We start from the raw sequence: 72,089 nt of genomic DNA on the forward strand, positions 1-72,089 counted from the left end.
CAACTGAAAGAAAAAATATTAATCATATGTATTCAGAATAGTTGGTAGACAAAAACTCTACCCTAACCCCAGCTCTGTCAGTTTATGAGGTGTGCACAAGGTGCTTCCATTTCTAGAGAAGTCTTCTCATCTACACATTGCAGAAATGGTACTTGATAATTACTCGGGTTAGTCAGATCTAAAAGCCCATCTTTACAGATGCTGCCCCTTCTATAAAGAAATGGGTCCTATTAAAGTCTTTATACAGCAATCCCAGGTTGTGCCTTCATATCTTCTATCTAGTTTCGGTCTCTCAAAAGCCAAACTATGAGAATCAGCATTTCTAAAACGTCTGTATTGGCACTTCCTTCCATAAAAGAGAATGAATGTATACAGCGAGACCACATGGCACATGGTGGCCTGGGTTTCAGTTCCAGCTCAACCACTCTTTAGCTGTGTGGCTTTGGACACATTGTCTAACCTATCTCTGTTTCCTGATCCCTGAATTGGGGATTAAAATAAAATAACACTTCAGAGAGTTGTTGAATGAATTAAAAAATTGGTAAATGCAAATGCTTGTAATTACTTCTAACTTGTAATAAGTACCATATACACTTTAATTGGAACTTTTCCTCCTCTGTGTGGTATATTCTCGTTTTCCTGCCAGATGGTCACTCACTACTTAGCCAAGGGGATGAGTTATGGTTGGACAAAGGCAGTCCTGGCTGTCTTACTCTTTCCCATCCATTCTCATGGTGTGGCGGGATTTGGGCCCGTGGGATGTGAGAAGAGCTCTTCTTAGGGACTTTGGGGAAAGATTTTGCTCCCTGATAACAGAGGGAGGCACTGGAGGAGAAGGCGTTATGGCTCCAGCCCTTCTTCATCTCACTCAGAGCTGCTCAGTGAGAATAAGGTATTAGAAGCCACAACAGCTGTGACTTTGAGAGGAGACATTCCTGACAGTACTGGGACAAAGGAGCAGGAAGGAGAAACAACTTGGGTCAAGTTTGTTGAGCTTCGGAACCAACTCTGCGACCAACTCTATCCGGTCCTTATTTCCCATGAAATAATTAAATGTCTTTGTGCTTAAGTCACAGCTGGTCAGCTATTTTGTTATATGCTCCCCAAAGCATTCTTAAGACAGTCTAAACATGCAGTAACCTTGTCCCTTAATCAAATCAGACCATAGCAAGGAGGAAAGACACAATGAATACTAAATGGTCCTAGCATAGTTGCTGCAAACAAACATGAGATTTAGTTCTGGGCTTCCTGGCTGCCAGGGCGAAACACACACACACACACAAAATTTTGCATGGCATGCAAGATCAGAAAGAAGAAAACAACCAACCTGAGTAGCAAAAACTGTTTTGGCAATACATTTGAAAAGCCATTTCTCACATTCAGAATCATAGAAGTGAAACTGACAGCCTGAACGCACACCTTCTTGACAATTTTACATCAAACTGCATTTGTTTTTATAAATGAATGTTTTGTTTTGTTTTGTTTTGTTTTTGTAAGGAATCTGTCACTTAAAGCACAAACAAAGCAAGGACAGCATGCTAAAGTGAAACCCTTGCTGTTTTCTGTGTGGCTTCCTGCTGTTTTTTCTTGTTTCTAATTTTCTACCCCTACTTCATTAAAACTTTATCTCCACCTGACTTTGTTCCTTTGATGAAATTGCTTCACATCCTTTCAGGACCAGAGAGAAAATGTATTTAGTGGTATGAAAACATCCTAAGTTGAATTACATGGATTCATGCCAGCATGTGTAATTGTCAAGGTGTATCATGATCTTCTAAGATCTGGACAAAAATAAAGTGAGACCTGCCCTCAACCAGGTCCCCTCCCTGCTGACAGCAGGAGCTGGGACAGGGGTTTGGCAGCATCCGTGGGGCTGTCCTGGGTGGAGGGAGCCTCAGAAAGCTCCAGGATAAAGACAGTGGGAGGGGGTGAGTTGCCAGCATGGATAGAGCACATGTCCTAGGAATCCATTCTGTCCTGAGAGGAGAGTATTGGCAGGAAATGCATATTGGTTATTGACGACCAGTTGCTTGAGTAGTGATTGCCTGGTACAATTACACTTATGCTTTCTTTTCAAATAATCTCCAGCTTCTAGCTCAGACTGATTAGTGTCTGTTACGGATGCAGCAACAATCTCTGTTCCTGCCTGGTTAAGATTAGAAATGACCAAGGAGGCACAGGAGAGATTTCAATGTTTCTGAACTTTAGCTTTTCTAGTACCTGCTGGGGGAAAAATGTAACTTTTATCCCAGAACATGTGAACATTTGCAGAGAGCTTAGGAGACAGGGACAAGATGTTACTTGCAAAATAGGCCCCAGGACTTGGAGCCAGAAAACAAACTCTGAGGAAAAGGGACCTTTGGGCACTGTGTCCTAGGTGTTACAGAACCTGGGCAGGCAGGGGCAGGTCCATTGCTGACAGGAGGACTCTTAGGATTTTGGTGAGTTTGGAAGGGAATAAGAGGCCTCCACTGGATTTTTGAATTAAAAAATGCTTCAAAATAATCAGCCAGATGAAAGAGCTGATGAAGTGGATGTTTGCAGGCCTGAAGCAGACAGATGGTCAGCCCCCACAAGGCTGCATGTGTTAGGATGTGCACTGGCCAGGACAAGCTTGGGGGCTGCTGTGGGACAGACCTGCTGCCCGGGCAACCCCAGGGGTCAGTCCACCAGGTAGATCACAGGGAAGGTGGAAGAAGGCACACTCATTCTGGGAAAACCTTGTTCGTCCAAAAGAAATCAACACCTGGCTCAATCATGTTCTGCACGATTAAAATTCTTGCTGTTGTTTATTCAACTGCAGTTAGGACTTAAAGTTTCATGAGAAAATGGGAATGAGGATAAACTCTGGGAGAGGGGGTAGAGGTGGTATCTGACAACATCCGACGGAGAGGGAATGTGGAGGGGTCCCAGGGAAGGCGTGTGACTGTCCCCCAAAGGTTACCTGTGGAAACTGCTGCTGTGTCTCTGTGCTGCCAGTGAGACAGAAATGTTTTGCTGGCAGAAAGCTGACCCTCACACCCTAGCAGGGTGTCCTTGACTAGAAGCTCCCCTGTCTGAATCCCTTTCTTTCCATCGCTGAGGTCAGGATAACCACCGTCGCCCAGCTGAGCTGTGGGGAGGATTAGCAATAGTTCCTGTGTAATCACAGCACAGTGTCTATGCATACAAAGTTCCCAGGAAAGGAGCACGGATGCGCGATGGCTGTGGCTGAAGTCTCTGTGGTTGGCACATGGCCAGGCAGATAAGTGCTGTGTCCCAGGTGGCATGGCTCTGCCAGGGTAGGACGGGGCTGAGATATCTGTACTGTGGCCTGCCCTGGGTTCCTCTCCATGCTTCATGCATCAGGTCAGCCTGGACAGGGCCAGCACAGGTTTAAAGCTGAGGCCCTTGTGGTTCAGTAGAAAATAAGTATTTGGTCTTTTTCCCTGGTTCCTGACACAAAGGTCCTAAAATCCTTGGAATTTACTGTCTTGGAGATTCTGGTGAGAGGACTTTTAGAGAAATAAAAGGGGGTCAGATAGCTTCAGGATGAGAAATTGAATTCAGTCACCAATGGCAATAGAAGCTTCATAAAACCCCTAAACAACAGGCTTCAGGGACCTTCCAGATTGGGGAGCACACTGAGGTACCAGGCAGGTGGCACCCCTGCAGAGAACTGGAAACTCCGTGCCCTCTGCCAACCTTGTCCTGTGAGGCTCTTCCGCCTGGCTGTTTCTGGGTGGTATCCTTTACAATCAACTGATAAACATAAGTAAAGCTCTTTTTCTTAGTTCTGCAAGTCATTCTAGAAAGTTATCAAACCTCAAGAGGGGGCTGTGGGCAACCCTGAATTTGTAGTTGGCCAGCAGAGGGTGGGTGACCTGGACATCCCATTTGTGGCTGGTGTCTGGCGTGAGGGCAGTCTCGTGGAACTTGGAGCCTAACTTTGGGTATTTAGTGTCAGGATGGAATTGAACTGTAGGATACCCAGTTAGTCAGTGAGTTGGTTGGCACTGGAAGGAGAAGCCGCACAAGTGCCCTTGATAGAATGAGCCCTTCGTTATCCAGGGCAGAAGACCTGGGAGTGAGATGAAGTCAGGGAAGGCAAGGATTAACAATCTTCACTTGGGTGAAACCAGAATGTCCCTTGGGCACTAGTATCAGATCATTTAAAGTTTCTAATAACTCCCTACCCATAAAATCTGAAGTTAATATGAAGCATTTTAGTCTCAAAAAAGTAAATCCACATTGTTTGTTTTAATAAAGAAAACAAAAATCACAGACAACATTTTTTGGGCACTTTCTAAGTTTCAGGTACAATTCAAAGAGTTTCACATGGATAAACTCAGGTTGTACCCCCAAAAATCACCATGGGGGAGCTACTATTATTGTTTCCATCTTAGAGTTGATGGAACAGAAGTTCAAGGAGATGAAGTGACATGGCTCCATCACAAGGCCAGGAAGGGGTGGTTAGAACTGGAACCAGGAAGAAGGACTTCCGTGACTCACCAACAGTATCCTCACTGAGAAGGGCTGAATGTTGAAACAACGAAAGAATATGCAAAATGTGGAAAAACATATATATAGAGAGCAAAAGCAATTCTTCAGCTTTCGGTGTGTTTTAGCTTATTTCTCTTAGATAGGATCTGGGATATCTAATATTTCAATATCATAAATACCCAATGAGAAAAGTATTAATGCAACTAAAGTGACTAATATGAGCAGCACAGTGATTCCAAAGGTCTATTGTTTATTCAATGTAATTTTCAGGAACGTGAAAAGAAGCCAGAGGCAGGAATCCAGTGATCTGGTTTTAAGCATTGACATAAACTGAACCTAAGTAAACTGAACATGCAGCTCATTAGTTATCTGAGCATCCTGCCCGTCACCATATCACTATAGAGACATTTGAGAAATCTGGTTTCAGGATGCTGGTTTGCTGGGTTGATATGATTTGAGTGATTTTATGCCTTTTATCTTGCCTTTCATTGCCTTTATTCACTTGTACATCCAGTCAACACCTGTTTGTCCAGGGAGTCTCAGTCCAAGTCTGGCCACCTTCGTGTATTACTTCTTGACACCTCTGAGCACGTTGGCTGTGTTCCAGTAACCCTATTAAGTGCTTCCATGAGGGGAGTGACATTGCCTTGCAATCATTAGTTACAAGCCATGACTTCCGGGTCTTCCTTGAGGGTTCTATCTTTGCATCTCTGATACCTGGCACACTGTGCAAATTTTAGCAATTGCTTAGTAAATATTTGTGGAAAGAATGAGTGACTTTAATTCTCAAAATGTGGAGAGTGTACAATAAGAAGCGTGACAATTAAGAATATAATGACTTGGACACATTTCTTGGCTTATGTTGCATATTTCAAAACCCAGTACTTAGAAGACCTTTCTTCCATGTACTGGGTTTTGTATTTATGTTTTTTAAATTTTTAGTATTTTGAGTCTAATGCTGCAAATATGGCAAACTCTGGAACACACATGAGATCATCAACTTGAGAGAATGATCATTTATTAGCTACAGGAATGTATTTTGAGTGAATTGGATCTCGATGAAGAAAAGAAGATAGAACATTTCTCCTCCTCATCTCTTACCCAGCTCAACAAAGAAATGAGACCATTCTAAAGGTGCATGTCAAATGATAAAAGGAACCACAAAAATCCTTAGTAACTGGGTAAGAGAATATGAAGAAAAGGCAAAATAAGAAAATCAGAAAGTTGCACATCGGAGAACACAGAGTTGGTGGTGAACACTGTTTCACCAGCTTATTTGCAGAAATGAACTTGACTGCAGGGAGCAGGTGGAAATTCATAGAACATGCAGGCATTACCAGGTCTGAAAGGTAGAGTGGGAAAAGACTGGGGATGAGTGACTAACTCCAAATGTGCCTAACACATCAACATTGAAGTAGGTGCTCTTGATTGGTTTGGATGAACATAGGATTTTCTGTGGCTGGGATAAAGGGAGAAGAAAACCAAGAGTGATAGGATAAAGTCTGATGAATCATTAACTGAGAATTTTGTGGGAAAGTGAGCTTGGGGAGAATGACGAAATCCATCTCATTCAAATGGAAGTGAAGGGGACTGAAGGCAAGGTTGAAATACCATCAAAGGAAAGGAAAGCATGAGCTTTTGGAAGCAGTAAATGGAAGACCCTATATTTATTCCTATAAAGATCTGAGAGGAGAGGATGGGAGAGACACAATCCCCCTGCCTAGGTGACTGAGCTAATCTTTCCAAATAACTGTTGGAAACTCTCTCCTTCTGTATGTGAAGAAGATGCTGTATCCTTTTACATAAAGGATTCAAGAAATGGACATAAACTTATTGGTGAGAATAAAAGTACTGCCGGAGTTGAAGAAATATATACATAAACATGGCAGCCAAAGCCAAGAGAATAGTAAGAGTCCATATTTACTATGAAATCAGTTGAGTTGGAGAGAAATTATTACCTTGATTTACCAGCTTCCTACTCTTAAGGATTATATTACATGTTCTGAAAGGTCTTAGAAATGTAAGTTGGATGCAAAGGGATTTGAAGAAATGGAGTAGGTCTCCTCCCACTTTTCCATTACAGTTATAAATAATTTAATCCAAACAAGAATTGGTACATGCTTGCTTGTGCAAATTAATGAAAACTTCTCCAGCTCAGACATTTTGGTGTACTAGCTAAAGGGTTTTCCAATTTTAGGTTAGGGAAAACTGTATGTCATACAAATTATACGTTCAAAGTATTGGTTGCATCGGAGAAAGCTCATTTCACAGATAAATATTATTAATTGTTCCATGTGTTCTTGCTTAGGGCTTAAAACTGAATAAAGTTATTAAGAGTTAAACAGTCTTTGAAAAAGAAATAACAGCAAAGAGCTGTTTGTAATTATTCTATTCTGTTAAGGAGGACTTTCTTTAGCAACTAAATACAAACCATCCCAATTTTAGGTAATCTTCAGCTTTTTACTGCAATCCACAGAAACTACAACCAATTTTTAAAACCCAATCACTGAGTAGATACAGAGAACATAGGCTAGTAATACAGGACACATGGTTTGGCCACTTTGATGTCTGAATTCTTTGTAATTTTGCATTTGAAATACTACCAGGTATTTCTGAAGCAGAAACAGAATGTACTGAACTTGCCATGGCTCTTCTTAGTTGCAATTAGAGCTGAACCAGATAAGCACATCTGTTGGAGGATGAAAAAATGAAGCATTTACATATTAGAGTTTCTGGGTCAAAGCCCCAGGTAGTGAACTGCAGAGAAATATGGAGAGGGATGGCGCGAGTCACCAGCAGACATCTTTGGGAAGATGATCGCATGTTGGGGAGTAGAGTACAGGAAACCAGAGCTGAAGCTGCCTCGTACACCATCCAGGTGGCTTTCACCTTTGATAGATGGAGAGATGGGCCCACAAAGGTTGAATAATTCTCCCCAAATACACAGGAAGTTGATGGCAGGGCCAGTCACAGACCCGGAATCTTCCCTCGTCGCTCCTCTTCTTTCCCTTCACAATTAATGGGAATATTTTCAGTGTTTACTCTGTAACATAGACTTGCACACCTGAAAGTTGTGCTGTTCTCTCAAGCATCTCATAGGAGGTGAAGGGGTGGACTTGAGAACACTGGACGTTCTTCACATCTCCCTTGAAGGGGGGTGAAGTAGAAGGGGCCCCTCTGAAACTGGGGGAGGTAAACTTTTCCTCCTGGCTTCTGAAGCTGCAAGCCCTGGGGCCTTCCATGCCCTCAGAGCAAGCCTGCCTTTCTTGGGAGGAGCAGATCACACTGTCACAACGTGGATGCCCTCTGCTCAGGGCTCTGGGCCGGGGTGAGCCCTGCAGTGAGCCAGGGTGGCATCTGTCCAAGAGTAACCTCTACTCTCAGGTAGCAGCTTGAGACCCTGGTCTCAAGCCCAGCTCTGCCTGGACAGGCCAGTTGCCTCCCACATCCCAGAGCTCTACTCGGCCCCTGGCATCTGGCATCGCTTGTCCCTTAGGCATTTACCAGACACCTGCCACATGTCAGGTGTTCTGCAGGACTCACATTCTGGGCCTCCGATGAATACAGCACCAGCTCTTGGGAGGCTCCCCATCCAAGGAGACTGTGACCCATGACAGCACGCTGTGTAACACATGCCTTGACTGCTGACACCATGGTGGCTCTTGACGTTTTCTGGTCCCCATTTCTTGGCTGATATAGCATGTCAGAAAGAAACAAAACAAAACAAAACAAATCCCTTTTGTTCCCTAGGTTGAGACAGCATCTATCACGAGGAGGGGAGCCAGAGAGAAGAGCTGGTCCTCGGACTCCTGCAGCACGCTTCTCCCATTTTCTATCCCCCACCCCACACACAAACCAGCTATGTTTTATATGAGTGGAAATGGGAACTAAATGCCATTATTGACAAGGACAATAAAGTGCATTTGAGCTGGAAATGACCCAGAGACGTCAGTAGCACATTCTCTTTATTAAAAAGTAACACATAAGCAAACATGTTTGTGATAAAACATTCAGACAGCAGACAGGGTTCCAAGTGGAGGGCCCCTAATGCATGCTGGACATTCTGGAAGCATGGACACAGATGAGTTTAGAGGTGAGGAAGCACAGGTCATCTGAGGCTGTGAATCAGTGGGACCACCCTGAGGCCTGTTCCCAGATGCCCTACGCCCAGGTCAACTCTTGCGATAATATTGGGTTCAGTTGCATCTCATGTCCTTATAGAAACCTTCTGCTTTTATTAGGTTGGTACAAAAGTAATTGTGATTTTTGCCATTTACTTTTGCACCATCCTACTTTTTGTCATCATGTTTGCCTGAGCACAATTATACCTTTAGTGGGATATTATACGCCATGTGTTCCCCCAATGGGCCTTCCTACTCCTTCTCCAGAAACTGTCCTACCTGCTATTTTAATTTTAATCCATTCAATCTTCATAACAATTCTGTACTACACTGTTGTTATTATTATCATTATTATCGATATCTTGATTGTATGGATTTGAAAACTGAGGCTCAGAAAGTTAAGTAAATTGCCCCAGGTTATAGAGGTAGTAAAGAATAAAGCTGTGTGTTCCTCCCATAATTATAAGCTCCTTTACTGGTAGAATGATGGTTTCAATCTTTTCTTGGAGACCATAGTCACTGGCACGTAGAAAATGCTCAATTAATGTTCACTGATTGAATTAATAAATTCCTAAGGAGAGGAGGTCTTTCTATATTATTCTAGTGCTTTGTCACATACTGTTTGCTAGAAGTGACTCATTCATTAAATTGACTGAATGCTCCACAGTCCCCAGTTTCTGCAGATCCGGGATGAAAAGCAGGCAGTCCTGGACGTGATTTCTCTGTGTTTGTTCTCCTCTTCCCCAGATGCATGGGAGATAGGATTTAAGAAAGGAACACCACTTTCACCTTGGAGGAAAATATTAGTTCAGTAATTTTCTGATTATTGTACCTTGGAAATAAGAGCTATGGGAATCAGCTGGGAATGGGAAAGAAAGATTTCAGAAAAAAATACTCATTTCCAATTTCTTGGCATAGGAAAGTTGGCCACAGGTTTTGAAATTAGATAGGGATCAGGGATAGAGGAACACCCTCTTTCTCACCTTCTGTCTTCCAACCATTTCAAAGTCCCTCACCAACCTGCACATTCCAAGTGTGCAGCAACCTTGTGCCAAGGCAAATATAGGCTTTGGATTAGCATTTGAACTCATGGGCACTCCTCTGGCCAGTGTTGATAAGGTTATACAGCTGTGTTCTCCCAGCACAATGGGCCCCATGGTGAATGAGGCCATGAATTGGTATTTAGACAAATTGGGCAGTATTTTCTAAACTTTCTGTGCCATATGTCCATTCAAGAATGGGATAATGAGTGCATGTGCAGAGGCAGCAGCACTAGACTTCAACAAAAATAACATTTCCAAACCAGCAAAACTGCAAACACATGAAAGGCAAACGTTTCTAAACCAAATCTTATCCCCCAAATCAGTTGAACTATAATAATAAGAATAACCATTATTCTCATTATTACATAGATTTCTCATCTGTCTTTCATTACTGAGAAACAAGGAAGCCCTTGTAAAGTACTTTTTCTGATAAATGAGGCTTTCCATTCCAAATATCAATGAAGATCATTATAAATAACCTACTGTCTTCTCTGCCTTCTTAGACAAAGTCTCTGAAGAAGAAAAGCTAGTGGAGTTCACCAACACCACTGGGGGGACTAATGTCTCCCAAAATGCATGTTCACTGGTGTATTCGTCAGGGTTCTCTAGAGGGACAGAACTAATAGGATAGATGTATATATAAAGGGGAGTTTATTAAGGAGTATTGACTCACACGATCACAAGGTGAGGTCCCACAATAAGCCATCTGCAAGCTGAGGAGCAAGGAAGCCAGTCTGAGTCCCAAAGCTGAAGAACCTGGAGTCCGATGTTCTAGGGCAGCAAGCATCCAGCCTGGGAGAAAGATGTAGGTTGGGAGGCTAAGCCAGTCTAGCCTTTTCACGTTCTTCTGCCTGCTTTTATTCTGGCCAAGCTGGCAATTGACTAGATGGTGCCCACCTAGACTGAGGGTAAGTCTGCCTTTTCAGTCCACTGACTCAAACGTTAACCTCCTTTGGCAACAACCTCACAGACACACCCAGGAACAATACTCTGCATCCTTCAGTCCAATCAAGTTGACACAGTATTAACTATGACAACTGGGAATCTCAGAATGTGATTGTATTAGTTTGTTCTGGCTGCATAACAAAATGCCACAAACTAGGTGACTTAAACAACAGATATTTACTTCTCATAGTTCTGGAGACTGGAAGTACAGTACCAGGCTTGGGTTCTGGTGAAGGCTCTCTCCTAGGGCTGCAGATGGCCGCCTTCTTGCTGTGTCCTCACATGGCAGAGAGAAAGAGCTCTGGCATTTCTTTTTCTTCTAAGGGCACCAGTACTACAGGGTCAAGGCTCCATGTTTACAATCTCATTAAATCTTAATAACCTCCTTGGGCCTTGTCTCTAAATACAGTCACAACAGGGTTAGGGATTCAAAATATGACTTTTGGGAGGACACAATTCAGTCCATAGCAGTGATCTTATTTGGAAGTACAGTAGTGATTTCGCAGATGTGTTTAGTTAAGATGAAGTCATACTGGATTAGGGTGGGTCCTAATCTAATCACCTGTGTCCTTATAAGAAGTGAAAACAGAGACAGGCGAGAGAGAGAGAGAATATCAAGTGAAGACAGAGGCAGAGACTGAGCTGATGCCACTACATGCCAAGGCATGCCAAGAATTGCTGGCAACCACTGGAAGCCAGAAGAGATGAGGAACGGATTCTCCCCAAGTTCCCAGCCAACACCCTGATTTCAGACTTCTGGCCTCCAGAACTGTGAGAGAATGCATTTCTGTTGTTTTGAGCCACTTAGTTTGTGATGATTTGTTATGGCAGCCCCAGGAATCTAATCCACTGCTGTTCCATTACCGTAATGACCATCACTGCTCTTCAACATGGCGACTTAGCAAGGTGTCTGCTGGGCTGTTTTTGTGTTGGTTTCCTGCCATGCAAGTGTGGGTCTATGGAAACTTGAGCTCTTCCCATCAGTTTTCTTCCTCCACACTGCTGTAGGCATGAAGACACCTCATTAGCCTGGGGTGGTTGGAAGGAAGAGGAGGCTGGAGGTGCAGCAGTCCTTGGCACATGCTAAGTGTTAGCTATTATTCCATAGAGTGGGGGCTGCTGGTATTTTCTCTTTTTATTTCTCTAACCAATATATATCTACCTGTTTAAAGCATTTTGAAATTTATAATGCTTTTTCATATTATCTCAATAGATCCCCCTTGCATCACTAAGAGCTAGACAGGGTGAATATTATTACCCCCATTTTACAGACAAGGAAACAGAGGCTTAAGGAGTTATTTGATTAAAGTCACTTGGCTTGAATATGATGCTGCTGAGTATCAATCCGAGATGACAGGCTCCTTTCTTCAACCCAAACTTACAAGAGTATTGAATGAGGAGTCTCAAGAGAAGGGCTCTGATTCTAGCTCCATCCCAAATTCCCTGGGGTTGCTGGTGGTATACCTTCAAGTTAGATAGCACATTGCATTTTTATGAATGGTATTATGCATTTAAAATCCATTTGTTCCTACAGGTAGATGTAGTACGCTGATGGTGAGAAAGCCACAGAGCCTTGTCTCATGGAGTTTTTGGGTCTGCGGGGAAGACAAGCAACCAAACAAGCAATGGCCATCACGTGAGGCAGATGCTGTGACAGAGAAGGCCCACAGTGTCTCACCTCACTAGAGCAGGGGACAGGGAAGGCTCCCCAGAGAAGGACACCTCGAGTCCAGAGCTTGGAAGCTGCATCTCAGCTGGCTAGGTCTTTAGGAGGCGTGGCTAACCCAGGCCGAAGGAAAAGGCAAGAGACATTCTGCTCTGACAAAAATTGAAGGAAGGAAGGATGAAGGGAGAGAGAGGAAGGGAGGGAATGAAGAGAAGGAGAAAGGGAAAAAAGAAGGAAGGAAGCTCATTCTGGCTAAAACTTAAGAGGGTTGGGGTAGTGTGCAGCGAGAGATGAAGTTTGCAACGGAGGTAGAGGCTAGGTGAGAAAGAACCTGGGGGCCCTTCTCATGGATTCAACATGACCTAAGAGCAAGAGGAAGCCACTAAAGAGTTTCCTGCAGGGGCAACGTGTCCAGATGTGTTTTAGAAGGCTCGCTTATGCTGCTACGGGGAGTCTGGATTGGAGTGGAAGCAGAGTCTATCAACTGGCTACACGGGAATTCAAGTGGGGATTGGGGTAGTGACAGCAGAGAGAAGTGGACCCTTGTAGAGGAGTAGAATCGACAGGTCTGGTATTTAATTCAAGGTAGGATGAGGGGGAAGGAATGTCAAAGACAACTTCTCTTTCTGGCTCAGGAAGCAGCCCCGAGATACACTTTACAATAAATCATGTCTCTTAGTAACCACAGGAGCAAAGTGAAAATGAGTTAGTTTAGAAGTGAGAATGAGGTTCTGCTGGGTTTTAAGTGAAGTAGTGTTTATATTTGAATCATATTTGAATCATATTTTCCATTTTCAATTCTTCACTTGTTTCATTCACACAATGCATTTCTCATGGTTCTGAATGGACTTTTTAGTTGGGATGTTGATTTGGGATTATGATGAAAATAATTCCCTTACGTATAATAATTGGTTATATAATACCTTATTCAATGAATTTTCTCAGATGCATGTAGCATGCTGAAGGCTGATGTAAATACATCTGAATGAAAAGTATATTAAAGACAGGCAAGATGGTGCCCAATTATTTACTGGGAAAAGAACAGTGTCCCTGGGAAGAACCTTGACTACTTCACAGTGTCTACTGGGGCTAACTGAAAATATTCATTAGGAAATACATGAGGGGGAAAAAAGAAAAGGAAAACAAGATGTTAACACATGTGTGCATGAGGGACGGAAGGGTGATGAAGTTAAGTGGAAAGAACTCCTTTTGTTCTGTTTTTAAGCTTTATTGAGGTTTAATTGGCAATTAAAATTGTATATATTTAAGGTGTACAATCCGATGTTTTGATATAAGTATATGTTGTGAAATGGTTGCCAAAATCTAGCTAATAAATATATGTATAACCTCACATAGATACCATTTGTTTGCAGTGAGAATACTTGAAATCTACTCTGTTAACAAATTTCAAGTACATAATACATTATTATTTACTGTAGTTACCTGCCATACATTAGAACTCTAGGTAGTGCTATTTATTTATTTATTTATTTATCTGAGACGAGGTTTCTCTCTATTGACCAGGCTGGACTGCAGTGGCACGATCACAGCTCACTGCAGACTCAAACTCCTGAACTGAAATGATCCTCCTGCCTCAGCTTCTGGAGCAACTGGGCCTATAGGTCATACCACCATGACCAGCTAATTAAAAAAAAAAACTTGTAGAGATGGGATCTCACTATGTTGCCCAGGCTTGTCTTGAACTCCTGGACTCAAGAGATCCTCTCATATCAGCTTCCCAAAGTGTTGGGATTACAGGCATGCATTGCCGTGCCCGACCCTTATCTTATAACCTAAAGTGTGTGCCCTTTTGATAAATATCTCCCCATTTCTCCTGTCCCCTAACCCCTGGTAACCATCCTACTTTCTGTTTCCAAGAAGTCAAGTTGTTTAGGTTCCACATAGAAGTGATATGATGCAGTATTTGTCTTTCTGTGTCTGGCTTATTTCACTTAGTACAACATCTTCCAGGTTCAACAGTGTTGTTGCAAAACGTCAGGATTTCCTTCTTTTCTAAGGTTCAATAATATTCCATGACATATATGTATGTGTGTGTGTGTGTGTATCACATTTTTAATCTATTAATCTGTTCACAGATACTTAGATTTTCTCCATATTTTGGCTATAGTCAATCATGCTGTAATGAATGTGGAGCTGCAGACATCTTCTCTAGCTACTGATTTCATTTTCTTTGAATGCATACTCAAAAGTGGAATTGATGGATCATGGCGTAGTTCTATTTTTAATTTTTTGAGGAATGTCCATACTGTTTTCCATAATGTCTGTATCAATTTAAATTCTTACAAGCAATATATAAGGGTTCCTATGACTCCACACCCTCTCTAACATGTATTACCTTTTGATTTTTTGATAACACCCATCCCAACAGGTGTGAGGTGACACATCACTGTGGTTTGATTTACATTTCCTGGTGAATAGTGATGCTGAGCACCTTTCCATATAACTGCTGGCCATTTGTATGTATTGTGTGAAAAAAGGTGTATTCGTGTCCTTTGCCTGTTTTTTAACCAGGTTGTTTTTCTTGCTGTTGAGTTGTATGAGTTTCTTACATATTTTCAATATTAACCCCTTATTAGATGTATTGTTTGCAAATATTTTCTCCCATTCTGTGGGTTGCCTTTCCATTTTGCTGATTGTTTCCTTGGCTGTGCAGAAACTTTTTAGTTTGATGGAGTCTCACTTGTTTATTTTTGCTATTGTTACTTGTGCTTTTGGTGCCATATACAAAAAGTCACTGCCAAGACCACTGTCAAGAAGCTTTTTCCTTATTTTTTCTTCTAAAAATTTTGCAATTTCAGATCTTACATACAACTCTTTCTTTTTCCTTTCAGTACCAATCAGCCTTTTTTCATCGTATTTTCCCAGGGAAAGGAGAAGGGAAGAGAAAAGAGTCAGCATGCCTTACAAAATGATTAGAAAATGGGAAAGGAGGTTCCAGGTACAGCAAAATCAACCATCAAATAAACACACCCAGTGATGAAGTCACAAAAGCATGGAGGGGCTCAGTTTCCTGCAGTTCAGGAATGAGGGGAGGGTATCAGGAAAAGAAAGGGCAGGTAAGTCTTTAATTCATTTTATGTTTATTTTTGTGTATGGTATAAAATTGCAACTTTATTCTTTTGCATGTGGATATCTAGCTTCCCAACATTATTTGCTGAAAGATGATCCTTTCTCTATTGTTTATTCTTGGTGTCTTTGTGGAAGATTAGTGGACTATATACACCTGGATTTATTTCTGAGCTTTCTATTCTGTTCCATTAGTCTATGTGTCTGTCATTATGCAAATACCACACTGTTTTGATTACAATAGCTTTGTAATATAATTTGAAAGCAGGAAGTGTGATACCTTCAGCTTTGTTCTTCCTTCTCAAGATTGTTTTACCTACTTGGGGTCTTTTGTGGTTCCATATGAATTTTAGGATTTTTTTTCTATTTAAAAATGTCATTGAAATTTTGATAGAGATTATTTATGTATAGATTCCATTGCATAGTATGGACATTTTTACAGTATTGATTTTTCTGATCCATGAATACAGAATATCTTTCCATTTATTCATTTTTTTTCAATTTCTTTTATTGTTTTATAGCTTTCAGTGCACAGATGTTTCACCGTCTTGGTTAAATGTATTCCTAAGTACTTTATTCTTATTTTTTTGATGCTATCTTCAATGGGCTTGTTTTCTTTTTTTTTTTTTTAATTTTTATTATTATTATTATTATTTTTTATTATACTTTAAGTTTTAGGGTACATGTGCACATTGTGCAGGTTAGTTACATATGTATACATGTGCCATGCTGGTGCGCTGCACCCACTAACTCGTCATCTAGCATTAGGTATATCTCCCAATGCTATCCCTCCCCCCTCCCCCCTCCCCACCACAGTCCCCAGAGTATGATATTCCCCTTCCTGTGTCCATGTGATCTCATTGTTCAATTCCCACCTATGAGTGAGAATATGCGGTGTTTGGTTTTTTGTTCTTGCGATAGTTTACTGAGAATGATGGTTTCCAATTTCATCCATGTCCCTACAAAGGATATGAACTCATCATTTTTTATGGCTGCATAGTATTCCATGGTGTATATGTTTATTTTTTGGATAGTTTGTTTTAGTGTGTATAGGACTAATTTATTTTTGTATGGTGATTCTGTATGCTGCAACTCTACCAAATTCATTTATTAACTCTAACAGTTTTTTGGTGTAGTCTTTAAAAGGGCATGGGATGTGAAGTAGAAATGTTTCGGTTTTATTTTTGCCTCAATTATGGTATGATCTAACACAAGTTATAAAATTTATCTGAATCTCAGTTCCTACATCTGTAAAACAGAGATAATAACATTAGAGTTAAAATATTTTAATTATGTATAACCTGGTGCCAGGCATATAATAAACTATTCAGTGCCTAATAAATAACTCTCATTATGATTCATTTCTCTAAATTTTTAGATGTCAGCAGCATCTCCAATTTGAGGCAATGGGATCCCCCCTGTAATGGCTTTTACCAAATGCCTTCTAACATTCACAAAGCAAAGAAACAAATCAAAACTCTTCCTAAGGGGTGGAAACTTCTCAAACGTAACCCAAGCCAAGAACATTGACTTATTTTGGAAAGTTTCTTTAAAAATTCATCAGGCTATTGTTTCTGGGTTTGAGTTTGATTTGGTTTGAATTATGTTAGTACAAAATAAATATTGTAAATAAATAACAGATATACCCTTTAATTTCAGAGCTGAGGAAGAAAAGTACACTTTGTGCTGGATTTGCAGCCAGCCAGTTTCCAGACAGAGTTTCTGAAAATCAGGCCTCTTCCAATAGTCTGATTGTGTGTAAACCAGTCAGCATAGGAATATCTCTATAGCCAGCACCTGGCCAAGCAGTGGTCAAAGAACAAATCATTGCAAGTCCCCATGTGGAGAAGTCATAGTGTCACAAACCTCTTAAGGAATTTTACAAGTCATCACCAATGTGCATTTGGGTCCATCAGCTGATAAAGCTGTAAGAAATGGCCTTAGTAACTGTCAGATATGGACCTCTCATTGATATTGAAACAGTAAAAGTTCCCTCGTCCCCCAGGCAGGGTATGTGACAGGTGGAGTGGCTAGCTTCCTCAGTGCCCCACTGCACAAACCTCTAGGGGAGCATACAAATGGTCAGGCTGTGGGGTGACCCCACAGCAGCGTCTAGTGATGAATGTTTCCCTTTCCTGAATCCCCAGGGGGGGTGTGTGTGTTACCGGGTGCTCTTTCAGCTTAGCCATCCTCGGGTGGCTTGTGTTTAACCGTTCAATCCCAAGGACAGGGGACTTTCTCTATCCTGGGGTTTCTTGCCTTCCTGTACCAGAAGAATCGGATCATACGTGGGCTTGGAGAATGAGTGCAAGGTTTTATTGAATGGAAGTAGCTCTCAGCAGATGGGGGAGGCAGAAGGGAGATGGAGTGGGAAGGTGAAGGTGGTTCTTCCCTGGAGTCGAGCTGCTCAGCTGCCCAGGTTTTCCTCTGCCTGCCCCGGCCAAACTCCGCATTGTTCTGCCGGTCAATGGCCTGCCGGCGTCAGTCGGGGTGCTCTTCCACCGGCGTCCTTTTGATGCCCAGCTACTTGTGTCTCTGCCTGCTAGGGTCTTGGGGTTTTTGTAGGCACAGGTTGGGGGTGTGGTGGGCCACGCTGGTCTTGGGAAATGCAACATTTGGGATCGAAAACAGGAGTGCCTGTCCTCACCTAGGTCAATGGGCACAGGCCCAGGGGTGGAGCCCTAGCCAGGGACCATGCCCTTCCCTTCCCAGCACTTCCCTGCCCCACTTCCGTTTCAATACTGCAAGTTATCATGATGACTTAGCAGAGTGGTCATGCTGTTTTTTGCTTGTATAGCACTTTGCAGTTTGTAAAAGGGTCCCATTTACAGGATCTCCCTTGAACTTCAGAGAGATTAAGTCACCTGCCCACATGAAATAGGCTCTCATTGTCCAACCAAATTTAGCTTACATATTTTTTGAACACTGATATGGTTTAGATTTGTGGCCCCACTCAAATCTCATGTCAAATTACAATCATCAGCGTTGGAGGAGGGGCTTGGTGGGAAGCCACTGGATCACAGGGGCAGATTTCCCCCTTGTTGTTCTCATGATAGTGAGTGAGTTCTCATGAGCTCTGCCTGTTTAAAAGTGTGTCGTACCTCCCCCTGCTCTCTCTTCCTCACCTCCCCTGCTCTCTCTTCCTCACCTCCCCCTGCTCTCTCTTCCTCCCCTCCCCCTGCTCTCTCTTCCTCACCTCCCCCTGCTCTCTCTTCCTCACCTCCCCCTACTCTCTCTTCCTCACCTCCCCCTGCTCTCTCTTCCTCACCTCCCCCGTTCTCTCTTCCTCACCTCCCCCGTTCTCTCTTCCTCTCTCTTCCTCCTGCTCCAGCGGGTAGGACATGCCTGCCTTCCCTTTGCCTTCTTCCATGATTGTAACTTTCCTGAGGCCTCCACAGCCAGGCATCTTCTAGAGCCTGGGGAACCATAAGCCAATTAAAGTTTTTTTCTTTACAAATTACCTAGTCTTAGGTAGTTCTTTATAGTAATGCAAGAACGGACTAACACAAACACTTTCTATGTGCCAGGCATGTAATAACCATGCTCATATATATGCCCTCATTAGATCTATTTCACCATTCCTATTTTACAGACAAGAAAATGGAGGCAAAGAACATTGGAGTCACTCCCTGGCTACACACGCTGAGGTGATAACCAAGGCAAGACTTGAACACCACTCTCTTTCTGATTGCAAACCTGGTTCTTTTCTTATTATAATGTTATAGTAAATAGCAAATGTCATAAATTGTTATTTACTTACTTTCATGCTGCTCCCACTGGGCAAAAAGAACAAAGAAGAAATAAGAGGAGGAGGAGAGCAAGAGATAGAGGCAGGAGCTGTACTGGAAGTCTACAATAACTCATGGAGGGAGGAAATGTCTTATAGAAGAGGCATTAGATTGAACATCCCGTGGTGTTTTCTACCCCTCGGTTTCTGGAAAACCATATACTTTCATTTATAAACTCTATGCCCAGATCCCAAAGTAGGAATCAAGAGCTCCTTTGAGGACATGCAACCCTTCTCAGAAGTGACTCACATAACAGGATGAGGTAAGATGAAGGCGGCACTGCGGGTCCAACCCTGGCTGAGGATCAGGGTCTGGCACCCTTTGATTTCTCCAGGGAAGATTCAGGTAGGATAGGGGAGAAAGAGGGGGATGAGGTGCTCCCTGCCACCTGGGAGACCCACTGCTTGGTCAAGCCTGCCTGGGCCCTGCCTGGGCCCTGCCTGAAGTCAGCCACAGCCAAGCAACACAGACGATCCTGGAGAACTGAGGATGCCTGGCTTGATTGACAGGAAGGTGGTGGGTTCCAGTAGCATTACTGAGGAGCCCAAGGGCAAGACTTGGGGCACCGCAGTATCCAGGCTGATCAAGGAGCATCTGGCCAGAACTCAGATCAAGGTAGCCAGGGAGCTGCACTTCCTGTGCCTTGAGGGTCTTTTGATAACCAGCCTTTTGTGTGAAGCTGGTTTCTCTAAAGGAACAGAAAGCATGTTGAGTATGGTGAGCTGCAGTATGGAAGGAAACATCTTGTTTACAAATGTCAGGCAGTAATTAGCCTATTTTAAAGAGAGGAGCCACCACTGATGGCTTTTGTTAGCTGAAAACCTCAGTGCTTTCTTGTGGCTGTGCTTGAAGAGGCCGGGTAGACACGGAGACTCTGAACCCAGTTCATAAATCGTTGATTTCATATTTTAAAATCTTGCACTAAAACTGTCACCCCCTCTCGTGGATCACAGATGGTGAAGAACTAATTTGTTACTGTTTGATAACTGCTTTTATGTATCAAAGCTCTTATTTACTACTCTGTGGGGGAAATGACAGACTAAGAGCAATTGTGTGTTTTCTTTCCGTTTGTCTTTAACCGCTAGGCTTCTTGTTTTTACCCTGATGTGTTTTTTCTTTGAAAGATAAAATGGTGAAGCTTTTGCATATGCCAACTTGGCTGAACTCAGTTTTGGGGGGATTGGAAGATGCCTCTCCCAGCACAGACCAGCAGCCTTTTTTTTGGATCCTTTTTCATGTCCCCATGCTCCATAATAACATTCAGGCCAGCCTCTCTTCTCTCTTAAGTCACAAAATGTTTCTAATTATCTATGCAAAGTGAGGCTTTTCTTGTAAAAACTGTGGGGCAAATGTAAGTGCAAGAAGATGGGTAAGGTGAATCCAGTTCACCTGCTCCTAGGACGCAGGCAGACTTTCTTTCCTATAACCACTCACTTCATTCATTCATTCAGTTCATATTTGATTCACTTTTTCATTCAATTAGCCAGTTGTTAATTCTTTCAGACTTTTTGGCTAGATCAGAGCTTAGATTGCAGGCACAGTGGAGGCTGGCACTGGTATGTACTCACCCCTACCACTCCCACCTATGTCCTCGGCCTGTCTTGGACATAACATGAAATGCTTAGAGAAAAAAAATCCAACAATTAGTTAGCTCAGTTTAGCAAACTATAGACTGTGAGCTAAGAATAATTTTTATATTTTCAAATGGTTGGGAACAGTCAAGAGAAGACCAGTAATTCTTGACATGTGAAAATTATCAGAAATTCAAGATTCAGCTTTTTGGAACACTGCCCCACCTGCCTGTTGATGTATCATCTGAGGTTGCTTCATGCTGCAATGGCAGAGTTGAATAGTTGTTACCAGGACCATTGTCTGCAAAACCTAAAATATGTATTACCTGGCCATGTGCAGAAAAACCTTACCAATCCCTGAGCTAGCTCATTCCCTGCTTTCTTTAACAGAGCAGGAACATACTTGAACCATATCCATGGTTCAGGCATAGGCAGCCTCGTCACTTGCTACTTACCCTTTGTTCACTGTGCCCCAGTCATCCTGCCCAAGGTCACCTCCTGCCCCACATCTTTGCACCTCCTATTCTGTCTGCATGCAGAGCTATTCATATTCTTTCTCCACATCAATTTTATTAGTTCTTTTATTTCAGATTTTATATCAAATACAACTTTATCAGAGAAGACTTCATAACTCCCCAGACCAAATTAGCTGTTTGTCGTCTGTTCTTTTATGGACCTCCATTTTTTCTTTTTTTCCTTTGATAAGATCATTTATGAAAGTTTTCAGTTATATTTCTCTTAGTGTCATTATTTAATTAATATCCTTACACTAGCCTTTAAGATTTCCGAAAGCAAAAGCAATGACTGTTCATTTTGTCTTTGCACCCAGGTGCTCAAAAAGGGCCGGTGTGCAGCAGTGAGTGCCAGTTTGAATGAAGGAAGCATGCGTGGCCTGAAGCCTCACCGTGTTCCAGGCGTCCAGTTAAGTGCTCTGCACATAATATCGCACATTGCGCTCCACGATAAGGTATTCGTCTCATTTTACAGATGGAGAAAATAAGGATACTTTCTAGAATTTGGCAGAGTTCTGTCTGGCAGATAGAAACTAGTTCTATTTGACTCCAAATCTCTCATCTCATTCTTATGACTATTTTACAGATAAGGAAATTGTGTGTAAGGCATCATGATTCAAATCAATTCTCACTGGGAAAGAAAAATGCCATAGAAAACATTTTATTCTATACACAAAAAGGTTTTCTCAGCATGTTTTATCAACATAATCATCGTCACATTATCATCATTAAGACATGAAAGAGGAGCGTACAATGGAGAGGCTCTCCTTCCCTCCTCAGTCACTCAAGAACGTGATGGTAAATGGGGTTTTAAGCTGTGTTTTGCTCTACGTTTAATCGTGTTTCCTTTCTTGAATAATCACAAGATGCTACAGTGTTAGAAAGAATATTAGAGAGAATCTAGCTCAGCCAGTTTCCTCGTGACACCCAGAAGTCTGAGATCACTTCCCCTGGTCGTAAAGTGTGGGTTGACGTAGATTCCCAGGACAGACCTCCTCCTGCAGTGTTTGTTCCCAGGACCTCTCCTCCACTCTGCTATTCTAAAAGCACAAAAGAAAATCTCTCCAACGCTTTCTATAATTGAGAATCAATTGCCCATTTGCAACTTCATCATGTCGTATTTTGAGATTTGAGATTGTAAATGCATTTTCATGCATGTTCATTCAATGATGCCCCCACACTTACCCTGTTGCCATGTTAGATTTTGGAGCGCTGAACATATAAAATCAAGAAAACAAATTTTCCCATGTCACTCTTTGGAAAATGTTCCTGCCTCATAAATATTGGAATGTGGATTTCATCATAAGTCAGTCTGTGTTGGGTGCCCACTCTTTTCTGAACTCACACCTCCCTGTTACCCTTTGTTCAAGTGAAGTTTAGAAGGGTTAAATGTTATATTATCAACAATTTGATGACATTAAAAATGAATATGAACAGAGATCAATAATTCAGCATGTAGTTTCAGAGTGTCCCTTAGCTTTCGTTAGAGTTAGAAGCTGATAATGATGACAGTTACGATGACTAAAACAATAGACGTTTAGGAGCTATTTTACATTTGGCAAAGCCCCTTCATCATGAATTTTCTCATGAAATATTCACAACTTTTCTTGTTAGTATCATTCAGTATTATTACTGCCTTATGCAAATGAAGAAATAGAGCTACAGAAAGTTTGTAGGAATTTCCACAAATCATATCATAAATACATGATAGAGCTAGGGAAATTATTCTTTTGTCTTCTAAGGAATAGAGGGAATTTCTGTGTCACCAAACATATCTTTTCGTCTTTTCTCTAATTCCTAAAATTGCAGTAATGTGAAGAAAATCTATAAAAGAAAAATTCCAGTGAAAGATTAAAATATTGGAGTCAACTCACATTGGAGCAAAAATCAGTGGCTGCGTATTTACCTGAGAGGGTCCAGCTCCTGCTGCGGTCTCACGTCATAGTTCATCATGCCTCCCTTGCTGTCCCTAGAAGGTCCCAGTTTGGACAACAATCGTGTACTCATGTGATCTCCCCAGAGACAAAGGACTGAGCAGGCTTGCATGGGGGTCAAGGAAGGAAAGGACAGGAGAGGTGACCAAGAGCAGGGGCCCAGGGTCACCTTCTCCCCAAAAGCTGACTCTGAAGTGGTGAAGGCACAAGATGCATTCTGCAGCAGCCACTGACTTGGTGATGTGTGTCTTGACAGGACTTGGTGTTTACACAGCATCCAGGAGCTCCCCATCTAAGCCCCCTTTGACAGCCTCCATGTGAGCATCTCCCATCTCCCCAGTACCCTGCCGGCCCCTCCACACTGCCCTGTCCATCTCCAGCCATTCTCAGCTTTGCTAACATTTCATGAAAAAACACCTTCTTTCTCTTTGAGCCATGGTCTTTTTCCTTAATTATACCAGAGCACCTCTCAGGTCAACTAGTCTAAGCATGTCCTACAGACATCCCAGCCTTCTTTCAGCATCACTTGTGGAGAATCTGCAGCCAAAGTCAGTGTCCAACAGAGACCCTACATCTGGCCCTGTCAAGCAAGATCACATTTCTCCCCGACTCTCAGGAAAGGCCCACATGGATCCCACAGACTTCCAGAATCCTCAGCCCTCATTTCCTGGATTGCAAAGACCCACCAACCCAATCACCCAAATTTTTCTCTGCAGCTTTGCACGTGCAGCTCAGGTGTGTGTTTCTCTCTCTCTCTGTGTGTGTGTGTGTATGCATGTGCGCCCGTGCACGTGTGTATAGGAGTTGGGGAATAAAATAGAAACCTCAGATAACACATTCTGAAGACATCCCTTCACCATCATCTCTCATATGTTTTTGTTTTTCGGCTAAAAGTGACGACATGTTTACTATTACTCTGAGCCCCACATGGCAAGAGAAAGGCTCATTTCCTACATTCCTCCTTGCACATTCTTCTTAGGAAGCACTAATGTGCATACTTTTCACCAAAAAAGAATCAACTGTGCCTTCCTAAAGTACACTTGGTGCCTGCAAGTGAATGCATTCAAATCTTAAATACGTGGAAGTATAGAAAAGGATTTCTGTATACTTCTTGAATATGTTTATATTCTAACATGGGAAACAGATGTGAATATAAAGAGAGGAGATGTGTTTCCACAAAGCCGAAAGTATGTGAGAAATGTTTAAAATGGTCACAAAACTGCTCGTATAATCCCCGGCAGAGGAGTTCAGGCCGGCACTTCTCTTCGGCCCACTTTCTGTATTACTCTGGCGGCCGTATTGATTTGATTTTTCGAGTCTTCATGCCCTGACCAAGGTCCTGCCTTCTGAATGGGCATCATTAGGGCTTCTTGGTTTGTTTCTCTTGAGGCAGAGGTTTTATGACCTTGAAGATATCAGTTTTCATTTAAGTGGAGGATTTAGAGATGCCAGGCTAAGGCATTATTTGCCTGAATTTTAACTTAATACACAAATCAGTTCTGAATTTCTGCTTGGAAACAGGAAAAGGGTCATTTAAACAATTTAAATATTATTAACTTGCTTAGGAAAAGGAGAAAAAAAAAACCCTCAAACTATAATGGCATCTACAGCTGACAGGATAGATTTATGGAAGTTTTTATTCCATGGTAGAAATATATCTACAGATGCCCCATGGTAAAATTAGGTAGGCTTATGGCACTTAGAAAACTGAAATCTAGAAACACATGGAATGAGTAAGATGATATTTCCAGCAATCAATGCATTCTATAAAGTGATTGGAGAGAGCTTCCTCTACACAACAATTTTGGACTTGAGGTTCCAATTCAGTGTTTCTTGCCCTAAATTATAGTAAAGGCTAAATCTCATTATGACAAACCGTAATAGATCATCAAAATTCTTGAGTTAGACCTAGAAATCTGTTGCGTTATGCGCCTTGATCTAAATGTGACTGGGACTTGGAAACCTTGTTATACTGAAAAGTCTGGCTATACAGATATTTGGCTGATGTATTCAGTGATTCTCATTCCTAGAGCAGGAAAGGGAATGAAGTATACAAGTTTCAGATTGTTTGGTGAGCCGGATCAGATCACAAAGTTGGTCATGCGTCCAGGATGGGGGCACTGGCAGCTCCTAGGAAGCTGCTGTAACACCTGTTTACTGCTCATCCAGCAAGCAAACAAGCTTCGAGAACTCTTAGAGCTCCCTGGGTGGATTCGGTCCCTGAGGCTGACTGTGTTTCTCATGGACGTGGGACTCAGGACTGGATGATCACAGCCTAGCCTGAGCAGAGCATAGATTCTTCTAGGTCGCCAGAGCTGTGGACTGACAAACTTCCCCCAGGCAGGGCAAGTGCAGGTGTCCATTCAGCACCCAGCTGGCCACTCATTGTCATACAAAAGAGTTCTTCGTGCATGGCCATTATATAGGTCTACTTAAGATTTCAGTGCAGGAGGACTAGCTACAAATGAAACTGCTAAAATAGTCTCCTGAAATAAAAGATTACGCTGATACCTGATGTATTGGTCTGTTTTCACACTGCTGGAAAGAACTACCTGAGACTGGGTAATTTATAAAGGAAAGAGGTTTAATTGACTCACAGTTCCACATGGCTGGGGAGGCCTCAGGAAATTTACAATCATGGCAGAAGGTGAAGGGGAAGGAAGACATGTCTTATATGGTGGCAGGAGACAGAGAAAGCAAGCGGGGTATGTGCCACACTTTTAAACCATCTTGTGAGAACTCACTCACTATCACGAGAATAGCAAGGGGGAAATCTGCCCCCAAGATTCAATCTCCTTCCACCAGGTTCCTCCCCTGACACATGGGGATTACAATTAAACATGAGATTTGGATGAGGACACACAGCCAAACCATATCACCTGTGTTTGAGAAAACACTCTCATCTGAAGGGTAAGATAGTAAAACAACTTTATTTAAAAAAATTAAAAAAGAAACAGAAGCTAGCATTTTAGAACCCAATACTTTCTTCCTGTTTGATGATAGACTGCCAAATTCCTTTGGGCAAGCTCAGAAAAAGAAAACAAAAATATATGAATAGGGCAATTTCCTCTAGATGTGTAGCTTAGCGTACTCATCTTATATGGAAAAAATATCAGCTTTACTCTTCATCCACTAGAGAACTAGCAAAAGAATGCATTCCTATGGGAGTTTGTACTCTAAGAAGTCTTTCCATATGCGACAGAAGGGGAAGAAATATCCTTTCACACACGTGCCACTGAGCAGTCTGTTCTTTTAATTTGGCCAAATGTTGTCTAGGCTCTTCTTGGAGTCTCATTCACGGAGACATTTATTCCCTCATCTTACCCTTATTTTAAGGTATATTGAGAAATTAATAGGATGTGTGAACTGTTTTTTGTAGTTCATGTTAATATAGTTCTGCCTGAGAATCCTAAAAGGAGTTGTCTGAGAGCTTTCTAATATCAGAAAAGTTATCTGAAGTTAGGAAATAGGCAAAGAAGATTAGTAAGTATTTTCTCAGTGCAGAGCTGGTTTTGCGTCTTTGATTGACTTTTTGTTGACTGAGCTATTTTACAGCTTTGTTAGGGGCAAAGTTATAGATTTTCATCTGGTAGAGATGCAAATAATTACCATCCACTGGGGGAAACCTCCTCCCAAATATGGCTTATGACCTCACAAAATATCAATTGTGTCTCTCACCTAAGCAATCTTTTCCTAATATCCTCATATTAAACTGTCCATAAATATCCAGCTTCTCAAATTCTCCTTTGAACTCCTATTAACATCTTAGTGGCTTCCTCACTAATTAATGAGCTGAATAGAACTTGGACATTATGTTCATATTTGTGTGAGGGTTGTGTTTTTGAACCTTTTGAAAATTAGACAATAGCTCTAGGAAATAACATGGTCCGGGGCCTAGAAATTTTCTTTGAACATTTTACATACTTCTCTGACTAGCATTCCATTTTTGTACCTATTCTCTACCCGTGGAGCTTTTCTGAGAAGGATTCAATAACTATCACTCTTCCCAAGAAAAATGTACAACTCTCTCTGCACATGCCAGTGCCATCTGGAAGGAGATAGGACTCCACAGCAAACAGGATGAGGCAAAGGAAGTCCAGTGGATATTCCCTCATTTAGAAACTCTGACAGCAGGATGTGGAGGTGCCAATCAGAGTCAGATGCTGCTCATGACTGTGATAACAGCTGCCACTCAGAAGTCTTACGCCCCACCCTGTGGTCCTCTCGGTCCCTCTAATCAGATCCATCTGCCTAGAATGACTTGTGTCTGCTTCATTCACAGGGGCAAGTAAAGTCTCTGCTGAGGTTTTACCTACCTGCCCCTTTCGCATTGGGAGCTTTGCCCTCCCTGTCCAGGTGCTGTCTTCGCTCCAGCCTCGTATCTGTCCCCAAGAGACCTGCTTTGTCTCAGAATGCCACAGGGCTATTAGCACAACTCTTTCTGATTGTTATTCATGATAATTTGTACCTCTGGCTTCACCACTATCTACAAAAATGCACTTCATGCCTCATTATCTGTTCCTGTCTTCTCCGGTTTTCCTTTTCTGGGCACTGTACTCGCTCTTTGGGTACCAAGACTGCTTGGAATCCTCTCTTTTTGTATTGTTGAGTAATTCATCTCTTCTTTTCCAGTGCAAGTCTTGGGGATTTCAACTTAGAAAATAGGCCACTAAGGTATTTTGCTAAGCAAAAGAATTATAGACTCCAAGAAATGTCAATTCTCTAGGAATTCGAAATAGCCATAATCAGTGTTTCTGTCAGTCTGAATGGCATGATTTTTAATGTTCACCCTACACTAGCAAAGGAAGCTGCATGGGAGGTGGCACCAGCCACTGAGGAAGTATCCTGGAGAAAGAATGGGTTTAGAGGGACAGTGGGAAATTTGGTTTTGAAACAGTTCCAAGGGAATTTCCCACGGAACATCCACAGTATCATGTGATGACTTCCAAAGCTTGGAGAAGTTTGCTTCCACCCTGAAACTTTCTGTCCTTCTGCAGAGGTGAGGAAAGCCTTTTCCTCATTTTGGCTGTTAGTCATTGGGAAGCATTTGTTTCTTTCTCTCCGATCCCCTCCCATGAGGTTCCGCCATTCTGAATTACACAGAGGTAGCTCCTTTTGATGCTCAGGGTCCTGTAAAACAAGCAGAAGTTACAGACTTGGAGTGTGACCCACGTGGCAGAGCCTGGCCCCCGCCCACAGCAGCCCTCCCCAGGTCTGCACATATGCCCGTCCCAGTTCTGTGTGGTCTTGGCTGCAGCGGCCGAACATAAAGCCTCGGCTGCTGTTTCACAGCTTGGATTTTAAAGAGCTCATAAGGAGAGATTGAAAGCTGAATATCTAATGCTGTCTTCAGATGCAACATCTATCACCCAGTCTGTGTACAGCATTAGTTGCTAGAAAACTGTCCCACACATGCTTTTAATATCACCCTCAACCAAAAAGAACCCCTCAAATGTACTAATCAACCAACCAGAGTGTGCAGATCTCTGTTAGGCCAGAGCAAAGCAAAATTGTTCAAGTTCTAAACTTACATGTATGGGAAGTGAAATTAACCTAAACTCTTACCTTTTGTCTTATAAAAATGATGTCCTGGAGGATCTTAGAAATTTCCTGGGAAATATTTAATTACCTACTGTAGAGTCTGATAGTTAAATGTAGCTATTATGGAACAGACTTGATACCATTTTGAGCAACCGTAGTCCAACCTGCCTAGGAATCTATATTGTGCCAAGAATCTTTCAGAGGTAATTTAGAGTGCACATTTTTAAAAAAACTAATTAGTAGAAAGATAACTGGATAGAAAGCTGGAGATTTAGGTTCTAATTTGGGTTTGCCTCCTAACCAACCATGCATCCCTGGAAATACGACCCTAGCCTTTCAAGGCGCCAGTTTGATCTGTAAGGCCAAGTAGTTGGATAAAATACTTTCTAAGTGTTTTAGAAAGGTTCTTATAATAAATACTTTCTAAGGGTTCATCAACAACCTTTGCTTACTTCTATGTGCATTTCTAGTTAAGTTCCATTTAAAGAAAAGGAGAAAGATAGAGCTTCTACATTGTCCCTGTTCACTTTTTTCCCCCAATCTAAGGGATTATGGAGGTCTTGTCATCAGGTAGACACTGGCCAAAGCTATTGCTAAGAGCTTCCTCCAAACTTCCTGCTTTTTCAACAAGGTGTTTATCATAATGAATCCATCTCATATTTTTGGCTGCCAGCACCAAAGCATATATTCTCTGTTTCAAGATCTTTGCTACTTTTATGGGGGCCCTGGGAGCCTCGATGGGACGTAGAAGCTACCTCCCATCACTGAAATTTCAGATGCTAGGTACTTGGCTTTGACGACCTCCCATGCACCTTGGGTACAGACTTGGAACTTACCACCAGACAAATATGCCATGGGCTGTAAGTCCTCAGTGGGGCAGAGACCACAGAGATTCCGTGGCGTGGCCATGGTGTGGCTGTGGTGGTTGTAGTCCAGTTGCTTACTTGGGAAGTGGTGCTGGTGCCAGCATACAGGGACCAGGTAAGTGGCATTGAGGTGCAAGATGCAGCCTGCTGCTGGGCCACAGGGCTGTCTTCAGCAGACCAGTTCTGTGGCCTGATTTAGGGGAACTGTTCCCGGTGAACCACCTGTAAATCTGCTGCTCAAACCCTCTCAGTGATTTTGCAAGCTAATCTGCAACATTTTCATACAATCCCTTTATGTCTAACTCAGCCACACTCAGTTTATTTGTTTTGCAACTGAGTACTCTGACGTATATAAGTATAACTGGACAAAAAATAGAGGTTTTCTTATTTCAACTGTTTCCAGAGACCAAAGCTAGATAAAATCATAAATCTAAATTTCTGTCTCCTCCACTAATCTATTGGTTGTTTGAGATCAGGGATGGTGCCTTGTTTATTTCTACTGCTTTAGAACTCAATGCCCTATGACGTCTTTCACAGAACAAATTCTCACATGGGAACCGAGCAAAGTGTAATGGATGTTCCCAGGAGCTGCCTATGGGATTCAAGAAAACTGTATGAGAGGAGTAACATTTGGGCTGGAAGCGAAAATACAAGTAAACATATGTCAAATGGGTAAGTATGGAAAGTGCATTCCAGTAGAAAAAAGCAAGTGTAAAAATACAAAATAGGCCATTTAGAGCATAGCAATTAATTTGGTGCTTCAGGACTACAGCAAGGTGTTTCTTTCCCCACCCAAAAGTCTAGCAGTAGAATTACAGTCATGAGTCACTTAATGACAGGGATACATTCTGAGAAATGCCTCTCTCTATGATTTTATCGTAGTGTGCACTTACATAAACTTAAATGGTATAGCCTACTATATACCTAGGCTATGTGGCATAGCCTGTTGCTCTTGGGCTATAAACCTGTTCAGCATGTTACCGTACTGAATACTGTCGGCAATTATAACACAATGGAAAGTATTTGTGTATCTAAATGTAGAAAAGGTACAGTAAAGGTGCAGTACTATGGACCACTGTCCCATAAGATTGTATGTGGTGCATTATTGACCAAAGCAAGATATGTGTGCTGCATGACTCTATAGTACTGTCTCATGAAATCAACACAGGTCCGGAGCAGCAGACAGTCAAGAGCACGTTCACAGATCAGAATAGCTCCCTCTTTGCCAATCTTAGCTTGAGCTTGAGTGAATTCATTAATTGACTGCTTTAACATATCCAGAGGCAGAATTGGCACATAAAAGGTGAGTGGATCAGCCATGGATTGGCATCTGGTTTATAAATCAGTCTTGCTTACTTGGTTAATGTGAGACTGTCATGAAAGATACAACCTTTCTATTTTGATGATGATAAATTAAGGTTTCCAAACCGGTAAGGAGCAAACTAAGGATAGAGGATAATTTACAAAGAAAATGCCACCTTGTGAGAAATGACCAGCTAGCTCTTCCCTTATGCCATGGTTTGGCTATTTGCAAAATATCCCTTTACTTTGAGTTTTTGTATTTGGTGTGGCTAAAAAGTAGGATTTCTTGAATGTGGGCATGGCATGTATGAATAGTAGGGCCAGAAGAAGAGTGTGGAAGCTAGACGTTTGAGGAAAAGCAGCCCCAATTTTGCATGCTTTATATACTGGGCAGGAGTAAAGCTTCCAGGCTGTGAGTGGGGATGAAAGACAAATTAGAAAAATCACTTTGCTTCAACAAACATTATTTGTGTGGACTACGGAGATGTGGGCTCAGCAAGATGACAACAGCTTTATCATGTTCTCCAGGAGGTCACTATATAGTGGGAAACAGATGAGGGTCTCAGAATTGCAGGACAAGTCCAACAACAGGTACCAGCATGAGACATGGCAATCTGACTGATCATCCACATAAGAAGAGATTGGGAGGCCAACTGAACCCAATCTGACAGCCTCTCCCTGGCAGGTTGGGCAAGGAGGTGGGCTCTGTAGTTAATATCCAGTTCCACTTCTCATGCCCCTCTTGGTCCTGTGGACCCTCAGCCCAGCACCTCCAAGAAAATGTTCTGGGAGGATGAGGTTGCATCTCACCATCTCCCTGGTCCTGTGGACCCTCAGCCCGGCACCTCCAAGAGGATGTTCTGGGAGGATGAGGTTGCATCTCACCATCTCCCTGGTCCTGTGGACCCTCAGCCCGGCACCTCCAAGAGGATGTTCTGGGAGGATGAGGTTGCATCTCACCATCTCCCTGGTCCTGTGGACCCTCAGGCCGGCACCTCCAAGAGGATGTTCTGGGAGGATGAGTTTGCATCCCACCATCTCCCTGTGGGTATTCTCCACATCAGTTTCCTCTGATGGTTCAATTGTCAACGGGTGTCCAGCCGTGTCATCTTTCAGAAGTTGACTGAAGTTCTATACTGGCTGACAGTCAATCCCTCCTCCTTCCCTTTTGGGACAATTTTGGTTTATGGATTTTTTTTTTTTTTTTTTTGAGTGTGAGTTCAATAGTTCTTAAGGCAGAGGAGAGGTAAGAGGGTTCGTCCAGCCTGTCATATTTTTGCATTGCTCATTTCACCCTCACTCCATCCTGGAAAGGCAGGTAATATTATTAATCTAATTTAAAAGATAAGTGTGCCTCTGTGAGTTAGGAAGCTTGCCAAGGCGGCACAGCTGTAAAAGGCAGAGCCAGGCTGGATCCCCCAGCAGCCCCCACTGTGCTTCCTTGTGCAAAGTGGGCTAAGGCCAGGGGGTGTGCAGCAGGGTGCAGCCCTTGTGAGCTCAAGGAGGTTGATGTGGTTGGTGGGCCTCTAGAAGAACCTTGCAGGGTGAAAGTGTGTCTTAAAGCCGTGGTTCCCATACTTTGCTGAATATTAGCGCTTTTAAAAATCCCCATGCATAGCCACATGCCAGGCCAATTACATGCGAATTTCTGGCGGCGGGATTCAGACATCCAAAATTTCTAAAGCTCCCCAAGTGATTCCACTGCAGCCAGGGTAAAATGCAGATTCAGATTCAGTAGCTGTGAGCTGGGACCTGAGAGTCCACATTTCTTTCTCTCCTTTTTTTTTTTTTTTTTTTTTTTTTTCCTGAGAAGGAGTCTGGCTCTGTCACCCAGGCTGGAGTACAGTGGCGTGATCTCGGCTCACCGCAACCTCCACCTCCTGGGTTGAAGCATTTCTCCTGCCTCAGCCTCCTGAGTAGCTGGGATTACAGGCTCCTGCCACCACACCTAGCAAATTTTTGTATTTTTCATGGAGACAGGGTTTTGCCATGTTGGCCAGGCTGGTCTCGAACTCCTGACCTGAGGTAATCCAATCTCCTTGGCCTCCCAAAGTGCTGAGATTACAGGCGTGAGCCACCGTGCCCAGTGGAGTCTACATTTCTAACAAGCTCCAGTGGATGTGGATACAGCCGGCCCCCAGCCCACATGCTGGAGAGTAAAACCTTAGACATGTGCAAGACCCTTTATTTCAGAGTTAATTTTCGGAAAAACAAGCCTGGTTTCCTTGGAGGAGTCCTTGCTGGGAACGAGTCCGTCCTCAGGTGATGCTGCCTTGCCAGGCCACATCCCTGGTATTGCAGCCACTCTGCCAGATCGGTGGCAGTTGGAGCACCACCTTCTGCCTGCCCCACCGTTCCTGCCAGGCTCAGCTGAAGTTTTGCCCTACAGTTGGGGGAAGTAAGTATCAGACGTGTGTGCGGTAAGGAAAAATCATTTTACGGGGAAATCTACTTTGACTGAGAGTTAACAAAATCAAGTTGGAAGAGGGGCATTTCAGTTGGAAACTAGGGAACATTTTTCCCCGTGGCACTTTATTAGACAGCGGAATGAGTTTCCCGGGCAGTAGCGGCCACTTGTTTCATTTAAAAAGACCAATATACAAGAGGTGCTGGCAGAGGGATAGATGAAGTGACCTAAGAGGGTTTCTATTGCTCCAGCTTCTGTTGCCAAATGAAACTCAAACAGCTTTTTCATATCTTAAACAGACCTACATAGAGCAACTGTGAAAATTCCATCCATTATAAATACCTCTTTTAGCAGCAGTTCAGAAATATGCCTCTTGGGTCCCATTCATCCTCAGTAGATGGGATTTGGACGGCCAGGTGGGAGAGGACTTGTGGCTGGGGAGAAGGAAGGTAAGGTCTCCCCGCCGCATCTCCGGATCCCAGGCCGAGGAAGTGGGCCTGGAGAAGCAGAGGTAGGGCGGGCAATCACTTCTTCAACTTTTCTTACGGTGTTTTACAAAATGATGCTGCCCTACCTCTCACCAAGTAAACAATGCAAAGCAGGTGACCATTTGCAAACAGGTTTTCCAGGGGCAGCTGAATTCCTCACGAGGCTTCGAGTTGATCACATCCATTTTGGGTCTGATGACCCTGGCCACGCGGGAGGAGCAGGCAGGTGTTTTCTCTCTGGCTAATCCATGGAATGGGCCGCTTGGAGACAGGCGTGTGTGAAATTGCTTTTCACACCGTTAGGGAGCTGGGATGATCTCTCAACAGCGTAACTGCATGTGAACACTGGCTGGAATATTTTCATTTTAGAAAGGATCGGAGCAAAGTTCTCATTTTTCGTCAGAGATACACTGGAGTATGCAGAAGTCTTTCTGTTCCCCTTAACAAGGTGAGTGAAGAATGCAGGAACAGTGCAAGAAACAGATTAGACTTAAGAAGTAAAGCAACTTCCCTGACCGACTCAGATTTATGGCTTTAATTAGGAAGGCCAACCAGGGTCCTAGGAAAAGCAGAGGAATGACAGACCTGGGTTCAGATCTCATTTCTACAACTTGTTAATTGTGAGATTTTGGGCAAGAACCTCAAACAGACTTCGTTTCCAGTGGGAACAGTCATACCATCAAAACCAGTTGGAGTTCACTGTAGCAGAACTTGTAACAAAGCCTGTTTACTCTCTGCAAGTGAGTCATTATTCCTCACTGACATGGTTTGGATCTGTGTCCTTGCCCAAATCTCATGTGGAATTGTAATCCCCAGTGTTAAAGTTGGGGCCTGGTGAGAGGCAAGTGGATCATGGGGGTGGATTTTCCTCTTGGTGCTGTTCTGGTGATACTGAGTTCTCATGAGATCTGGTTGTTTAAAAGTGTGTGGCCCCTCCCTGCTGTCTCTTGTTCCTGCTCCTCCATGTAAGACACCTACTCCTGCTTTGCCTTCCACCACAATTGGAAGTTCCCTGAGGCCACCCCAGAAGGAGAAGCCTCTATGCTTCCTGTACAGCCTGCAGAACGATGAGCCAATTAAACTTCTTTATAAATTACCCAGTCTCAGGTATGTCTTCATAGCAGTGTGAGAACAGGTTAATACATTCACTATATATCCTTTCTTAGCTGAATTCCTAGGGAAAACACCACTGATGAATTATAAAGCTTACCACAAGTTTTGATTCCATGATTAATGCTCATTCTATAGTATCTGGAGAAATAGCTTAAGATACCAACAAGGCACCCCAAGGTGCCATCAAATTAAGCCTCAGTGAAAATAGTTAAGATGAAGAATAAGAAATATTAGTTATTATCATTTAATCACTTACTATGTAACGTAAGTTCTGAATTAAAGGGTTCTTGGTGGATGTGTTTGTGAAGACAAGGCTGCTTTGATTCTGTGGGAGTTTTAATATTTACATCCATTTCATTATGTAAGATAAAAATTGCTCTAAATTATTACCAAGAAAAATAAATTATGAAGTAATGTATGCAGCAGAAATTCTCACCTCATCCTTGACCTTTAACCTCTGGTTAATGGGGTGAGGGTGGGCCTTTAGGAATGGCCAAGAATGACATGATAATGAGAGACTGGGGCAGGAAACAATTTAAAAACAATTGAATTTACATATAGTTAATGAGTATACATTTTAGAATATCCAAGGAACATCTGTTACTATACTCATGGTATATATACACTGGAAAATTAATTTTAAAATAAATCAGAATGGTTTGTTTTTGGATTTAAAATAGATAAACTTGTCCCAGTGCCCACTGTGTTAAACATCCAACAGTCTTTCAGGATGCCATGTGATCCCAGCAGGGCCACAGAGATGATTCACACATGAAATCTACCCTCAGCTCCTTCCAGACCATCGAGGTTAGACGATGGGAGTGTGAGTCCACTGTGATGTTAGACACACAGTGACCAGTGCCGCAGACTGGTTGAGCCCATTTCTGTGGAAGGGAAGAGGAGAACGGCTCATTTAGAACTGCAGAGGAAAGCCAAGGTTCAAGGAGAAGAGGCATTTGAACTGCATCTTCATCTTTTATTAGGATTCGAATCCAGAAGGAAAAGAAAGGAAATGTTTAGCCTGAGCTGAGGATTGGGGCAAGAGTGTAAGCTGCCAGAAGGGGAAACAGTAGGAACTTGAGTTAGGATGAGTTGTGAACAGGTGTTGGCTTTCAATGCCTAGCTGGAGAGCTAGGCCATTACTTCCTGGGTCCTGGGGAGCAGGTGAACTACAGGAAGGTAAGGATGGTGTTGACAGAAATCTGAGTCTGTTAGCATTTAGTGGGGCACAATGGAACGTCCTTCAGTGGGGAGGCTGGGAGAAGTATTGTAACTGTCCCCATGGAGTAACAGCTCTCTACCCTGACTCAGACAACAGATGCTGAATAACAAGGGTAGTGGGTAGGCTTCTTAGACCTGCTAGAACCAGATCCTGTTATTGGTGTGGATCATTCAGCACATGCAGAGCCAGTCCTAGAAAGGGCCTCAGATAGTTCTCCACATTGAAAGGGACAACATTTTACCCCCTGAAACTGAACAGGCCATGCTTTCTGTAACAGCGTCATCAAAAAGATATTCGGTAAAAAATGCACTCAGCAGGTTTAGGTGCATTTGTCAAGTCTGGAGTTTTTCAGGTGCAATACAATCTAAGAATAAAAGCAGGATCAACAAATCCAATAAGAATGCTTCTTTAAGGTCTCAGGAGATGAATGATGAGACTAGGTTTGAGTCTTCAGGAAATTCAGAAAACAGAAAGAAGGAGACTAGTGATTATCAATCTACCTACACATCAATGCATTGAATATATTATCTCTAATCTTCATAAAAATGCAAAATCAATTACTACTCATTCTACAGTTGTGGAAATTGTAGTTTAGAGGAAACAATTAGTCAAAGGCCACAGGACTCACAAATGTTGAAACTGAAGCTTGACTTTTGGTCAGACTGACTCTTAAAAATCTCTCCACTGGAACCCCTTATTTCAAGGAGATTAGAATGTTTCTCAACTTCTGTTTATGGAGATCATTAGGACATGCAAAAATATAAAATTCATGACAGTGCAGTCTACACAAGAGCATTGAGGGTAGTATTTGAAATAAAATTCTGCGATTTTAAAATTCCTTCTTTCCATGTTTCTCCCCTGCTCCTACTAGCAGTGTTCTTATTAGAGAAAGTCAGAGAGAAAAGCATTAGTCATAGCTTAGTTTTGCATTTCAAAATTTAGCTGTGATTATCAGGAGCCAAAATTTGGAGAAATTAGCATCCAGTTTATCTCCAAATTACAGGGTTTCGTAGACCGTGAGCCGAACTGGTCCCCTTTGTCTTCTATATACCAATTCTATCCCAGGGAAGGGAAATCAAAAGTCTTCATGGATTAGTTGTACATGTAAGATTTGTTCCAAAGAGTTGAAGAGAAGCAAGTGTTAGATGTGGGTGTGGGTTTCCTGATCCCCATGCTAACTTCCAACTCTTCCTAGAAAGGGAGAAGTTGGAGAAGTTAGGGATAGAAACTTCCTTAATGTGAAGAAGTCCAAAAGCCTTATGCTGGCTTTTTTAAGCACCTAGCCTAGAGATTATTAGGGACTACTTGAAATCTTGTTGAGATTAACATCTGCCTTCCCTTTCTCTTAATGCTAGGAGAAATATTTTGATTTCACAGAAACCTCTAAATGTATACAATGAGAAATAAGAGAATAGGGCTGGGGGTTTCAGGTAGCTCTTTACAAAGTCTAATTGTTGGTCTGGTACATTTTCTGGGAGGAAGAAACATTTGCGGCATCCAATGGTCTCTCTGCCGCCAATGCTGTCCTTGAAGCCCTCACCGAGGCCCCAGCACCACACATACTTCCCCTGTGTTAGAAAGAAAAGCTAACTCATAAGCCACCTGAGAAGATACCTGAGTCTTGAGGGAGTAGAAAGGGCATCTTGTAAGGTTGTTCATTGCAATGTTATTTATCACAGAAGGAAAAAAAATGGACACAACAGACACAGCCAACAAAAGAATTGATTGAGTAAATCATATCAGTAGCTATTCTGAAAACTATTTTTTACACAGGCCACTATTCGTTACACATTTATGAATAAAACACATATTTATTATGATCTGAGATTTGTAAAAACAATTATGGAGATGTAGAAACATGAATAAAAGATACGTAAATAGAGGATAGGATGGCTAGAGAGAAACATAGATGACAAGAGACACGGACATATATAAATAAGCGAATGTATAGAGATTACTAGTGGTTATTTGGAGATGATAAGATAATGGGATTTGTATTTTCTTCTTTAGACTTTTTGGTATTTTCTAAATTTCCTACAAAATGAGCACATATTACTTTTACAATTGGGGAAGAAAGAATTAAGTCGTAATTATTATGCTATTGGAAAAAGATCCTCCTCTGGACATGGAGTTGGAAAACGTGTATCTCCTCCTCATTTTCTGGAGGATACTGGGATGAGGCAAACAAGTGACCTCCGAGAGAGGAAGGGCATGAGGAGGGAAGAGAGAGACAATGAGGAAAATAACAAAGAAAAAAGCAATAAACAAACATCAAACCAAACCAAAGTGCATATGGTCAAAATAAATGGACGCTACTCTTGGCTGTCCTGGTTCCTGGCTGTGTGGCCCTCAGCAAAAGGTTCCTCCTTGTCGGGATTAAGAACAGTGCTGTTCACTTTGTTGTTAAGCTTAAAGGAGGATTTCAGGAACGCCAAGTAAACTGGGAAGTGCTGCCTACCACCTAAATGTTCACTTATTAGGTTAGAAGTGTTATTTCTTGGAAATAGTCTAATGAAGAAACCTGAAAGCTGGATTCAAATTCGGGCTCTGTACTGCTTTAGGGATATGATGTTGACCCAGTCCCTTCATTGCTTTAGGCCTCAGTTTCCCTATTTTAAAAATTTGATCATTATCACCCAATCCACTAAATATGATATGTTCAAAGCCACTACATATAAAAAGAACTATGTTCTTTAAATCAGTATACCTTAAATTTTTACTTTTAGGCCAAAGATGATATTTCTGAAATGAAGATCTATGGTGACGATGTTTAATAGGCATGTTCGAAATATTTACAATAAAAAACACAAATATCATATATATGTGAACATACACAGTAAAATATATCATGTAAATGTATATAACCTCTTGGTCGAATAACACCTGCAAATGTACTTTAGCACAAAGGTCTCAGAGAGGTACCGCATTGATTACAGATTGCACACAGAAAATTGTGGGATGTTAAAATTAAAATTAAGGCAGATTATCTGAGATGTACACTGATAATCATGTGAATAGAACATGATATACAGAAAATCCGGGTGGTCTCTGAAAGCCTGGGACATCAAGGGGCACAGTGTAGATGATCTCAGATGAGCTTTTTCCAAAGATGCCAGAAGGAAAAAGATAGCAGGCAGGTGTTTATGGAGCAAGCAGAATGAAATTTGTGTTTCTGATCATCAGATATGTTCTAGAATGCGGAGGTGGGAAAATGATAATGGCTTAGTCCCCGTGTTTGCAGGCCTCCTCTTCACAGGAGAGCAATGAGGCTGTCCCTGAAGATACTTCAGAAGCTCAAGAACAACGTGCGTGTAAACAGTGTGTCCTGCTGGCTCCAAACCAGCATGGACATAAATCACAGCCACTTTGAACATTGTTATTAAATACCGTGAGACTCTAGGACACGCAGCGCGCTTCTGCAGGGCCACCTTTCCTAGCAAAATCTCCAGAAGCTCGTGGGTGATTTTTAGTGTTCAAAGTTCGCTCTGGAAGCTCCCATCTCATTGTTGCGGCTGGAAACCAGAAACACCCCGTGCAGTAGAGGAATCGTCCTGACCGCCAAACCCAGTTCCTTCCAAGGCATCCGGGGGTGGATGCATCTGAACCCCAAACTCCTGCTCTAAGCCATACTTTATGGGACCAGACACTGTGGTTCTCTTCAAGTAGAGACAGAGAACAATCTTGCCCACAGAAGCTACCTCCACATGCATACCACACCAACACCAGCCTGGGCTCCCAGGAGAGCTGCTTCTGAGAAGGTTTGGGCACTTACCTCCTCCTAGATGGCAGTCTACATTGTCCTTGTAATGGCAGATTCTCCATGGGATTGGCCCACTGGTTGTCTCTCTATATCCCATGATGCTTTTATTTCGGGAGGCTCATCAGACTCTTCTTCCAGGAAGCCTTGGTCAGAGCCACTCTGGGCTGACTTTCACTGCACCAAGCACCATGCTAAGACAATCAGTTAAGTTTTAATAACTGAGCCTCGGGAGTAAAGTTGGGCTTTCGGTTCCTGCTTTCTCAAAGGATCCTGGAGCTCTGCTGTGCACGTTTGCTCACCTGCCCTCCTTTTCCCCCAACCCATCACAGGTCAGTGCTGTCTCGCACAGGAGAAGATGCTGGCTTCCCCTGACGTCCTCTGTGGGTAGACTCACAGGAGCTCTGCATTCAGTGATCATGTGACGAGGATCAGGAATTTCAAAGAGGAATTTCAGCACTGCTTGCACTGAAACAATCAAGTTAGACCTCACAAGGAACAGCAGGTTGGGCAGAACGTTAAGTGTCAGGCAGCACGAGAGCCCACACACAGGGCACGCAGCCTGGGACTGAACCAGAAGAGGGTCTGCCATTGAGGACTTAGCAAGGGGAGTAGCTCACGATGAGGCGAGAAACGACTGTTTCCAGTCAGGTCCAACAACCTCCTTGAGGTAATCACAAAGTCATTCTAATATCTGGACTATAGAAATCCAAATTTCGTCTCCATCCTTTGGAGCTAAATTTCTGAGGCCCCTTTCAACAAGATGAGAACCTGCCACTTTGGTCGGAACCAGGCCCTGGGCCTCACTGTGAAGGCTGAACGAGGATGACCAGAGCCGGGACCTTGGACACACTGGGAAGTGACCGTCCAGCAATGTGTCAGGCCCGGGGGAAGGAGGAAAGAAAGCAGCCGGGGGAGGCCTTGGGGCAGAAAGAGATGGACTTGGAGGCCATTCAAAGCAGGGGAGAGACTCAAGGCGTGAGAAGACAGGCCTGAGGTTCAAGGTGGATCTGTTAAGGTCCGTGGTTACAGCCCGCTGCCCCAGGTGAGGGAGGATGCTACTGAAGTATGTGGAGTTTTTTAGGGAATTACCATGCAGGTTTTCCCTCGACCATCCCTTGATTGACCTTACCATTCTCCCTTCAGGTAAACTGAAAAACAAAACCATAACAGAGGGATACTCACTCTCCACTCTGGTACATATTCATATTTCCTTTAGACCCTTCTCACCGGATCCTAGATAGGGAAATAACTTCAGACAAAACTTGGAACAAGACTCCTATCTTCACGTAGCTGCCCAGTAGCACATAGGTAAGTCACCTGAGACCCAGAGAAGTCAACATTGTTTGTCTAAGAAATCTAATAACTGGCCAGGAGCGGTGGCTCAACCCTGTAATCCCAGCACTTTGAGAGGTCAAGGCAGGCGAATCACGAGGTCAGGAGTTCGAGACCAGCCTGGCCAATGTGGGGAAACCCCATCTCTACTAAAAATACAAAAAAAATTAACTGGGTATGGTGGCAGGTGCCTGTAATCCCAGCTACTTGGGAGGCTGAGGCAGGAGAATCCCTTGAACCCAGGAGGAGGAGGTTGCAGTGAGCCGAGATCACACCATTGCACTCCAGCCAGGGCGACAGTGTGAGATCCAGCTTTGCTGGTTTCGATGAGCTCTTGCCCCATCAACTTCCTAAAAGCAGTTACCAAAGTCCCTGTTAGAATACCAAATGGGCAAGGGCTTGGTGTTAGGGAATGAGTTCCTCTGCTTTTGACTCCAGTTAGATAAAAGGGCAGGTCCTGATTCCCCCGGGGGCATAAGCGTCAGAAGCTGAAAGCTGGAGACCAGAATCCAGAGCCTTTTGGACAGTATCGATTCACCCTTGGGAAGGCAATATAACTGATACTTCAAGTTTATTTGTTGTGTGCTTAGCCTAGTGTGATAAGTCTTGTTTCCTCATTCAACAAATATTTCTAAGTACCTGCCTCTGCGAGGCATGCTGCTGGTTGCCTGATATTGTACTAAGCCCTCCCTGACTTTCGTTATGTCCTCTATCATTCACAGCAATTCTGACAGGGAAGTTCTCTAACACTCAGTGTTTTCAGGGTAAGAAAACAGAGGCTTAGCAATGTCAAGGAATGTGCTCCCCTGATGACACAGCTCATAAGGAGTAAAGCTGGGATATGAACCAGGCTTATCTTCCTAGAGGCTTCTCAAGTTAGCACTGTTCATTTTGGGCTGGATGATTCTTTGGGGTGTGTGTGCATGTGTGTGTGTGTGTGCGTGAGAGACAGAGAGAGATAAAAAGAGAGAGAGGGAGCTGCTCTGTGCCTTGTAAGGTATGTAACAGTCTTCTTGGCCTCTACTCACTGGATATCTGCAGGAGCTTGTCCCTGTCCCCGGTTGTGACAACCAAAAACATCCCTGGGGGCTGAACCACCCCAGTTGAGAACCACTGGTCCAACTCTTTATCCCTGCTTTAACCACCATGCAGTGTTTCATCTCATGGGCAAACAAATTTTATCTAATACATGCAGTTTGGTAGAAAACAGTTTCTCGTTGTCTTCCTGGGAGGAGGAGTGGCAGAAGGTGAAAACATGTTTACTGGCCTACCTTACCCACAGCAGGGAAGGCAGTTTTTCTTCTCAGTGTGGGTAATTTCATTCCATTTTTCAGAGAAAGCACTTTTTTTTTTCTCCCATCAAAACATGCTCGTCAAAATAAGAATCTTTTTATTAACATTCTGATCATCAGATAATTGTATACGTGTCCATCTCTACGCAACGGATTTCTCCCTTTTCCTTTCCCAAGCTGCCTCCGTGTATCCCAATCACTTCCTACCTGGTACTAGGGGAAGACAGCAGTGTGTGAAAATGCCGACTCTTACTTCCAAGTTAGTGTGAAGAAGAAGGAAAGTTTACAAGAGTTGAAAAAGTCAATCCCTGAAATTAAATGGCAATTGCTTCTCCTTAGTTGTCCAGAGAAGAACCAGAAGTTGCCAAGATTTCTGTCCAAATTGGTCATTAAGGAGGTCTGATGCCACTCGAATATTACCACCAGAAACTGCAAATTTCATTGCTACGTGGGCCTGAAAGCCCCTGTTCTGCATTCAAATATAGCTGCAAGCAGCTGTGATAGAAAATTGGTCATTTACCAGTGCTTAATGACTAATGCCCTACCCAATCTGAATTACCAAGATTTATGACAGAATTGCATTGTGCGGCTGAACTCTCTGCTGTTCTCAAAGAAATCATAAGCATCCGACATGAGGGAGAGATAGTGTTGTCTGCGCCTGATGGTCGAGGACAAGCATTTACTCTCTACCTTAGAGGGACAGGGCCTGGGCAACCTTCCACCTCCTGACCCGTTTTAGAATCAAGCTGCACACCTCCAGTATTGACCCAAGCAATCATTCCTGAGGGTCATCCTAAACAACCCTGGTTGAAAGGTATCTATGGTCAACTCCAACTTGAGCTTGCCAAGGCAAAGAGATTCACTTTCCTTATTCAGGCCAGATTCCAGCTCATTTCCAGCCACCATCATCATCAGCATCTTCATCTTCCATAAATGAAAGGCATATTTTTAAAGGATAATAGTCTTTTAAACATGTAGACCTGAATGTTTTATTGATTCACTTGTATGTCTCTTTATCTACTCTTTTAATCATCCACTGACATAGTCAGTCTTTATTCCTTATTCATCAATGAATATGTTCCCCACACTGAATTAGGCTCTGCATAAGCAGAGATAAGAAAGAGACATTGCCTTTGCATCACTCAGGGACTGGTGAGAAAATCAGCATGAGCCAGGTGGGCTGCAGTGCATTGTGTGAGGAGCTGATGTGAAGGCGTGTGTGGCCCTCCCTGAACAGTGGGGTTGGGACGGTGGCAGTGTTTTATGGCAACACTGGCGGAAACACTCTTTGGCACCAGAAAATTGAGCTGTGTTATTTAACTCATGGTAACAGACCTGTGAAGTACATTTTCTTATCTCAATTTTACTGAGGAGGAAGGTGAGGCTCAAAGTCTACATGCCACCTACTAGTGGTAGAGCTATGGTCAAACCTAGACTTGGCTGCAAGCCAAGGACAGTCCAGCTCACTGTAACTCTGGATGAATGGGGAGGGGTAGAAATTCAACACAGAGTTCCCCAAATCAGAGACTCATATTCCTTTTGCTTCATAATCTCACTTTAATGAGCCAAGCATCCATGCCATCATCTAGTAACAATTTTCAATATGCACATTATATTATACTGGAAACAAAGAATACGGATTGTGTAGGGAAGAGCATAGAGGACCACCATCAGCAACCCTCTTGATTCCCTTCTCTACCCAGGACTGACTTCTGCTCGCAGTGCATTCTGTGTTCTTTTAGGTCTTTTTTGTGCACTTACAAAACAGACATGAATATACTTATATATACACACTTTATGTCTTCTTTAATCACACAATGACCTTTGGGGGCTTATAAATGGACAGACAAGGCAATGTTTCTCTCCATTTTTTAAACCAACTTAACTTTCCCACATGGCCGAAAATTATTTCTATATTTCTAGGGCAAAAGCTTCCTCCATCAAAACAGCAGGAGACTATCCTAACCTGAAGGCATGGCCAGGGTGAGCTGTGAGTGAGGGGAGGCCACATTGTTGCCCCATGAGACAGGTTCATCCATCTTGAGCTCACATCTCCTGGGAGCAAAGGACGCCCCCTGTGCAAGTGTCTGCTCTTGTGGAATCGGTGAATAATGAATGCATTGCTTCTTTTTGATGCCACACACCCCCGAGCCAGGTGGCAAGCTCATGACAGGCAGTTTTTTGCTCCTGGAATGCTCTGGTCCCAAGCCACAGGAGGTGGTCCACTGGGGGACCTGCACCTGTCAGATTACAGGCATTGTCATTGATTAGACCACTCCTCCAGGCTGGCTGGAGCCATACGTGCATCTCAGAGAGAAATGGACAAAGGCTTCCCAGAACAGATGTTGCTGCTGGAAGGGAGGAAATTTCCCTCACTGCCTAGCGCTGCTGGGGCCCAGCTGGGCACAAGAGCCAGGCTTCAGCCACACACACACCCTGGGCTCCAGGCCCTTGCAGGTAGCCAGACGTGCAGAGGCTGACAGATGAAAGGCTGCTCTCCAGATGTCCCCTGCCGTGGGTGAGGTGGCCTGTCCAGAAATGTCGTGTTTGGCAGCTGCTGAAAGCCCCCTCTCCCTGCTGTTGGCTCATGGCTCCTGCATGGATAGGAGAGAGGCTAGCATTAAAGTCTAAAGAGACAGCATTAAAGAGAATTTAAAGGGAATTTTTGCCCTCACTCATATCGATACAAAACTGATAATGGGATGCACCTTCTTGGTATCTCATTAATGACATTTTATAACATAATGAGAGCCACAGGATTCTGCTAACCTGTACCTCTGATAATGCCACCCATCCATGGCTTCCCAGCGATGCCAAGACAGAATTCAACTTGTTCAGATGGCTTCAGCTTCAAGATGGACAATTCCACACACCCTCAGCTCACATGTGTAAATAGAACGTGGTTTTTTGATTTTTCTGTCGCTTCCATAACCTACTTTATGAGTGCTCACCCTTCTGGGCAGCAGAAAAATATGGAGTTCCCAGATGAGGAGTTTGTAGCCTCTTTTAGTTTGAATGCATACTTTTACTTTGAATATTGACTATGAACAAAATTCAGCTGTTTCTCATGATTTCAGTGGCTGTTTTTAGCTATTGTAGTATCTTGTAAATGCTAAGTGACTGTGCATCCCCGGGGTCACCCACCCACACCGTGGTGGCGTTGTCTGTGTAACGTCCCTATTGGCTGCATGGATAACTTAGCTCGTTGCCTCTGCATTGCCACGTCTGGGAAGTGGTGACCTGGGAAAAGATGGATAAATAAACAAAAGAAGAAATGAAAGCGCTGTTGTGAGCCAGGGATTTGTGGCAGCGAGGGGTCGCTGGGCTGTGTGAGTGGCTTGACTTCAGTGGCGGTTCATCAGGAGGGGCGCCGAGGAAATGAGGATCCCAGGCCCTCGCTGGGGTTACAGCCCAAAGACCTTGAACAACTGCATTCTCGGCATTTTGATATCATTTTTTCCTTCTTGTTTTCTTTTTTTCCCCCCATTTTTTGTTTGTTCCTAGAAACGTGGCCAGGAAGTATGCAGTCACTGTTAGCCACCTCACCCCGCCAGGGCTGAGCCTCACAGGGCTCTCAGCCACAGCAGTGGAGGCTCCTCTGAGAAGCCTGTGCAGGGCTGAAATCTGGCGGGGAGCAGGGAAGGGGTGGGAGGTGCGGGCCGAGGTCGTGATTTCGCAGTGCACGGAGTTGGAAAGTTCAGGACTCTCATCTCCTGCTTTGTGAATCCGCACAGCCGACTTTGACCAAGGTCCACCTAGACAATTGTTTCTGCAAAATGTAACTTGGAATAATAAGATCGGTGTCCACTATTTCCATGGCAATGGGCAACAGGAAGGAGGCTGGGCTGCCTTCTCCTTACTACATTATCCCTTGTTGTCATAATGCTTTTCTTAATAAAATACGCTCACATCAACTTGATAAGAAAGAAAAACTTCAATCCAGGGTTATTTGTCCCTGCAGTTTTCTCTGAAATTAAATAAATAAACATACTAACAGCCAACATTTGCTTTATGTTATTCACTCTCCTAAGTACCTTACATTCATTCATTTGCTTAATTTCTATAACAACCCTATGAGATAGACCTTCTTATTGTGCCATTTACAGAGGACACAGAGGCACAGAGAGGTTAAGCTACTTCCCTGAGGTCACACAGCTAATAAATGGCAAAATCATGCTTCCAACCTGTTGTTCTGGCTCAGAGTCCATGCTCCTAACAGCTTTGCTATATTGTCTTTCAAGAGAAAATGGAGTTGTGCCATTTCCAGGACAGTGACCATGATGGAAGGTGGCTTTGCTGGCAGTGAGCTGAAGGAGGAACAGGGTGGCCCTCTCTCCCTGCCCTGGGAGGGAAGTAGCTCCACCTTGCAAGATTTGCAGGAAACCTGGAGGCTCTTGGAAGCAGCCCCTAGGAGAAGCTTTATAAACTGACTTTTACCAGTCCCATGAAGGCCTGGCTTCCCTAAAAACAGCTCCAGAGAAGGCCTTCCTTGTCTTTTGGGCACAAGCCACTGCTGGTGACCAGGAAGGATGCTCTACAGTGGGACAGAGGCCATGCCACTCAGGTTAGCTCAACCAGAGTCAACTCTGAAGTGTGAACAAAGGCACATGTGGTATAGGCCACACGGTGGGGGCTGGGCCCGCTGCACCAGCAGAGCTGGGCTTCCTGTGAATGGTGTCCACCTGCTCACAGGCCCTGTGCCTCCCTGAGGGCATCTGTTCTGTCCAGCTATGGACCCCCTGCTATAATAAGAGGTCTAAACAGAGAGCAGTCAGCATTCCTGATGGGCACAGCACCCGCATGTATACCAAGACGTGCCTGTGTATTCCACTACCTCTCACATACATGGAGAAAAGGGTAAGGAACACAGTATGTGTTCAGTTCCACCCTTACCAGGTGTCACATGGCCCGGGAGATGCTCTCACATAAGTGGCCACGTTCGTTCTCATCACCGCCCTGGGAGGTGGCGTCCTCAGCTTCATTGCCTCCAAGAAAGGATCTTCAAGACCTAGGATTGCCTCTGAGTGACCCAGCTGATAGATATGGGAAACAGGGTAAGATTTCAGGTACCAGAGACCCCAAAGCCCTGGCTTCTCCCCACTATCATATTGATGTCCTGGGAACCTTGAGGAACCCCTGAGTACAGAGGGTGATTTAGAGAGCTTTTACCTTCCTCTTTCAGTGGAACATCAGAGCTCCCCAAAGCAGAACAATAAGGCTGATAAGGCTCCTTCTCCCGTGGTGGGGGGAAGAAAAAAGAAACTTGATTTCCACTGGGCCTATTAATTTTCCACCTCTGCTTTATAGAGAAATATGACACAATGGGAGAAAAATTTAAAAGAAAATAAGTGCTCACACCCTCTGTGGCTGACTCAAAAATGTCTCTGGGTGCCCTGTATTTATAGCTGGAAAGAGCGGAGAGGAGCAGCTGCTCGCTGTTATTTCGAAGAACTTCAGGCTTCCGACCAAAATAGTCTCTGAACTTTTGAAACTCATTCTAATAGTCTCGAGGAGGAGTGAACCAATATCCTAGAATTTGAGAAGATATTTTTAGTCTTGAAATGAACGGTGCCCTTCCCTCCCTCCATCACTCTTTCTCACGCTGCCTGTTGAGCTATGTGCTTTACCAAGGGCGGGGCGGTGGGTGGCGGCACACAGAGGGCTGGTGCCCAGGGAAATTGGATTAGGGCTCCATTAAGTAGAAAAAAAAAGAGAGAGAGAAAGAAAAGAAGACTTCAAAATACGTACAAATTAAAAAATGTTCCATTGAGTCAAGAAATAATTTAAAATTTGTTCGTCAAACTAAAAAAATATATAAGAAGGCTGTTTTTAAGCTTAATAAAAGTGCTTATTAAAATAGATTTGCAGATGCTATGGCCCATATGCATCGTGCATATCTGTGTTCCCTATATGCATATATTAAGCTCAGCATGTTCTATGCCATATGCATCTATTCTTTCCTTTAATAAGGCAGTCCTGGTGATAGATGAGGATGAATCGCAGATCATCGAGCCCATTGAGTGCCATCCTCAACCTGAAAGCTTCGTTCTTCCCCTCTTCTTAACCCTGACACGGACCCCATCAGCAAGTGCTGCGGTTCTACATGTAAACTCGATTTCAGGTCTCTCCTCATGTCCTTTCCTGCACTGCTGTGTCTGGTCCAGGCCACCTTTGGCTCCTGCCTGAGTCGCTGCAGCCATTTCCAACTAATCTCATCTCTTCCACTCTTGATTCCCCCAAACCAGTAACTGTGGTGGAGTTGGAGTTGCTTTTTATGCCCTTTGAGGATCAAAGTCCTGATTTTGGTGAAGACATCATCATCGTCCCTTGAGAACAGCTTTTCCTCCATTGCATTAGCCTTGGTGGGGCTATATGTTGAGGATCCACCCCTGACCCCACACTTCTGCCAAGGGGTTTGTGTGTGATCCAAGCTAAGCACTCAGACGCTGACTCCCAAATTGGAATCTTGAGCAAGGATGACAAGAATTGGGACTATTGGAGGCTGAGGATCAGCTCCTTCCTGCTGTTGAGATGCTTGGAGAGGCTTTCTAAGAGCAAGTTTTTCAGAGGTTTTATCCTTTCAGATTTCTTCATTTAGCCAGAATTAAATCCTTTTGTTTTTAATCAGAAAGACTTAACCAATCCAGCAGTCTATTGAGAATGTAGTGGGGAGACATTATTTTTCTGCTTATGAGTTCATTGGTGTCCCAGTGTGCTAAGAATAAAATCCAAGCATTGCAGGGTGCTGGACAATCTGGCACTGTCTATGTATCCAATGTGAGATTTGATGAACACCTAGTAGGCTCATTTTATAGAACAGGAAGGAAATTGAGGCTCAGCTGGGTTAAATAATTTACACTAAATAACAAAATTATAAGCAATGAAGCAGAGACTGAAATCTTTCTGACTACATAAATCTTTGCTCTTTCCTTCATTTCATAGGATGTATGGTTTCTTTTCTCACTAACTTATTCCCTACAATCAGAGCACAGAAACCCATATACACAATTTTTCTTATGGCAAGATCATTTTCAGAGACCCTGGAAGAGTGTGTATATCTTTCTTCCATCCAACTCAGTGGGTGTCAAATGACCCCAAACTCCAAATTCCTTGAAAGTTTACCTTAATATCAAGTTAATTGTTTAGTTTGTTTAACATCTTTGAAGATGCTGTGCAAGTCTTTTTAATTACATGGAAAATTATGTTTGCAACAGAGCAATTAGGGAGGAATTAGTTCAGTATGGTAGCATTTGGGGGCATGTAATAGGCATGGCGGGATCTTGTTGTAGATCATCAAATATTTGTCCCTTTGGGTGAAAGGGCATTGTGAAATTCTCCCACACTTATAATCCCTAGTTTTCCTTTCTCTGTTACATTATTTGCATAAAATGGAAAGAAGACTTTACAGGAACCAGGGCTGAGAACAAAATGGGCCATGTCTCACTCTTTTAGCTCCTGCCAAATAATCTGTAAATTATAGTCCATTGCCGTTTTTTCATTAATTGCACATATTCTTTTTCATTTGGCTGCAAATTCCATCACTTTGGCCAAAAATGTGTACTTCTGTGACAGCACAAAGTAAGCACTTTGAAAGGACAGGCAGTTCAGAAAGAGTAAGTAATTATACCAAGAAAACCAAATGCAAGAGGACAATAAAGCCCCAAGATTGAAATGAGAGAAAAAGATAAAATAAAATGAAGTCACCTTATCATGTTTTATGTGAATAGATTGATAAATGGTGCAAGCATGAAAGGCCAGATGTGCTGGCTAGCTCTTCTTCCCCCTCATTCCGTCACGTGTCCATGTCTGAGTGGTCGGATTCTTTCCTTTCATCCTCCTTTCCAGATGCAATGGAGGCATCCAGACTTGAGGATGCAGGATTCAATTCACCCCTGGTAAACACTGGACTCACCAGGGATAAGTCTTGAGTGCCAGAGGTACCACTGACTCCATGCCTTCTACATGTGAAACACCTCACTCTGCATTTACTGGTCTCAGTAGCACTGTGTCATATGCATCATTGTGCCCATCATGTTTTTCAGAAGAGAAAACTAAGAATTAGTAACTCCAGTGGATATTCCCAAGAACTCACTGGGCAATTTGGTAGGATCAGGTGTAGACCCTGGCCTGTGTGACTCCAGGGCTGGGCAGACACACCTGCTGGAATTCCTAATGTCATCCATTTGTCTTCCTTCATTGGAAACCTTGAGAGACTGCTGGATGGGATGGGGAAGTGCCTCAGCACACTCTTCCAAAGATGCCTTTGTATTTATGTTTCAGATCCACCTATTAAAGTCCTTGGGTTTATTTGCAAGGGCGGGGGGCCAAGTATGGTGGAGCTACTGTCTTTATTGTGCTGTACTGTCCAAATGTACAAAATCTATATTGGAAGGGGGAATTTCACTATACATAAATTATATCTTAATTATAAAAATAGAAACAAGTATCTCATAATTTCTATGTCTTGAGAAACAAAAACCAGAGATTGTGATGATTGACCTCATGGCTTAGCAGAGTTCGGGCTCCCAACAGGGGAAGGCGAATCATCATTAGAGGGACAGGATCATCAGTTGCTCTGTCTCTCATCCCCTGAGCTGGGTACCTTTGAAAACCCAATCTTGTTGGGAAAAAGTCAGACTTAGAGGTGATTAAAAACAAACAAAAATCCTCTGATCTATGATCTTAGTCCATCCTAGAGAGGAGGACTATGTTTGTGTGTTTGTTTTTTTAAACTAACCATTTGCTTATGGTTAGTAGACTGTAAATATTTTGCAGGACATTACTTCCCCATATTTAATCACTTAATTATATGTATTTTAATGGGGATCTAATTTGTAATTTTGAAATAATCAACATCCTGCTGTGTCAGGGCTTTGAGAATAGTGGAACAGTTTCCTTGACATGGTATACGTTCCCAGTGTATTTCAGAGCCCATTCCAGAGCTCGAACAATACCATTAGAGGGAGTGAAGAGCAATTTTTTTTTGTTTCTACTTAACATCTCACCTGTTTTCAGAATGATCAGAGTAGAGAAAGACCAACAATATCTGAACTTTTCAAGCTTGTTGGATCTTTACAGCTTACAAAAACAGAAAACTTGTGTGGCGGGTGGAAACTTGTACACAAACTTCCAAATGCCCAGTGCTAGTAGACCTGCTATTGTGAGGGATTTTCCCAGAATTATTTTCTAAGGCAATATTGTTTTGCATCTCACTGGTAATGACCTCTTTGACTATGCCGAGGGCCTTCCCTCCTTAAGACTTTCCCATGCCCTGTCAACATGAGTTTGTATAGAAAAATTGAGTTATGGTGAGTATTCTGGGAAAACGGGGCTTACTATGAGCATTAGGCTTTCATGAACACTGGGAGAACGTGGGAGAAAAGGTCAGGTGCACTCCGGTTGAAAGATGAGAACAGACACTGGGACCTTAGCCTGAAACGCCAATGGTGGTTGTTTCCACAGGCTTGCCAGGAAACTGCTACAATTTTCAAGAGTGCCTTTGAAAGCTCCCACCAACTGCCGCAGTCTGCATCAGCCAGGCATGTGTACCCACACAGCCCGCCCAGCACCCTGTGTGAAGCCCATCTCCACTTCCAGGTCTGGCTGTGTCCAGCTCTAGAGAGCTGTGGAGTCAGCGCCACTTCTGCTTCAAGATCCACGTAGGTTTCTCTTGTTGGCAAACTGGGAATCTCACGGGAAAAAGGATCCTAAGATACAGCATCATTCCCAGCTTCTGCTCCCACTGTAGAGAGTGGGGAGTGGGGCAATGCCTTGACAACAGAGCATTATCACACACCTGCTGTTCCTTCCTCTGGGAACGCTGTTCCTTCCTCTGGGAACACTGTTCCTTCCTCTGGGAACACTGTTCCTCTCACTCTATCCTTCAGGTCTTACCGTAAGTGTCGTAGACTTGGTGCAGTCTTCCTGGACAACGAAATCTAAAGTTTGAGCTTCCTAATTAATCTTTCGTAATACTCCAATTTTTCCTTCATAGAGCTCATTATGATTCATAGCATGTATTTGTTGGTTTTATTGTTTATTGTCTAGCTTCATCCTAGAAAGTAAGTTTCCATGAGGGTAGGTACCAGATCTACTCAGTTTGCTACTACAGGTCTAATTTCTAGCATAGTACTTAAAAACAAATATATTTTGATTACATTTCTGAATTTTAATTTTTTTCTCAGACATTCGGAATTGTAAATTTTTTCTCAGACATTTCTCAGATTTTCAGATACTCTGAATTTAATTTTTTTCTCAGATATTCTGCCACTCTTTATCATACACAAGGTATATATGCTGATCTAAATAATAAAATAAGAAAAACCATGGAACATCAGTTATTTGCAAGGCAGTCTTCTAGAGTCTTAAGGAGGGGCCTACAGATATTAAACAGAATGAGGTTCATGGCTCTGCTTTTAAATAATTTAGTCTTGAACACATGGGTTCCAACATCACTAAAAATCTCACCTGAAGAGAGCCTTTTACTTGTTTCTACTTAAGTCTGATATGGCCCCTATGTCTCATAAAAAAATACAAGCCTCTTTTATTTATGTAGTTTATGCAGTGGTTTAGAGTAGAGGAGCTTATATTAGCTTTCAAGGTTGTAAACAGGATATACGAGCTGAGAAATTTGGAATTAGTCTGCATAGCCAGGGTTTCTGACCAACACAAATACTATTGCCTCAAAACAGCAGAAAAACTGCTTATGACAAGCAGCCTGTGGCGCCAGTGCTGTGGGACATGAAGCTCTATATTACCATTTCAAACAGTTTCAGGCAAGTTTAGGGCAAAAATAAAAGTATGTGAACCTCCTTTGGCTTTGGATGACACAGAAATACTATAACTTCAAGATCTCTATTTTTTTTTCTGTAGGAGGGAGAAGATTCTTTTAAAAAATTGTCTTCATTTAGATGTAGTATTACAGCATCTACCCACCAGGTTAGATGTCTATCTAGTTAAGAGGGGGATTTTAATTAAAGAACATAAAATTTAAATGGTTTGGAAAATGTCAACATGGTTTCCTATTTTGAGCCCAACACAGATGATAGAACAAGAGGGTATAAATGAAAATTAAAGAAAAACAAATTCAGAACAGATGTCAGGAAGTGTTTCTTCTTCTTCTTCTTCTATTTTTTTTTTCCGTGCAGAGAATCATGAATATGTGGAATAGCTTACCAGGCAATAGTTAAGGCAAAAAGAGAGAGGTCATTAAATCAACAATTAGATTTCAAAAACAATGTGATGTGGTGAAGCGAATGGTCTTTCTCTTTCCTCACGTTTATATTGTTTCAGGATGAGTGCCATCTCTGGACATCCCTCAAGCCTTCAGTCTGTAGACCCTGCAGAGAGAACTTGCAGATATTGTAATGTCTGTGTTCCTACACTCCAAATGTGAGCTTGTGGGGTGTCATCTTGGAGATTTTCGTGTTGGAAATCTTCCACTCAAACACATGTGCTTCAGGAGAAACACGAAGTGTGAAAATGTTAAGTTCCAAGAAAGCACAGACGTGCGTCTAATGAATAGATTTGGAAATGATGGGTAGACACGGACAAGGATCTCATCTAGTGCATTTGCTAAATAATCAGACCTGATCTTAACATTTTTGCTCGTTCTACTCGTGGTTGTCCATGTGGCAAGGAGTCATGAAGTAATAACATATCCTCCGTAGTCAGTGCCTATGAAGGGGTGACAGACATCTGCATGTACAGGATATGCTGTGAATTTAATGAGTTTTGTCTTGTGTCCTATATTGACTTTATCAGGAAGCCCTAAATGTCCCAGACTCAGCCTTTACCAATACATTACAAAAACTGGCACATAGAGCTATTTTTCTGCCACGGTAATTGGTGCTTCAGTCATTAACCTAGCTGACAATCATACCTCTACACACAAAAATCTGGACAACCTCTTCTGGTCTTTCCCATAGGGTCAGCTGAGGGAAGACCAAAAGAGGGGACTGAGAAGAATTAAAAGTACATCTTTTCACCCTCAAGAAAGGAAAAGATCACTCTCTGGCCTGAGTCCCAAGGAGTGAACAAGTGCCCAGCGTTAATGAGAGATAACTTTGCATCAGTGCACATGCTCTGAAAATCAGCCAATCCCTGATAGCCTCACTTGTGTTGTGCTTCTGAAAAGGAGCCAGTCAGCAACAGCCTCGCTCCAGTAACTACGCTTCTGAAGATCAGCCAACCAATGACAGCTCCAGCTCCTGAAAGTCAGCCTGTCAGTGACAGCCCCTCACTTACAGACAACAGCCAATCTGCCGGTCTTCACCCCGGTGACAGTGCTTCTGAAAGTCAGCTAACTCCAGTGACCAGGGGCACAGCTGACGTGCTGAGTCCCCCACACTCTCACCTCTGGAACCCACAAGCCTCTCCAGGATGGGCTTCTTCAAACCTCATCCAAGATCAGCTCAGGCTTGATTTGGGAGAGACCGTTCCTCCCTTACAATTTCAACTCTTCCTTGGAGGAAAAGGAGAAGTTTTCCTCCATAACAGATATTGAGTGTAATTCATCATTAGCTTACATATTTGCAACCATTGTGACAGTTCATTCAGCCCCTATTCACAGTTCAGACTTGCCAAAGATGGACATTAAGATGCTCAAATTTAATCTTTTCCATTTTTGTGACGGTTGCTATTATCCATTTTTATTTGTGTACTTTTGAGTGCCCAAAATGCTAAAAGGCAAATGTGAATATCATGATAAATTTTATGAGCAGTAGATATTTACCAAACAAGTGTATGTCTTTTTGAAGCTCTTTGTGTAGTATGCAATTGTGCATTCAATACGAAAAATGGTGGAAAGTAAGATATAAGTCAGCAAATACTAATAGCTAAGCATGGGAGATGCATGATATCCTTTATCAGTGCCAAAGAAAATAATAATACATTTTTTGTGTAAGAGAAATTCAAATGAAACTGATATATGAGTGGCAGCAGATCTTGTGATGGCCTTCCACATTGTCTGTCAGTCATCCATCTTTCAGCTTAAACCACTCTGTGTCCTTCTACCATTCAGAAGCACTGTCTAATTCCAAATTTGCAAATTTGCAAATAAATTTTTTAAGTGCCAGGTGAAAATTTACTTGCATAATTTAAAAATGTAATAGTTCCACTAACTATTATAGAGATTATCAAAGATATAAATGCCCCACCTTTTATGGCAACTGCGGGTACAAGTAATCAAAACGCAGATCAAATTTCCGTTTGCTTTTGTAATATTTTTTTCTCATGTGAAGACCCTTCCAAAGGCGATTTCAGAAACAAAAGCAAATTTTAGGAAACTCATATGTAGGGTTGAAGAAGATGATAAAATCTGATGACAACATGGTTTTTTTGTTTGTTTGTTTGTTTGCTTGTTTGTTTTGGCCAGAAAATAATATTTCAAGAAGCTGATCAGGAAATTCAATATAATCCTGAAGTGTGGAAAAAATAAGTTATACCATGAAACATGGTTTGTACTTGAACAAATCAAATTTGAAGAGCAATTCTCAGAGTGCCAATGTTTAGTCAATAAACTTGCCTGTAATGATAATATTGAGCATAATTTTCAATTAACAAAGAACAGAATAAGTTAGATGTGCAGAAGCTATGTTTTGAGGTAAAGAAACAGAGACTTTAACTGTAAGGAATTGTGTAAGGAAGTTCTGTAAAGCAAGGAACTATTAAGAAGAGCCAAATCACATGTAATAAATATAGTTAAACAAGTATAAAACATAATTATTTCAGATTAGCCACAATTAATGTTTTAGTAGTCATATGTCTCATGCAACATTTTCTTTTATTTCAGTGTACATATGTACAGGCAATTAGAAATAACTCAAATTTAACTGGGTGTTCTATATTTTTATTTGCTAACTCTGGCAACTCTACCTCACTGATACTTAAGGCCTATAAATTTTACTGATATAAAGGACAAGTTATCTGATTTCTTTTCTCTGTTAGCCATGAAAGAACATGCCATATTGCTTCTGACAACCCAATTCAGTGCAAAACATGCAACTTTAATGGCTAGAGAAGTGGAGAGGAGGGATGGTTGATTCTTTTGAATTCTAAGCTTTCCTGGTAATGAACGAGTTGACTGGGAGGAAGTTAGTTCTCCTTTCTAAGTTTAGAAATACTACAGTGAAAACAACGTATTTTTAATACTTCACTGCTTAAAACAACAACCACAAAAAATGGCTGTCTGAGCTGTACGGGAAAAGGAAGGAAAGAAGGAAGGAAGGAAGGGAGGGAGGGAGGGAAGGAGGGAGAGAAGAGAGGGAAAGAGGCAGCAAAGCTCTGCCTTCTCAGATCTCATACCAAGTTTTTTGTTTGTGTCTTTCTTTTATGTTATTAATTTCAAATACGTAAAGTTACTTAAACTGACATAAGAAACCATACTCTAGTAGATGTAACCAGGTTAATAATTAAATCAGAGTAATTTTAGTAAAATACATCATTTTTAGTTATGAGTATTGAAATGCACTTCAAGCTGCCCATTAAAATATAATATGCTCTTATAGGATTTCAAATGTTTTTCAATCAATATAGTTCTAATAAGTGGGTCTGAAACAATTGTAAATTTCAGCCAGCCCACTTTAATATTGGTACTGGTATCATACTTTCTTACATAGAGAAGTCCCAACTGATGATTCTAAAATCATAGACTATATTTTATCTTTGGTACCAATAAGCATTTTTTCTTGCCATATGAATATATTCATTATCTGATAATGATGCTAATTTTTGTTTTTATTTGTTGTGGAGGAATGTCAAATTAATGAACCGGTTACCCTTCTCAAAGACTCTCAACACATGTTCCTTACAATTGTCAAAGTCAGAAAAGGTTCTTTAGATGCCACATGCAAACACTTCCTAGATTTCTTTTGTGTATGTGAGATTATCCCCTTGCCTTAACCTGCCCGTCATCTTTGTTGACATTGAGCATGAGCTGTTTTCCCTGGATAGAGTAGTTTTCTGTTTATCTTGTAGAGCTTAGGTCTCTATTGGGACCACTAAGGACTTATAATGGCCTGGCTTTCAGGCACAGAGGGACAGACTAAAACATAATTCTGTCAGATAAAAACAAATCCGCATTTAGGTAAGAAAAGATATTTTTCAGAAGGATTTTTGCAATAAGCGGGGAAGAGACTACTGCTGTAGAGAGAATGCTCCAACCATAATATCTACAAGTCAGAAATGAATTTTCTTTTATAGCGGGATGTAAGTAAGGCTAGAAAGAAACAGGTACAGGGGATAGGTGTGAGCAGGTGGCGTGGTGGTTCCAGCGCTTGGGGATGGACCAAATTTAGGGTCCTGTAGGGGAGGAGGGAAGCTTAAATAGTTTGATTAAGGCAAGTTAGCAGGTGTCTTGTCCAGATTGGTCAATGGGTACAAATAATTCAGTTAATCATTTATGGGGCAATGAATGGAATTTGGAGGGTCTATGTCTGGCTGTGTCATAAGCAAATAAATAGGCACCTATGAGTCTTCTCTAAGTCACAGGAGGAGAAGTGCTTCTTTGCAAAAAGCCTTTCCCAGAAGACAAAACGTGAGGAGATTTCTTTACTCTTTCCTGTTTTCTAGTATCACAGGGCTTGGGTAAATTGTCAATCTCATCTTGCAGTAAAATAACTAAGTAATAACTAACCAACTAATCTATACATCCATGTGAGCTAGAATGCAGAAATATAATGTACTTCCTGTAAAAATGAAGCTAAGCTATTTCATGTCCAAGCCTTAGCATACTGACTTGCAGTAAGCTCTAACCTCACTCCCTGGCCCTCCAAGCACACTCTGCACTCTGACTACATGGACACAATCATAAGACCTTTCTCTACCTCAGGATTTGTCTTCATCCTGTTCTCCATGAACAGCCCTCTCCTATTTCTCTGACTATCCAAATTCCACCCATTCTTCAATATCCAGCTCAAATGCCACTTTTCCCCCTAAATTTTCTTGGTAGCTCATTTTCTCCCTCCTTCCTTAATCAGACCATCTAGCACACTTTTGTATTGAGCACCTACCATGTAGAGGGGCCAATGCTAGTTGGGCTTTCTTTTTATGCTCATTGTTTTACTCGTCATTTGAGTATTACTCACAGTTCATGATTTATGATTCAACTTTTGTTGTCACATAACCAGTGGCATGCTGGTTAATGTTTAGTAATAGCCTCTGTGGGGCGTGTGTGTGTGTGTGTGTGTCTTCTGATTTGTAGCATTTTCTAATTTCAGTGGTGTAAGCTACTCTAAATTTGGAAAGGAATATATAGAATTGGTTCTCAGGAGCCTGTATGAGCCAGCCCCAGCATACCACTATACTTGACTGTGTAAACGATGTTTAAATAAGAATGTGAATGCCTTGTTTACCTCACCAGATGACAAGACTCTGTAGGACAGGTAGTAGTTTACCAACTAACAATAGTAATGAGGACACTACTATTTACTGCATGGATATTCATTGAGTAAATGAATGAAAAAATAAGTGAATTGAAACATGTTCAATATAATGTATAATTGATCATGTTTTCCCCAGTGGCTTGCTGAGAGTCTTGCATTCCATAGGTACTGAAGAATATCTGCTCATTTGCTGAATGAGGCACTGCTTTTATGGGGTTAATTTCTGTTCACTGGCTTTAGGTTTCATCATGAAATACATATGTAGCATGATTCTGTTAAAGCAGATATGTAGCATCTGGATCCACTCCCTTGCCCTTGCGTCTTTCTTGTAGAGGCTACCTGTGTTTGATGTCCTCCATTTTAGCCACTTGCTTCAGGAGAGTGCCCAGTCTCATGTGTGTCATGATTGGTTCAAGCCTATCACAGTAAATGTTTTGCCCTCACTGCTGATTGATTGGCTGAGGCATGCCCATATGCTGGCAATATGGCCAATGACACTGACAGAATGCAAGCCAGGGGGCTTGTGGGAATTTTCTCTCATTTCTCTCATTTAAAAATTGAAGTCAAGGAGAGAATTTGCCTCCTCTGACTTTATTTGCTGTATAGGGATGTGTGCTGCAGGGGTCTGTCCTGTGATCACAAAGGAAGGGAGCTTGAGGACAAAAATCAGCACATTAAATATGGGGAGCAGACAGGAGGAATGAACCTGAGTTCTTGGCAATGCAGTTGAGCAGGAGAATGGACTAGTCAAGGAATTCTCCTGTCCCTGAGTATCTTATGCAGATAATGAATGCTTTTATTGCTCAAGTCACTTTTACCTACAATGTATCCTGGACATATTAGTATTGCTATGATGATGATGATGATGATGATGATGATGATGATGATGATCAACACCATTGTTATTATTTTGTTAAAAGCTGGCCTTGTTGCCTTATTAGGAGCAAGGAATGCAGACAGATGCTTGAGTAGGTGAGAGCTGGTAGTGCATCCTCAACATGGTTTACAAGTGAGGTGGGAGTATTACTGACTGATAGTTGGATTTGAAATGGACTGTCTCAGCATTGTAGAATGGAGTCCTAAGTGCAGAATCTTCAGGGCTGTATTTGACATTTTTAACTAAGCAGTCTGATTAAGAGAGAGAGCAGATATGCAGATATGCAAACAGGAAGGCAGAGCTGCCCCTTATAAAATTCTGCCCTGGTGATATCAAGTCCAGAGCAATTTGAGAAACAGATGAAAAACACAATCGTAAGATATCTAGTAAGTCTGCTCTTGGAGGGTTTTGCACCAGAAGGTAAGATATATCCCACTAGTGTAATGCCAAGTGTAAGAATATTTCTGTACCCAAATCAGCATGCCCACTGTATTACTCATAATTCTCTAGAGGGACAGAACTAATAGGATAGGTAGATAGATAGATAACAGATAGATAGATAGATAGATGATAGATAGATAGATAGATAGATAGATAGATAGATAGATAGATAGAGCATATTAAGTATTAACTCACAAGGTCCCACAATAGGCCATCTGCAAGCTGAAGAGCAAGGAGAGCCAGTCCGAGTCCCAAAACTGAAGAACCTGGAATCCGATGTTCAAGAGCAGGAAGCATCCAGCAGGGGAGAATGATGTAGGCTAGGGCCACAAACCCCCTAACTGTCACCAGAATTGGTGGGTGGAGAAGTAGTAAGGACTTCTTTTGCACAGTCAAAGCATGGATGTAGGAACAGAGACTCAAATCATCCATCCTTTGTAAAGTCACCTTGCATTTCTGTCCCACCGTTTCAAGCACAGATTTAGCACCATCATTTGTGGCAGCTTCTGGTTTCTAGATCAGTATTGTAAAATTACAGGTTATCCAGGAACGTAAAAGATATATTTTTTAAAAGTTGTAAAAGAGCTTACCACTCCTATTTAAAGTCAATTAACTTTATCTAGAGATCTTTATGAGCCAGACCAGGAACAATTAGGAAATGAAAGATTTAAATAAGATGAAGGTAGTTGTTCATTCCTACTCATATCTTCCAAATATTTCAGCATTTCTGGGATTGTTTTTAAAAGAAATTTTTTTGAGAGTTGGTTTTTAGGGGAATGTTTTAAACATTGCTTCTCATGTTATCATTCTCCTGATGCAGTCTGCCAGGATGTTCCATTCAGCTGCCACAATCTGCTCATCCCTGTCTTATAAAGGAAAACTATTCTCAAATGAAAATCTCTCTCTCTTTTTTGCACCAGTATATTTCACAAAAGAATAAAGGTGTCAAATTTCAGAATTTTTAAAAATTTTAAAATATGGGCATTTCCTGAAACCTGTCTTTAGATGATCACATTCAAGGTGTTCACTTATGTATTTGCTACTCTTTCTTGGGTATCACTGAGCTTCACCACATACTGTTTATTAATTCTGCGTATTAATTATTTAGAGATACAGGGCATTCACTGAATGCTTAGCAAAGGTAATATCTAAATACCGGGAGCTGAGATCTACAGAACATATATTCCCTGTCTCATAGAACTCAGGGTCAAGTGGGAAAATATGTATTTTGTGTATTCTCATCAGAAAATGAGTCCAGTGAGACAGAAATTCAGAAGAGCAGTTTAGCACCAGAGCATGCAAAAACACAACCTTCTCCCACCTCAATGCTCGCCAAGACTAAGCAAAAGGGGTTTTTGAAACATATATGGATTTGAACCCTTCTGCAACTTATTAGGCAGCCACATCCTTATAGTCACGTATTTGATTTCTTGCAGCCCAGGATTCTGCAACCGTAATTTAGCCACCTTGCTGTATTGTTATAAGAGATAAGAGAGACGTCACACAGCAGTTACCATCTTAGGTGATCAATACATATCAGTGGCCTTTCTCTTCCCGTCTTCTCCGAGAACTCCAAGCCTGTCTCTGTATGCTATTTTATCCTTTTCATACTTCTAATTTGGCCTATCAGTATAATAATTTTGTCATGGTGTTAAGTGGGTAAATAACTTCAAAATATTGATAATCAAAATGGGGAGCAAGAAATATATCAATGGAATATTTAAGCGATTCAATAGGGTATAATTTAATGTCGGTGTGCATTCATATGACTAAAAGAACTGTAGGATGCCGTGTTTTTTCTACCATTAGCAAGTTTTGATCTTCTTGAGAACAGAGTACAGGCACAGGAGACGTCTCCACCCATGAAAATATCTTCATTTATTCATTTGTCCATTCAACACACACTCACAGAAAGCTTATTTTGATATATTTAAAAATATGTTATGAAACTTTACTGGTCTAGATATATTTGATAAGTGCTTGAAAAGAGAAGGAGCAATGAATCCTCCCATTCCCCCTTTGAGAGGGAGGTGCTAGATTTATCCTTCTTGTGCTAAATCCCTCCACCTCCCCTTAAAGAGGAAGGGGCTAGATTTATCCTTGTTGGGCCAAATACACCAGGGCTCAGCTGGCACAGCCGCTGCACCCTCCACTCCATGTAGTCTGAGCAGGGAGAAGCTGATGGATATTGAAGAGGCAGCACGGGGTAGCCTTGGCTGTGATATGGAGCTTCCCCTGGGCTATGCGGATGCTGAAGAAAGTAGCCAAACTTGGGATGCTTTGACGAGACCAAGACCAAGAGAGCAGCCAGCATCACAAGGCTGTGGGGTGGAGTCGCAGGTGCAGGAGCTGGCAATGAGAGGGAGGGCACCAAAAGGGGGTTGACAAGCTCACCATGTGTTTCTGGGAAGCATGTAGTATTCATGTTGCCCATGGCTTCTGAAAAACTTGTATATCTGCCTCCAAGGAAAACTCCAGTATTGGAATGTCAGTCACGAGAAGGACTTCAGTGAACATCTCATAACAAAAGCAATCCAGTTAAGACTTCTGTATGTTTTCTTAGGTCATCTTCTACTTTACTCTGACTTGTGTGGTGCTAGTCTCAGGAGTAAGAGCAGGTAACTAAACCAGACAAGAACATGAATATCACAGCACTATTCACAATAGCAAGGACATGGAATCAATCTAGATGCTCATCAATGGTGGACTGGATAAAGAAAATATGGTACAAATACACCATGGAACACTATGCAGCCACGAAAGAGAATATCATGCCCTTTGCAGCAACATGGATGGAGCCGGAGGACGTTATTCTAAGTGAACTAATGAGGAAAGAGAAAATTAAATTGCCATGTGATCTCACTTATATGTGGGAGCTGTACATTGAGCACCCGTGGAAGGAAATGACAGACACCAGGACCTAATTGAGGATGGAAGTTGGGAAGAGAGTGAGGATAGAAAAACTACCATCAGGTACCAGGCTTATTACCTGGGTGATGAAATAATCTGTACACCCAACCCCCACAGCATGTAATTTATCTGTAGAACACATTCTGCACATTTACCCCTGGAATTAAAATAAAAGTTAAAAAAGAAAAGAAAAAAAAGAGCAGACCAAATCCCCTTCTGCACTGAAGGCCCTCTAGCTATGGGTCGGGCCTGAACTGGGAATGGGGTGAAAATTTGAATCAGGTGAAATGGACTTTTCTAAACCTTAAAGTAAGTCCTAATTACCAAATTAGAAGATCATAAAAGAGACTGGCCAGAAATTAGTGTAAACATGAACAGGAAGGATACTGCTCCAAAGCGTATTTGAAAGCAGTAATTGGAGGAAAAATAAAGCTCTTTTCCTATTGCACCCAACCAAGTTCCAGCCCTCTCCATACACTGCTTAGACAGCAGTGAACTCTGAACATTCATCACATGGGGCCCGATCTGCAGATGCTACTGGATGGGGCCTGATCAAGAGTAAGAAAAGTCATGCTCCCAACTCAGTTCACACTTTCACTACCTGTATAGTCCTGGACCAGTCTTTGAAAATCTCTGACTAGAATGCAAAGCTCATCGCTTTCTTCAAAGATAATCCGACTTGTATTATTTTTCTACTTTACTTTAGCCCAGACTTGAACTTGCACAAATTGAGTAATGAGAGCCCACTTAATTGAATATACACTTATTATTAAAAAGATGAAGAGAATAGGAAAAACCAGCTGTACCTCCTCGCTCCTTCCATTCACTATACTCATGGAGCCTTAGATGCCTCTTGAAGGTGCTTTGGGGGCTATGTACTGATAACTGTAATTCAAGGGACCCATTCCCTCTAGGTAGTGACCATAAACATGGATCCATTAATACTCATTGATGTGCAAGTAATGAATATCTCAGGGAATAGCTTGGACCCAGAGGTGGCAGAAATCTGGGATGAGACTGATAAAATCACTAATTGTATGACCCTACAACATGGGCCTTCACTCAACTCTTTTGGATGAGGGGCTCCAGGAATACCAATTACATATTATAGCTTTAGGCTCTAGAAGCAAAAAAATCTAGGTTAGTAGTAATGTATTTTTAAATAATTCACAAACATACTTTACAAAGGAGTAAAATGGAGGGTAAAAATATTCCTGGTAATAAAACACTGAGAAAAATACTTTTCCATTTTATTATCATAAGCATAGTAACTACTATGTACAAAACAAACATAGACCTTGCACTTTGCAAGCCTGATTTCACTTCACAAGTATTATGCCCAGGAAGAAGACTCTAAAATTTAGTGTCCTTTAGTTAGTCAGTGATAAAGACTGGATTCTGTCCCAACTATGGCTGTTTCCAAAGTGAATGCTCTTAACTGCTGGGTTATACTGCCCTTCCTTCACGTTTGAGTGGAGTTTGGGACAAGACTTCTCCAATTAAACCTCAGAATGATGCCTTGTCATTATTTCTCAGAACAGTTTGACTTCAATTGACAAACATTCATTGGACACTTACTATTTTAATAATTCACCATCCCTTGCAATCCATTTCCTTAGTAAGAAAACGTATTGGAACTCCTTTTTATCCACTGAAAGAATGTTGGCTCCTGGTGGCTAGAGTTGCACATCATCTGTATTGGGAATAATTGCAAAAAAAGAGGGACGAAGACGTCATCAAGAGAAAAAACAAACAGAATGGAGGACATTAAAAAACGTGATTTGTGCAATGAGGTCTTGAGAGAGAGAAGGAAGGAAAGATGGAGTGATGGCAGCCTAGATGTGGCACTGCATGGCTGGGTTCCTCAGAGCTGGGCACCCCACAGGGACCTCATGGCCCACACTCTCACATGGGCTTACATGGAGAAAGCTAGTAAAATCTAGGAAAATGGTGAAAAATACTTACAAACCTTTTTATGTCTCACAAATCCACAAATCTTTGCTTGTTATGGCATAACCTAGGGTGCAAAAGGAAGGACATTTTCATACATAAGACCGAACATTTGTTAAGTGTTTTGATGAAGGACCAGATGAAGGCAAAATAAATCACCTCTAGTCTGTTTATAATCTACAACAAAGTCAGGTGAATTTCACAACCATCTTAATGACACCACAAAAATGATTATTGAGACTGTCTAAAGAGTGATAAAAGGAAATTAATTTGCAAAACACATTATTACTCAGCTAGCATTCTTAGAATGACAGTATTGATTTGTTTGTTGTAGGTAGCTTTAATATTGTATTTATTTTTTATTCTGGTAAAATATAGATATCATATAATTTGTCATTTTAACAATTTTTTTTAAATTTTTTTATTATTATACTTTAAGTTTTAGGGTACATGTGCACATTGTGCAGGTTAGTTACATACCATTTTAACAATTTTTAAGTGTCCAGTTCATTGCTATTACTGTGTAACCATCACCACCATCCAGATTTAGAATTTTCCATCTTCTCAAAGTGAAATTCTGTACCCATTAAACACTAACTCCTCATTTCTACTCCCTTCAACCCCTGGTAACCTCCGTTTCGCTTTCTGTCTTTATGAATTTGACTATTCTGGATACCTCACATATAATGTTTATCCTTTTGTGTCTGGCTTGTTTCACTTAGCATAATGTCAAGGGTCATTCATGTGGTAGCACATGTCAGATTTTCCTTCCTTTTTAAGGCTGAATAATATCCCATTATATGTATTTACCACATTTTGTTTATCCATTCATCTGTCAATGAACATTTGGATTGTTTTCATGTTTTGGCTGTTGTAAATAAAGCTGCTAAGAACATTGGAGTACAAATATTGTTCAAGTCCTCACTTTGCATTCTTTTGAGTAAACACTCAGAAGAGGAAATGCTGGATTTTATTGTAACTCTGTGGTTAAAATCTTGAGGAAGGGCCACACTGTTTTGTACAGAACCTGAGCCATTTTACATGTCTACCAGCAAAGCACAAGGGTTGCTATCTTATATTCTATTGACTGTGAAAACACTTACTTCCTAAGAGTTTGCACACCCCCTCCCCATTACATTTTCTCCACATAGATTCAGTTCTAGCCTTTTTTATTGGTCCATTCTCAAGCTGCCAATAAAGACGTACCCAAGTCTGGGTAATTTATAAAGAAAAGGTTTAACTGACTCACAGTTCCACAGTGCTGAGGAGGCCTCAGGAAACTTACAATCATGGTGGAAGGAAAAGCAAACACATCCTTCTTCACATGGTGGCAGGAAGGAGAAGTGCTGAGTGAAGCAGGGAAAAGCCCGTTATAAACCCATCAGATCTTGTGAGAACCCACTTACTATCACAAGAAGAGCATGAGGGTAACCACCCCCATGATTAAATTACCTCCCACTGAGTCCCTCCCACAACATGTGGGGATCATGGGAAATACAATTCAAGATCAGAAGTGGGTAGGGACACAGCCAAACCGTATCACCCTTAAACCACAAATTCACCTTGGCAGGTTGCCGAGTGGAGGGATATTCTAAATGGGATTTCTGTGAGACGGTAGAAAATAATAACAGAGCATCTACACTTTTTCAAACATTTTTTTACAAATATTATTTCATTTAATCATCACAATACTGTGAAGCAGGCATCATTATCATCACTATTCTCAATTGACAGGTAGGTTATTGGAGGCTGATTGGCTTACGTGACTTCCAATGTGCTATGGAGGTGCCCAGGGTGTGAAGTTCAACAGATCTATCTTGCTCTGCCGCTCTGAGCAGGCCTTTAGCAAATACTGTGATAATTTGCTAAGGTAAGTACCTGCTTGTCCCCTGCAGCTGGGGTCCATGACTGAGCCCCCCTACTGTGACAGCTGACTCACTCCTGGGTGGCTCGGAGTGTCTCTGTTTGCTGTATATGCAGCTATTTGTATTCAATTATTAAAAATTTAGTTTGTCTGTGAAATAATTGTCCATCTCTCCCCCCAAAAAAGGCCAACTGCTAGTGCAGATGATGAAAATGAAGAAAAAGTGAGACAAGCTAAGGCACGTAGGTTTCTTCGCCAGAATATAAAAGTGAGTAAACTAAAGAGAGAAATGAATTCAGCAGTGGCTCAGATCTGAGGAATGAACAAGTTCACCAATTTCTCTCTACAGAAATGAGAAAAAGACATTTGTGAAACTGTTGCAAATGATCCAGCCAGTGAAAAAATTGCTCATCAAGTGAGAGATAAGACTTAAGTGAAAACTGAAAAGGGGGTTAATGTGTGGAGTGAGAACATGCACAGGAAACACATGACTTATGATGGAAACGGGGCTCGGCAGGAAGCCCAGATCCTGTACAAACATTTCCATGAAGCAGCAGATGGGAAGGCTCCAGAGTGGCTCCTCAACCAACCTTTGCTGTGAGTGCAATTGATTGGAAAACTTGAAGAAGCATTTCTTTTTTTTTTTTGGATGATGCAAAGTAACGAGGAGAAATGGCACCCGTTAACCTCTTGGTTGATGTCCAGTTTTCTTCTGCACTCAGAAGGATCCTCAAGAGGAACGTGGTAGACCAGAAGAAGAGTCAGGCACTGCTTTAGACACCTCTGTTGGGGCCAAAGTGTCTTCTGAACACAGGTATCCAGGAGGAAAACGAACTCTAAGATTAAAGGCAGCCAAAGACAGAGTCTTCTAGACTTTGGGGACATGGTGGGCTTTAAGGTGGAGCCACGTTTGCTGAACCATTCCTTAAACCCCCAGACATTTAGGAGTAAGGCTAAAAACTTCATAGCCATGTAGTAACAATGTAGGAAAACGATGTTGGGATCATGTCACATTTCCTTTTGCCCAGGACAACTATGTTGTCCGAGTAGAATTTGGATTTCTAAAGGTCTCAAGACCCTTGTCTCCTGCTGTAGCTGGGGAAGTGGACCCTAAAAACACCCTGGTAAGAGGTGGGTGGACCATGCTTCAAACACAGATAAACTTGACTCCAAAATCTAGGCCCTTTTGACTCTTCTCTATCAACTTTCAGACGTTGGTCAGGCAAACTTATTCCCCAAGACCATGGAATTGGGGCTAAGATTTCTGCAAAGGTCTAGAGTTCTTTTCTGGTCCCTCAGCCCTTCCTTCCCTCTACTCTACTGCTGGGGAGTTGTAGGCAGTTTGCTCAATGGCACCTCCATCTAGGCACATCATATATAATAGAGCAAACTCCCATAATGTGATAAGCTCCATTTTGATTTTATATGTTTTAAAGATATTTTTCTATCAATACCGTTCACAATTTAATTACAATAATTAACATAGTTTTCCAATATTATTTTTGCATTTGATTATATGCCTAAAAATGTTGCAGCTGTGTTTACCTATATGCCTTTTGTCTTAGGCTTCATTTAAAATGAGAAGTAAATATCATTTTTATATATAGCTTTCCACTTGCTTTGTGAACTATTTTCATAATACCCCAATTTAGCCACAAACATCCTCTGGTGTGCTCAGATCTCTCCAATTAGGGTGAGAGGGGGACAGAAATCAGGGGACAACATCGGTTCCCTGGCCTTAGCAAGCAACGATTCCAAGTGCTAGGAAAATAAATATATTTTTCTTCATAAAAACAATGTAGATAATTTGTAGTCCTATTTGGCTATCCATATCGTTGCAGGCAAAATGGAACAAAACAAAATCCTTTTTGGCGACTCTACCTTAGAGGAGGGAAAGAAAGCGAGTTGCTGACCAGAAGCCAATTTCATCTTGACTGTTTGGAAAAAAAGAAAAAGACAAAGCCTTTTAAAGACCATATGGCACAATTCAACAGCAGATCAGAGCATTAGGCTGCTTCTCCGCGTGGAGTCTGGGTTAGGGCTGGAGCACACTGTGGATGCCGCAGGGAGGAAGCGAGGTCGAATTGTCAACTCAGCGTCCTGCCTAGATCTAGACCATGGCAATTAGTATCTGGAACTTCAGACAGATTCTGGAGTCCAGAATGCAGAGGGTGCAAGTGGATAATTCAGATATACATAGGCAGGTCTGAGCACATTAATTGCTGACAGGGACTGATGATTTCAGTGAAAACGGAAGAGATTATTGAAACATAAATGCAGAAAACTCAATCACACACTTGGGAAACATATATAAATCATGCATCTGCCAGGAAGGCCGGGCATTAGAGTGGTTTGTTTGTTTGTTTGTTTGTTTGAGGCGGAGTCTTGCTCTGTCGCCCAGGCTGGAGTGCAGTGGCATGACCTTGGCACACTGCAACCTCCACCTCCTGGGTTCAAGCAATTCTCCTGCCTCAGCCTCCTGAGGAGCTGGGATTACAGGTGGGCACCACCATGCCTGGCTAATTTTTAGTAGAGACAGGGTTTCACCATGTTGGCTAGGCTGGTCTCCAACTCCTGACCTTGTGATCTGCCTGCCTTGGCCTCCCAAAATGCTGGGATTACAGGCGTGAGCCACCATGCCTGGCCCTAGAATGTTTTTCTTCTTAATGTTGTTTAGTCTTTCGGAAAGTATAATGTGTTTACCATGGCAATCTCAGGGTGATTTTCCATTGAACTGGGATGCAAAAAGAGACAGAGCTAGGGTTGGATTGCCTGTATGGGTGTGCAGGTTGGGAATTGAGAGGAAGAAAGGGATGGGGAAGGAAAACAGGAGGTAGGAAGGGCAGCTCCTCATGGGTGACTTCTGTGCCTCCAGGCTTCTGATGTTGACATTTAACTAGCATGCGCGTGCACACACACACACACCCACACACATGCTTGGCTTCACAGGCACCCTGCTGGCCCTGGCCAACAGCTCACTTAAGGTATGACTATGGCACTTTCAACAGTAGTGCCAGGTATCCCCTTGCCTGCACATTCTAGGGGCCCTGGTACCTGAGTAGGGATTCTCCCCTCCCCAAGATAAGGCCCCATGGTGGGGACATGAGACTGCTTGTGCTGAGGACATCCGGGTGTGTAGCTGCAGCCTCTGATTCCAATTTAGAAGTTAAGAGGACATTCTGGAATTCAACATTCTTGAGGTTCATATTTTGATTTTTATCATTACACTGCTATGTGATCCCAGGCAGGGTATTTCACCTCTTTGCACCTCTAATTCCTAACTGTATAATGGGAATTCCAGTTATGTAAGGGATTGTGAGAATTATATGAGATAATGTGTGCACGCTATTTTATAGGATGTCTCAGGGCCAGCAATTATTATAATTTTTCATCACACAAATGCACCCAGATCCCGGGAGTGAGTCTTCTGATGAAATTCACTCATTCAGTCAAATACCTAAAACACTATTGTTTACCAACCTGGTTATAAACTCATATAGTAGCTGAAACAATTTGGAACATCATTGGAAAAGACAATAGAGACTTAATACACAGTATCCACGGGTGTTTCTCCAAGTCAGATGGCAACAGTGACTCGTAGACATTGCTATTTCTCTTCTTTTGGGATATTGCCATGCAAACACATAAACAAACATATTCAGCAGAAGACGTGACTCTGTAGAGTGTTTCAGAAGTAACAGTTTATTAGGTAACTCAATTATTTTAGAATAACAATTAAAGCTCAGTATTTAACAGTGTCAGAGAAGGTAATTTACCCTTTTCAACCACATGTAAGTTAATTTGGTGCTAATTAGCTAAAACTAAAGAAACTAAATTGTCATATGAATATAGACTCCCACATGTCCAGCTACATATATCTTTTATATGACTGACCAGAAACATCTCTCTCTTCTTCATTGAGAAATTTATTTTCAGGTATTCATTTTTTAAAAAGTTTGGATTTATTATGTTTGCATTACATAATGTATCACAGTATTTAATTGCACAATTTTCTTGTAAACTGAATAACTTTTTTGCATTTAATACTGTATTTATCTTTCATTTATGTGATGGCATAAATGTTTACCAATAAATTTATTTAAGAATAAAAGTGAATCAATTTTAAAAATATGTGAATATTAGTATGAATAAATATTGCAAACTTGAGAATGACTAAATTTGGGAACAGTGTTCCAGGATATACATAGGCAATTGATTGAATAGAATGCTCTGCATATAGTCTTGTTTTAATAAATTTAAGAATTCATATAGCCTAGAATTTAAAGAGCTACTTTGTATCCTTAGAGGTAACATAATACATGTCTCCTTTCTTTTTATATAAAAAATTGCTCTATGCTCATTTTCTTTTTCATTTATACTATATATGAGACATTCTTCCATGTCACTGAATGTCTCAATAATTTATATTTTAATACATAAATGATGTTCTTTAATATGGATGTAATATAATTTATTTTATTATTCATTTAATGACATTGTATTTCTAATTGTGGACTATTACAAACAATGTTACAAAAAACAGTATTCAAATATTCATGCACATGGGTAAATATTCCCCTGGGAGAGGTTGCTAGAGATAGAACTGGTGAGCCAAAGTATTTTTTAAATCAACATATGCAATTAAAATGTCCTTTAAAAGCCTATTCTACTTACAGAAAGCAACACTTCATGATACGGTCTGATTTTTCACATTCTGTCTTTATATATTATAATTCTTTGAAAATTTTTACCAATTTAAAGAATGAAAATAGTATCTTACTAATTTTCATTTGTTTTTGTCATCTGTAATATGTCAATTTATATCCTTTATTTATTATTGTTTAAAATTTACTAGGTGATTCCTTGTCCTTAATTGATATATAAAGTTTCCTTTCATATAGTTTGGATACACATCATATTGTGCATGTGTGTTTGTATGTGTGTTTGTGTGTATGCACAGGTATATAACAAAGACGTTTCTACAACTGAAAAATTGTTTTTTAAATCTTGAATTTGTTTTTCTTCATAAGAAACATTTACATTTTTATGTGGTCATATTTGTCATTTTTTTCTTTAATGTCTGTATTTTATACCTTGCATAAAAATGGCTGTCTTACCAAAATGTTACCTAAAATAGGCTCCATATTTTCTTTTACCTTTTTCTTATGGTGAGTCCTTTGTATCCTTGGGTTC

General features: G+C 41.9%; 1 long non-coding RNA gene across 1 annotated transcript; it reads left to right on the forward strand.

Annotated features, from left to right (window-relative positions):
* The first annotated feature begins 15,047 nt into the window (after window positions 1–15,047).
* LOC100609700 (uncharacterized) lies at window positions 15,048–34,849 on the forward strand. The gene is made up of 4 exons (XR_001714984.4): window positions 15,048–15,334; window positions 18,937–19,394; window positions 21,533–21,670; window positions 30,094–34,849. It is a non-coding gene; the product is annotated as an uncharacterized LOC100609700 (long non-coding RNA).
* The last annotated feature ends 37,240 nt before the right edge of the window (window positions 34,850–72,089 follow it).

Source organism: Pan troglodytes, chromosome 12, assembly GCF_028858775.2.
Source record: "Pan troglodytes isolate AG18354 chromosome 12, NHGRI_mPanTro3-v2.0_pri, whole genome shotgun sequence".
NCBI classification, from domain to species: domain Eukaryota; kingdom Metazoa; phylum Chordata; class Mammalia; order Primates; family Hominidae; genus Pan; species Pan troglodytes.